The sequence below is a fragment of the Girardinichthys multiradiatus genome, chromosome 3 (assembly GCF_021462225.1).
Source record: "Girardinichthys multiradiatus isolate DD_20200921_A chromosome 3, DD_fGirMul_XY1, whole genome shotgun sequence".
Classification (NCBI taxonomy): domain Eukaryota; kingdom Metazoa; phylum Chordata; class Actinopteri; order Cyprinodontiformes; family Goodeidae; genus Girardinichthys; species Girardinichthys multiradiatus.
Genome location: NC_061796.1, coordinates 41,258,663 through 41,330,751, shown reverse-complemented (window position 1 = coordinate 41,330,751; position 72,089 = coordinate 41,258,663). Strand labels below are relative to the sequence as shown.

General features: G+C 39.5%; 2 protein-coding genes and 1 long non-coding RNA gene across 3 annotated transcripts; 1 reads left to right on the top strand and 2 right to left on the bottom strand.

Annotated features, from left to right (window-relative positions):
• Positions 1 to 22,018: 22,018 nt before the first annotated feature.
• On the bottom strand, positions 22,019 to 23,917 carry LOC124865476. The gene is made up of 2 exons (XR_007037608.1): positions 23,791 to 23,917; positions 22,019 to 22,082 (listed from the first exon to the last, which is right to left on the bottom strand). It is a non-coding gene; the product is annotated as an uncharacterized LOC124865476 (long non-coding RNA).
• A 3,008-nt stretch (positions 23,918 to 26,925) lies between these two features.
• Positions 26,926 to 61,738, top strand: dpy19l1l (dpy-19-like 1, like (H. sapiens)). The gene is made up of 22 exons (XM_047360589.1): positions 26,926 to 27,328; positions 27,751 to 27,775; positions 27,866 to 27,953; positions 31,020 to 31,157; positions 33,963 to 34,083; positions 36,213 to 36,306; positions 36,474 to 36,531; positions 36,881 to 36,972; positions 38,737 to 38,836; positions 41,479 to 41,556; positions 44,347 to 44,433; positions 44,558 to 44,617; positions 47,832 to 47,912; positions 48,279 to 48,380; positions 53,053 to 53,124; positions 54,993 to 55,060; positions 55,209 to 55,233; positions 58,717 to 58,836; positions 59,912 to 60,086; positions 60,287 to 60,386; positions 60,539 to 60,664; positions 60,754 to 61,738. The coding sequence occupies exons 1-22, from the start codon at positions 27,106 to 27,108 to the stop codon at positions 60,914 to 60,916; spliced, it is 2,196 nt and encodes a 731-aa protein (XP_047216545.1). The 5' UTR covers positions 26,926 to 27,105; the 3' UTR covers positions 60,917 to 61,738.
• Positions 61,739 to 62,860: 1,122 nt separating this feature from the next.
• Positions 62,861 to 71,804, bottom strand: LOC124865475 (fucolectin-5-like). The gene is made up of 6 exons (XM_047360590.1): positions 71,466 to 71,804; positions 71,200 to 71,267; positions 68,567 to 68,861; positions 68,147 to 68,298; positions 66,638 to 66,917; positions 62,861 to 66,364 (listed from the first exon to the last, which is right to left on the bottom strand). Exons 1-6 carry the CDS (start codon positions 71,483 to 71,485, stop codon positions 66,214 to 66,216), a joined length of 966 nt encoding a protein of 321 aa, XP_047216546.1. The 5' UTR covers positions 71,486 to 71,804; the 3' UTR covers positions 62,861 to 66,213.
• Positions 71,805 to 72,089: the final 285 nt, after the last annotated feature.

Below are 72,089 nucleotides of genomic sequence, written 5' to 3'. Positions count from 1 at the left end.
ACTTCATGGGTGGTAAAATATAAAAACAAGACTCTCTTCTTTCTTGTTATTCCTCTTTCACTCATGAGCTCAGATGTCATTTTTTACTTCACTGAAGGTCAGAGTGCTTTCAATGCTCTTATCACCCCCTAGAGGGCCAGAGAAGAACAACACAGACAGAGGTGCCAAACTAAGAATGGGCAGGTCTGCAAAGTTTTATTCATTGTTTAGAGGTTAGAATGTGCGGTTTTACCTTTAGGACAGAGGAGTTGTATGTTGAACCTGTTGTTTTTAAATAAATAGTGTTAAAAAAACTAGACAAAAAAATTAAAGCAATTCCTCAGAATATATGAAGGCACATGCTTAAATTTAACAGAAAAAGGCAACAGAAGATTAGAAGAAAAGGCAAAAATTGCCTACAGTGTTGGCCATATTTGTTGCCCATTCAGTAAAATGTTTTATAAAAAGGCTTAAAGTAAATTCATCTTTTATTTCAGCAACATAATCTCACCCTGATAAATTTAGAAAAATCCTGTCTGATTTAGGTGGATTTATTTAGTGGGAAGAGGAGCCCGTATTCAGAAATAACAATTATTGCCTCCCCTAACAATTACCTTAAAACAAATGTGTCTGAAGTGTTTTTAAATTTATATTTCAGGCAACAAACACTGCAGGTCAATCAGGTGAGAAACTAAGATTCATCCATCCAACTTCTATACCCGGCTATCCTTGCAGGTTGGCGGGGGAGGCCTATCTCCAGCAGTCATTAAGCAAGAGGCAGGGTACACTCTGGACAACTCGCCAGTCCATCTCAGGGTAACACAAAGACGCACAGCACAAATGTCCATGCACACACTCAAGGAAAATTTAGAGAGACCAATTAACCTGGTAGTTTTGTTTGGACTGTAGGAGGAAGACGGAGTACCTGGAGAGAACCCATTCATCCACAGGGAGAACATGCAAACTTCATGCAGGAAGACAACAGGCCTAGATTCAAACCGAGGACCTTCTTGGTGCAAGGCAACAGTGCTACCAGCTGCGTCACTGTGCAGTCCAACAAAGATTCAATATAGGCAAAAGTATGCCATACCTGTTAAGTATGGTGGAGGATCTGTGAGGCTGTGGGACTGCTTCTCTTCCCTTCCAAAGGTTGCGGACAGTCTTCTTAGTGTTTGGCATTGTATTCTCTGATGTATAGGAGCACTATTGTTAATGAAGTGGCCTCCGCTAGAACATGTAAACTGGATCTGCATGAGTCTTTCAGCAGAAGAATGATCCAAAACAAATGGCCAAATCACCAGAAGGAGTGGTTCAGCAGACACAAAATCGATTGTCTTTCATGGCCGTCTCAGTCCGTAGGCCTAAATCCTGTAGAAACACTGTAGGATGACCCTGGAAGATCTAGAGAGACTGTGCAAAGAGGAATGGTGGAAGATTTTACCCTGTGTCTGCACCAACCTTGTGAAAAGTTATTAATAAAGACTTGGTGATATGCTTGTGTCTGTATGTGTGTGTTGCTTCATCATGTGTCTGAGGTCTCTGGATCCAGCTGTTGCAGTTTGTTTGTGTTTGGTCTGAGGCCCCGGGGCCCACAGCCAACTCAGTGACAGACATGTGCAGCTCTTTAACACTCCAACCACCCACCTATCCCTCCTTCCCACCCCATCAGCCTCTGAGAGATATATGCTCCATTGCTGTTTGGTTCTCGTGAATTCAAGTTGTGTGCTGAGCTGCCCGCCGCATCAATGCATCAACACTGGCAGCTGCCCATCTCGCATGTGGCGTCTCCTCAGAGCTCAGAGTGAGCTGGAGCTGTGTGCCTACACAGAGTCATCGGTGGACTTACTCTCATCTAACCACACTCTCCTGCCCTCTGTTCATTGTGCACATCATATATCTTCCAAGCCCAGCCTGCAAGGCAGAATTGACATGAAAACTTAACTCAGATTGCATGTTGAAACTGCAAGCACTAGTTCACCTTGCTGCTGCCATTTACTTAAAACAAGTAGGAATTTTAAGACCTTGTGACTGAAACGCAAACTCAAAACTGGAAAAATAGATGCAAAATAAAATCCTTCAGTCCTGTGATAATTTAAGAAATTTTTAGATGATTAAAACATTTCCACATTTTGATAAAAACATTTTAATTAAAATCATCAAAACCTTACAAAGTATTTGTTGGCCCTTCTTCTTCAAAACATCTGGACCAAATCCTGACTGATGGTGATCCATTCTTGTTTTCTTGTTTCATATTTGCCCATCACAGTGCTCCAGCATGCCGAAGTAGGACCTTACAGAGTTAAAAAGCTGCAAACGCTCAGATTTATAAGCACCGCAGCTGCGATGAAACCGTATCCAAGATATAAATCTGTGTTTAAATAAATGTTCAATTATTAGTTGTCCAGCTATGATATATTCATATTTGTCTGACACTGATGTTTACTGTAAAGCGGTAATTTGTTCAGCAAACAGTAGACAGTATACCCACATAATGAGACACAAATCATATGGGACGGCACAGCTCGGCATCATTTCCACAGAAAAAGACTGATTATATAAAGAAAAGGAGAATAAATGACATCAGTTAAGATCTCCTCTGATGATTCTGGTAAATATGCCCATTTTCCAGACAGCCAGTGATAAACTGATAAAGCAACACGTCATTTTTTTCACTGAGCCACAAGTCAACAAATTCTTTACCGCTGTGCTTTTGTAATCTTCAGGAGTCCTCCCCGCATCATTTGTTCTGGAGCGACTAAAAGCCAGTGATGGCACTGTTTGTTTTTTGGCCCATTCTCCTGATTAAAATCCAACCCAATGAAGGTTAGCATAGGCTTTGTTTTATTTATACAGACATATCTGTAAATATGCAATTATTTATACAAATTAAGGCCTGAGACTTTGGCCTATTGGCTGAATTTGGTTGTTATTTTTCTGAACTTATGGTTTTGTCATGTCTAACCTTTTTAGCTCTCATTTGTGTTCACAGTGTACAGCCGCAGATGTCACTAATTTTCCCAAGCTATCCTAATTTATTCATTAAACTGTCCAATTTCGCTGAAAGAGTCCAGTGACCGTAACAAATTAATTGTGAGGAGTTGGAACGAGTGTTTAATTGAAACGTAATGATGCTTCATTGTTCGTTTTTGTTTTGTTACAGTAAAGTTTTTAAGAAAGATTTCTTTTTATCCAGAGCAAAAGGATCACAGTTTTATAAAATTGAATGCAATTGCAAAGTATTTCTATATAACTTAAAATAATTACTTTTAAAATATACAATCAGATGAAACTGATACAAATAATGTTATTTAAATTAATTTATTACAAGATATGTTGAAAAAACAAGGAGATTGAATAAAAAAGATATTAATTAAACAAATTTATTTTGGACTGACCAAAGAAAAAACCCTTTCCCAAATGATTACTCATCATTTGGGCTACATTGTCAGGTGTGCGTTATGAATGAAAGCATTTTAATTTCTATTTTAATATGTTAATAGATTGTGTGCTGTGATGATTTGTCAAGTTGCTCTTTAGTTAAAACTGGGAGTCAATGAGGTTAATCGTTCCTCCAGTGGATCCATCCTTCTTCATTAGCCTGTTGATCCATCGATCAGAAGGAGAAAAAGCCTCCAAACTGAGATTTCCCGACAGTTTTTCAGCCTCTGCTTCTGCCTTCACTCAAAACAATCATCACAGAAGATAAATATGCACCACTATGAAAAAAGCTGCCACTATTCCAGGAAAGGCCACCCTGATCAGATGTGCTCCATCACTCGTCCGGTTGACAGTGGAGCATTCGACAGGGCAAACCATGTATCGCGAGCCTTGCCACACCCACCAGCTTCATGTCCTCATATCTTCCTGGACTCTCGGGGGCCGCAGCTGCTCGTCAGGCCTTCTCGTGCCTCCATTCTGTCAGTATCGGCAGCCAAAACTAAATAAAGATGTTTACTGACAGCCTAATGAACGGATGGGCCCTGGTGATTTAACCTTGATGAATGGTCCGCCCAGGTGTTTTCAATAACGACAATAAGCACTGCAAGCCGCAGGCCCACTGATACTGGTATAATGCATTATTAGGCCATTAGAGGCAGGCCAAGAGAGACCACTTATGCACTGGCCTATCAATAATGTGGTGTCCCAGTCCACATTTGGGCTGGGGGAATTAGTCATACTGATATTCTATTTAATAAAAAAATCACAAGACGACGCATAAAGAATCTCATTACATTTTAACAGGGTTACAGTAACCCAGGAGGACTGCGAGTTTAATTTTCATAAGAGCATCCATTCCTCAATTATGTCAAGCAGAGAAAATGTAAATGGAAAATGGAATGCTAACAATATCTAACCAGTGGCTTATTGGCAGGAAAGGAGACTAAGCGAGCAGCAGATCTGTCTGTGTGCTTACATAGTTTCTGATCATGCACAAAAAAGAAAAGAGAGAACCTCACAGTTCGCTGTATTAAACCAGCTGCACTATTGGAAACATATTTAGGAGTAAAGTGTGAGAACCTTGCAATAAACAGGACTTAATCTGCAGCTTGTTTTCATCAGTAAACATGAAGAAGTAACAAAGCAATTTCACAGTCTTTAGATGGAAATTAATGATATACATAACAGAAATATATAGTTACAAACATAAGGCTCAAGTGTTCTTTTTTTAACCAGAACTAGCTATCAATATCGTGTAAAATTGAAATGTTTGGATGTTCAGTTACAGAAAAAGACTTTTCAAACATACAACATAGTCATGCGTGATGAAAAATAAGAACACACTTTATTCCATTTAAAAGTGAATGTAGCAGATATGTGCTTCTAATTAGAAGAAGCTGATTAACTAATCCAACATCAGCGAGACCAGCTGCATGCAAACAGGACATCCAGCAGTTTGCTGGTCTAGAGCATTCAGGTGTGTGTTAGCACAACACCAGGATGGAAAGACATTATAAATAAGTTAAATATGTTATTCATGCTGGCCATTAATCAGGAAATGATTACAAGGCCATCTCCAAACAAGTTGAAGTTTGGTTGTGAATATATTTCACAACTGGATCAGAAAATGAGCTGCAGAAGTTTGAGCCAGAGGTCCTGGAGGAGCACACCCAGTGCTATTGGTGTTTAAACATCTGGTTGACAATGTCCAAGCTCTCGGGAGGAAGACTAAGGATAATAATGTCCATGAAGTGCCACCTCAAAACCATCAAAACTGAGAGCAGGAGACGTTGGTTGGTGTAGTAACAGATGGAAATATGAGCAACATTTCTGTTCACGAGGGGAACTTGCAAAACAAACATTCTCGACTGGACTTTAAGACAGTTGGCAATCTTCCCAGGAATGGACACCCTAGTAAATTCACCCCAAGGTCAGAGCATGAAATACTCACAGAAAGTGCAAAAAACCCAACGGCTCCATCTCAGACTCTGCGCACCTCAGTTACCTTGTTTAATGTTAAAGACACAACAGTTAGAAAAAGGCTGAACAGGTATGGTGTGTTTGGAAGACATACAGGAAAAACACTCTTCTCTCTAAAGAGAATATGGCTCTTTAACTGAAGCCAAAATTATGACTGATTTAAACAGCCCCCAAAGTTTTCTTATTGAAATGTGCTTTTCATTACAATCTTTTTAAATGTTATTTTATATTTGTTACAATTATCTTTACCATTTAGGTTGAAGTTTTTACCAGTTCTCTCCTTTTTTTTTATTTTTGCCATCAGCAGGCCTCTGTTGTCTTGTCTTCAGCTGGTTCTGAACTGCATCCAGACATCAGACACCAACCAGAAAAGACAGCATGTTAGGATCATTTTATTGGCTTTCTGCTAAGTATAGGACTGATTTGAATATGTTTGTTTTTAGATTCTTTGGATGTAATTGACGCCCAGATACATTTCTAAATGTTCTGCTCTCCAGCCTAATGCTAGAACTCGGATCATCCTATTCGATGTACTCTGTTCTGGATCCGTCAGCGGGTGAGATTGTGCTTTTGCTTTAGAAGCCCCAAAGTTGTGAAAGAGCCTCCATTGTCTGCAAGGTGATATCCTTAATTGATTTATTAAAAACCTGCTTAAATTACATAGATGTTCCTTGGCTTTAAATTATTTTTAATATTGTGGCTTTCAGTTATTTTATTATTTATATATGGGTCTGAATTGTCATGCTATTTCCCTCTGCTTTTTTGATTCTACATATTTTCTTTGCATGTTTTTGTTGTTTGGGGCAGAATGATCATCAAATAACAGAACGATAGTAAAAGTACCAACAATATCTTTCAGATATTTTTTGTCATTTTGAAGGAGACTATGTGCTTTTGTTTTTAAATTATTTTCCACAAATATCAACATAGAAAAAAATGCATCCATTCTCCTTTTGCAAAAGTTTTGCTTTCCCTTATTTTAAAAAGAATGAAAATAAAATGGTGCTTCTTTCAAAATGACAACAACTTTCCTACATTAGATATTTATCATAAATTATTAGTTGGCTTTTTTTAAAAAAAAAAAAGGTCATGTAACATTTTGTGGCTCTAAAGTTTTTCTTAGCTGAACAGAAAGTCTCTTTGGATCGTAAAGGTTGCAGACACCTAGAGGTTGTTTTACACCAATTTGTTGAACTTCCTTCTTTTAAATATGGTTTATAAATAAAGTTGATTTGATTAATGCCATGTTTGGGGAAACTAAGCAACAGGACAAAACAACCCATACCCACTGTCAAGCATGGTGTTAGAAGGGTTATGATATGGGCTCCTGCTGCAAATATTTTCCAGTTACGAATAACTTTTCTCACTGTAGAAAGAACAAATAAGTATTTGCAAATTGATGGGTAGCAACAAATGCTTTGGTGAGCTCACTGCTTATGGCTGTCCGCCTTGGTATTGTGTTAGCTTACTGTATGCTAATCACCTAACTGTCTGTTGGCCTATTTTGTCATATTTATTCCAATTAGTTAAAACTGCTTTTGGATTCAAATGATTTTTGGGATGAGATTTAAAATTTATCAGAAAAATGCATTTTTCATTGCAATTTTTGCATGATGCGGTCATCTTCATAAACTGTCAACTATTTGTTTGATATTTATGTAACTTTACACATCTGAATGTCATATTTCTATCAACATATAAATAAAAAAGGAAGGGAAAAAAAGAGCCAGGGTATTCGAGAGGAGAGTCCGGCCGATAGTCGAACCCCGGCTTCAGGAGGAGCAGTGTGGTTTTCGTCCTGGCCGTGGAACACTGGACCAGCTCTATACCCTCTACAGGGTACTCGAGGGTTCATGGGAGTTTGCCCAACCGGTCCACATGTGTTTTGTGGACCTGGAGAAAGCATTCGACTGTGTCCCTCGTGATGCCCTGTGGGGGGTGCTCCAGGAGTATGGAATCGGGGGTCCTTTACTAGGGGCCATCCGGTCTCTGTACAAGTGGAGCAGGAGTTTGGTTCGCATTGCCGGCACTAAGTCGGACCTGTTCCCGGTGCATGTAGGACTCCGGCAGGGCTGCCCTTTGTCACCGGTCCTGTTCACAACTTTTATGGACAGGATTTCTAGGCGCAGCCAAGGGCCGGAGGGGGTCTGGTTTGGGGACCAGAGGATTTCGTCTCTTCTTTTTGCAGATGATGTGGTCCTGCTGGCCCCCTCTAGCCAAGACCTACAGCATGCACTGGGGCGGTTCGCAGCCGAGTGTGAAGCGGCTGGGATGAAGATCAGCTCCTCCAAGTCCGAGGCCATGATTCTCGACCGGAAAAGGGTGGCTGGTCCTCTTCAGGTTGGAGGGGAGTTCCTGCCTCAAGTGGAGGAGTTTAAGTATCTCGGGGTCTTGTTCACGAGTGAAGGAAGAATGGAGCGGGAGATCGACAGACAGATCGGTGTGGCTGCCACAGTAATGGGGGCACTGTGCCGGTCCGTTGTGGTGAACAGAGATCTGAGCGAAAAGCGAAGCTCTTGATTTACCGGTCGGACCGAAAGAATGAGATCCCGGATACAAGCGACTGAAATGAGCTTCCTCCATAGGGTGGCCGGGCACTCCCTTAGAGATAGGGTGAGGAGCTCGGCCATCCGGGAGGGGCTCGGAGTAGAGCCGCTGCTCCTCCACATCGAGAGGAGCCAGTTGAGGTGGCTCGGGCATCTATACCGGATGCCTCCTGGAGGCCTTCCTCGGGAGGTGTTCCAGGCACGTCCCACCGGGAGGAGGCCCAGGGGACGGCCCAGGACACGCTGGAGGGACTATGTCTCTCGGCTGGCCTGGGAATGCCTTTGACTCCCCCCCGGAGGAGCTGGAGGAGGTGTCTGGGGAGAGGGACGTCTGTACGTCTCTGCTGAGTCCGCTGCCCCCGCGACCCGGTCCCGGATAAAGCGGAAGACGACGAGTACGAGTACGGGAAAAAAAGAGTCACTATTAAATATTTAATTGCAATTTGGTCCTAGGCTGTTTTATTTTACATTTCATCCACGGACACAGTATGGAAAACAAGATGTAAGCAATTTGAAGACAGGGCACCAGTATTGAAATACACAAATGCATGAAAAAACAACATATAAAAGCGTCAGTGTTTTATGTAGCTCTCAAATACAAATAGTAATTTTGGTCGTGTCCCGAATCTTGTCTAAAACTCCAAATGTTGTTGAAATGTGTCACTCTGCACTCCGGCATTCCTCCTCTATCACACTCACAAACACACACGCAACTCATACACTGTCAGTTATTGTATTGGCATGTAGCTTTCATCACCCAAAGGGTGGGTGGGTGGTTAGGGGCTGAGGGCCCCTGCAATAATAAACTGCTAATTGAAGGACTGCAGTGAGTACAGAGGTGTGAGCGGGGCTTCCAGCTGCTGAAAGATCACTGCAGCACTCCGGCCTGCAAAGGTGCTGAAAGAGCCTATTAGAGCTCACCTCTGTACCTGGATCTCATAGTAATGGGAACACACACTTACGCATGCAGGTTGGAGGAAACATAAACACCATTCACTGGACCTCACGTGCTGCATAAGAATACTGTAAACAGGCAGATGAGTGTCGCAGGAACCTGATCTTGCTGCTCTGGACTATAACTCAAGCTTCCCTTTCAATCATTTGATCAAATTCTTCTTCTATTGAAAACAAAAGCTAAAGCCAGAAGATTAATTTTCTGAATAATCTGTATAAAAGAAGCAATTTTCTGTTCACTGGTCTATCTATTTTCCGACCTCTGATTTACAGTGTTTTGCAAACGTATTCATACTTCTTGAACTGTTTTATATTTTGTCACATTACAAACACAAACGTTAAAGCATATAATCAAATGTGAGGCAAATGAATGGCAACTCCATGTGTTACATTAACGCTCAGCTTGGACTCCTGCTTTACTTGCACGATGATCACCTGCACTGTTGTACCGCTCTCGCACCCAATACTGCTTTATATTTACTCTCACTCACTTAAAACTGTGCACATATATTTATATTATATTGTAGATATGTTTCTACTGTTTAATTTGTATTGTATTGCACCGACTATGCCAACACAAATTCCTTTTATGGCCAAAAACGTACTTGGCAATAAAGCCTTTCTGATTCTGATTTTGATTCTGAAAAGATACATTTAATGACCTTAAAGCTAGAGCCAGAGGTTCAACAGAATGGTTAAGATCAAAACATATTCATGTATTAAAGCGACCCAGTAAAAGTCTACACCTAAATTATGTGGCAAAGCTTGACATTTGCTGTTAATACATTCTGTTCATCCAGCCTGACAGACATTTCAGCCTCTATGTACCAAGCTGGTAGTTGCATTCTCCAAAAGACTTCCAGCTGTAACTGCAGGGAAAAGCTTTCCTACAAAGTATTGATTTAGGGAGGCAGAATACAAATTTATGCCACACTTTTTAGATTTGTATAAAAGAAAAGCATCTATCCTTTTCCTTCCACTTCATAATCATTGTGCTCCTTTGTGTTGGTCTATCATATCCAAAAAAATACATGTTTGTGATAGCAACTGGCTTAAAATGCGGAAACATTTTAAGCCATTAAAATATATATTGTTTTTTTTTTGTTTTTTTTTTTACTTTTGATGGCACAGATGTTTCAATACTGCAAAAAGCAGAGGATCACAGAAGAAACTGTGCATTTTCAAAAGTCTTCTTTCTGCACAGAAAAGTTCAACACAACAGTGAAAATCTTAAAGGCACAAAAAACAAACACAGCAGCCCCTCCAACTTTCCTTCGTATCACAGGTAATTTCAAAAAAATACTCCTGACATCAAGATCCCCTCAACATCTGCATCCCTTCAATGTTCCTCTCTTCTCGTCAGCCTTCACTTCATCCCCTTTGAGAATTGACCAAGTTGCCACTGGTGAACCAACCTCTTATGATGTGTGCAAAAAGCCATGAAGAACACTTATAACCTTTTAATACTAGCACAAGACAGAAAAGATTAAACCGTCAAGGTGTTGACAAGTGTCAGGAGAAGCTTGGCGCGGTTGCTCAGACACAACCGTTCACACAAAGCATTGCAGGGCTTGTGCCACCATTTTTCCAAATGACCAGTGACTCTTCAACTTAATTAAAGCAATTGGATTTCCTGGCTGCTTCGATAGAACTGAACTGAACACATCTGTGGAGATAAGAGGCTTAGTCAAAAATCACTAGTAATGATAGAAAGACCACTGGAAGAACAGGAAGGAGAGAATGGGAAACCAGAGGTCATACTGGGACTGAGGTGGCCTTTGAAGAAGGTTGATTTTGTGTCTGGTGAAACATTTGGTTGAACAAAAGGTAATTTTATGATTATGTTTTCTCCTCAGAAGAACTCTCTTTATTGTTACTAAGTTTTGAAACCTGTCTTATATTGATAAATATTGTTGGAATAATTAGAAATATACACATTGGCACGTTTTAATTGGCTTTGTAGGACTCTGATACATTATCTGTTGTGTTGATTATTATAACAACAATGTAAAACTGTTAGAACTAAACCGTGAGCTTTTTGTGTTTTATCTTTGTGTCTCGTTTGACTCCAAGTCTGTCATAGTTATTTAGTCCATTATCTAGAGAGTCCCAGCTGTGTGACTGTTGATCTTAGTAAAACAGCTTGAGCGTGTGTGTGTTCCTGTCTTGGCATCACAGTGAGAACCATTTTCCCGATTTCACCATCAAATTGAGGACCGTTTGTACCAAAGTGAGGACATTTTGCTGGTCCTCACAACCTTTTTAACCTAAACGGTTAGGTTTAGGACTAAGATGTGAATTGACTTTAAGTTAAGGTTAGGGTTAGGCATGTACTGGTAATGGTTAGGTTTAGGGTTGTTGTCAGGGCTAGGGCATAGAAAGGTTATACAATGAAATGACTGAAAATCAATGGAAGTCAACACATGGTCCTCACTACATATAGCAAAACAAGTGTGTGTGTGTGTGTGTGTGTGTGTGTTTGTGTGTGTGAGAGAGAGAGAGAGACAGAGAGAGAGAAAGTGTACTAGAGTGTGTTGCAGAAGGAGAGCAGGGCCCCTGTGGTATTGTGGAGGCTCTGAATAGGAGGCCACTGATTTGGACTAATTGTATTACATAAACCCTATTCAAGACTGCTAGGGTTCACTCATATGTGTGTATGTGTGTGTGCTTATATTATGGGGGTGTGTTCTGGTATGTTTGTCCTTGTTGGTACCAGTTTCAAACCTTGAAAGTGAGAATGCATCTTTCGATTTTCTCAGCAACTTCATTTTGTGCAGAAAAACCAAAATCTGTCCTGTTGCTGGAGTAACTAAGGCTAAGAAATGAAATGCACTCACTCTTAATAACAGTAATACTAAGTCCTACTACAGTAGCCTCAGTAGTTAAACACATCACTTGTGTGTTTTCCTCATTGCAGCAGCTAATCTCCTCTGTGTTGGCCTGCCAACTTTGTCATTGCTCTGCTTCATTTGTCTGCACAGTCAGCATGGAGCAAAGCCCGTCATGTGACTGCACGCTCTGCACATCGCCTAATCATATGGAATAGAAGATCACAGGACAGGAAATCACAGAACAGCACCAAAGGAAACAATCTTTCTGCACCGGCTTAAGCCAATCATGTCCTCTCCCTCAACCCGCTGCTTGGCCTCTCTCTTGCCCTCCTTTTTTTACATTTTACTAAAAAATGGCATGCTGATAATTATTTATACCCTTCTCAATAAGTGGGTGTAAAAACTGGCAACCAAACACAAATCAAACTCTCATATTTGCTTTGCATGTTTCCACTGGTATTTTACTTGGTTTACTATAAATTTGTAATGGATAGATGGATGGATGAATGTATATGGAATGATATTAGTACTAAAGCCTAAAAATACAAATAGTTTTCAATGTTCCACTTTCTTTTCCCATACATATCCGGAGTTGGACAATTATTAAATAAAATTCCATAATAATATTGGGAAAATATTTTTAGGATAATATCATTCATGTGTGTTGCCCTGCGATGGACTGGCGACCTGTCCATGGTGTACCCCACCTCTCGCCTGTAGACTGCTGGAGATAGGCACCAGCTTCCCCGCAACCCACTATGGAAGAAGTGGTAGAAAATGACTGACTGATATTCAGACCATTTTACCACCTCCATCAGGTTGCACCCTGTTTCTATTTCAGAGTGTGCACATCTTATACAACTTTAAGTCCAAAGGTTTTCAAACGACTTAGAGGCAGTAAAGTATAAATCTTATACCAGTGAACCCAAGGATCATTCTCTCTTAGCACAAGATGCTTTCCCCTACATAGAGGACTTAATGATATAATTACCTCTATAGAAAGATTGGTTTAGAACCAGCTCTTACCAGTAAAACCCAAAGGATTATTAATGTTATCTGTATCATTGTAATGTTGGCCAGAGATTTTTAGATTTCTCAGAAGGATTCATAGATTTTAGATTTCTTAGAAGGATCATTTGATTTGTTTTTCTGTGTCTGTATCTGTGTTCATTTTCTTTGTGATTGTATTGCAATTGAATGTACAGCGCTTTGAGTGTCTCGTTACTGAAAAGCGCTATATAAATAAACTTACCTTACCTTACCTTAAAGAGCTCAGCTACATCATGCACTTTCTTCCTTAAATATGGTGTCTCCTATTTATCTTTACTCCTAAATATTACAGATTTTTTAAATGACTAAAGTTGCACGGAATCCATTCCTTAAGGCTGATGTGGAATTTCAACAACTATTAAATGTGAAAATAAGTGTGGTTTTCAGTCACAGCATGATGTAGAGTTTAAACTTGTTTTTCCTAGGCAGTGTAAGAATCTTGATCCAGCTTTAGTTTGTTCTGAACCTGTTATGGCCTGTCATAATTTAATAAAATCAATGTGCAACAGGGGGAATGTTTCTCCCCATTTTGCAGAGCAAATCTGCCACTGGTACTACAAGGCAACCAGACCCACAACCCTGTTTGCATAAGCTGCCTGGACAGGACAATGTTTAAAAAAAAGCTTTATGATATGATGCACCAGCAAACAGTGGTTAATAGCTCGTTTTTATGTTTACTGTTAAAAAAACTGTAGATGATTAATTTATGTAAAAACATGATACAATAATTTTTATCCATATTGATTCCCAGACAAATCAGGAAATTCACCCAAGATGAATAAATATCTTTCTTTCAGGTTTTAGCAGTCATTTGTTAAAGAACAGAAGAATGCATGACTGATGTTCTGCCTGATGCCTCGTGCTCGGTTTATCTCTCCATCACAGAGAGGCAGGTGAGCCTGGCTGTCAGCTTTGTCCCGGGAAGAGAGGATTTCAAACTCACCAGGTCAAGGTGCGCTGGTAATCCAGGCAGCTGTGTTACTGGGATTAAGGTCGGCCCAAAAGCATCACTGTGTCCAACTAAAGCAGTGTTTCCATGACAAAGACCAGCGGGTGAAGGAAAGGTCTTGCAGCACCTGTTGTAGCTAAAGACAAAACATTCAAACAGGAGAGAAAAGGCCACTTTAGTTATACAGAACAGATTCTAAATTTGAATTTATTAATCATTCAAAGATGTACCATCTGTTGCAGAAGAAGCTTTATTAACTATAAATTAACTATGAATATAGAAAAGATAATTTTTGGATGGTTTTTTTCTGCATATTTCTGCACCTACACATGGTCTGTGCTGCCTTCAGCTTGGTTAATGGACCTTATCATTATGACCAGCCCTTGAACAGCTGATTCTTGCTTTTAACTAATTGATTTCAATGATTTCAATGTAAATATTTAGATAAATTTATATAAAATACAGGTAAGTGATGATTTCTTTAAATAGATCAGAATGTCAATGAACCTTTAATTAATTAAGTGCTCAGTTTTCCCAAATTTGACCTAACACACAGACCCATTTCTCTTTACCACTGTTCAAAATTACAAAGACAAAAAAACATGCCTTTCATGCATGACAGATGTGTGTTAATCTTTATTAGTCAGTCAACATTTACCAAATTTTGCTCCAATCACTAAGTCTCCATAACAAACATGCCTTCTAAACATCAACTGTTTAGAAGGCATGTCAGGAAAAAATATTTTCCATCATACCATCACAAATATATATAACACCAGACGTTTGGTTGTGGGACTTTAACAGAATCCATGAGTTTTGCTCAAATTTAGGCTATGGGTATGAAGCAGGGTAAGAATATGTAGGAAAAAAATGAATGCCCATTGTTAACTAAGTAGGAGGATGTATGATGCTGTGGGTCAGTTTATTCCTATAAAATGCTACAAGAAAATATCTACTCACCAAAACTTTCTTAACTCTACAGTCAGAGCAATATTTGATAAAACAACTGGAACGGTGACAATCTCCTGCATTTTGTGGACTTTAATGCAAGTTGATGAATGAATGACAGTTTTCCAATTTAGAAAGCAAACCTCATAAAAACATATCCTCTCGAGTTTTTTATTTCTTATGTGATAAAGTTTTGAAAGAGCCTACAAGTTTTAAAGTGAACATTGTCATAGTTTTTCGCGAGGATCTTCCCCACATGCAGAATGACGCTCAAGGGAAACAGGTACCAGTTTGAAAAGTTTATTAAAGTGACTAGAATGGAACGGAGTGCAGGAACAACTGTAGGAAGGGAAATAACAGGTAAGTGACAAGGTAAACCAAGCTGGATAACTATTGTGCAATGTTTCTTACTAGGAGGGGAGTAGTTATCCGCCAGGAGGAGAGGTATTCGGACTGGAGAAACAATGTTGGGAAACGAAGATGGTAAGTCCAGAGTTCACTTAGTTACTGGGTTTTGTGCTTGGTAGGAAGGCGGTGTGTTAGCGGGACGGTGGAGGGTGGACAGGAGTGGATGAGAAAGCATGACAAGGTTCGAGGTCCAGGAGCAGCCAGCCGGAATGGATTCCAGGTTCTGTTAATACAGGTTGATTCATTGGAGATCTGTCCTTGGTGATCTTAGGAACGAAGGCAGCATAAAGGTTAAGCCACCGGGGCCAGCCTGTGTATCCTCCAGGTAGTCGCCGGTATAGTTCACCAGAAAGAGCAAAGAGTAGTTAAAACGAGGTCAAAAACAAATTATACTTAGCTTGGAACGTAGGTTGGCTGAGTAGCTACCACTGAGGCTAATACTCGATCGAGGAGATGCTGGCTGCCTCCTGCGTAAGTACTCCAGGATCAATCACTGGGGATGGGAAACACCTGTCTCACCACAGCCGAAAACACTAGCGCCTACTAGGAGTCAAACACAAACAGTGCACACACAAAAAAACTCCAGCCCCGACAAACAATTTAGCTCCTTTGGGATAAAAGATAATGTCAGATTGAGGTACAGAAATATGGTCTCGTTGTCTTTTTCTTTTTGAATGAATCACATATTTTCGTATAAATAGCTATGTAGTTTTATAAAAGAAAACCTATTTATGGGGAACAGTTGATGAGGTTCAACTCCTAACCTGATGGGTAACTCAATTGAAATGTTCTTCCTGTGTCAAAAAGTCACAAAGGTCCCTTAGTGAACTTTTGAGGAGCTGTACAATAGAACACAATTATTCTACTATAGAATAAAAAGCACAACAGGAATCTATAAATAAAGAAGAAAAATTTAAATATCTTTTACCTAATACAATGCCATTTGATGAATCAATGATTAAATGGCATCATATACTGTAAGTTTAGAAATTCACAGAAGCTATCACAAAGTTAAATATCATCATTTGAGGTTTAACTTTTTTGCTCACATTAACTCTGTTCCTGACATTATAGCAAAGGAACAAAATATCCTTTTCTCCTAGAACAGTTTTATATTCTCTCTAACCAGCACCCAGCAATCTGATGAGAAAGCCATTCAGTCCTGTGGCCTCAGTGAGGTGGAACTGAGGGCCCCGTGGCCCCTGGAGATCTCTAATTGAATTGCTTTCCAGAGAATACTGATGGGCCGTAATGTTAGGATAACTGACACTCAGACAACGAGTGAGCATTGACAACATATGTCCCTGCTTCGTAATGAACATGTCACAGCAACAGGAGTGGCCAGCTGGCATGTAAATTAATTCACACATCCTGCCTCTGCCTCAGAAACACACACATACACACATGCCATTTTTAAACCCTATTACTCAGTCAAGATTTTCACACATGGGCACATGGGCGAGAAATTAGCTTCTCAATAAACTAGGAGGTCATCTTCTGCTGAAGCACTGATTCTAGCCACAGTCTACACCTGGTGAGTTTTCTCCAAATTCTTCAATGGGCTTTGCTTCACAATCCATGAAGGCTCTTGTCATCTTTGTTGCTTTGTACAACTTTTTCTACTACACCTTTTGCTTTCACTAAACTTTCAATTTACATGCTTGCATAGAGCACTCTGTGCAATGACATTTGATGACTTACTCCCCTTTGTGAGGGTGCCAATGACTGCAAAGTCACTTTTTAATTGAATACTGAAATAAACTTATTTTTATAATGTTCTGATTTATAAAGATGCATCTGTATATGTTTATAGGCAGCTCTGGGTTGAAAACTGGATCCAAATGGATTTTAAAGTGCTGTGAAGTAGTCTTTGCCTCCTTAGATTTCTTCTATTATTTTTTTTTTTTTCACACTTCAATGTTTCCGATTATAAAACGAATTTTAATGTAACCCCTAAAAGCTGTTCTCAAAGGATAATTTAATTCCTTTAAGGAAAAAGGTTATCCAAACCAGCCTGACCCTCTGGGAAAAAGTAGTTGCCGCCTTTTAAACCATGAAATAACTATAATTAAACTGCATTTTATTGGAAAGTCCAAGCCCATTTTCACAAGCCAAACTTTTGGATGCCTGCGAACCAAGGTGAGAGCTATAATCCACAACTAGAGGAGATGCTGGTCAACCATAATTACTCCAAGAGCACACAGATGATTCAACCAGGAGGTCACAAAACAACTCAGAACAACACTTAAAGCGCTGCAGACCTCACTGCCTTGATCAATGTTCAATATTTAAAAATATGAAAGAGAGACTTGGCAAAAATGGCATCCACTAGTTCCAAGGCTAAAACCACTACTGACCATAAAGAACATAAAGGTCTATCTCGCATTTACCAAAACATATGTTCATGATCCCCAAAACATTTGGGAAAATATTCTGTGGACTGACGAGACAGAGCGTTTCAGAAACAGATCATAGTGTGAGGGTTTGGGGCTGCTTATCTTCCTCAAGACATGGACAACTTTCCATATCTGATGGAATCATGACTTTTGCTCTGCGCCAAGAAAATCCTGCAGAATCAGTACAGAACCTTAAGCCCAGTTACATGTTGGTTCTGGAGCAGGACAATGATCCACAGCACAGTAAAAAGCCTACCTCTGAATGGCTTAAAACAAAAACAAAATTGAGGTTTTGGAGTGGTCTAGCTCAAGTCTGGACTTAAATCCAATTCAGATGCTGTAGAATCCTAGGTCCTGTAGACCCTAAATACACTGTTCATACTCAAAAGCCTTCAATATGGCTGAATTAAAACATTTCTGCAAATGAGAGGGGATCAGAAATCCTGAGCGGTGATGTTAAAGACTCATTGTCAGTTATTACAAACTCCTGATGCCAGGTGCTGCTCAGAACGGCACAACCAGTTATGAGGTTTAGAGGGCAATATGCCGGGTTGGTTTGGACAACCTTTTCCCTTTAATGACTAAAATTATCATCTAAAAGCTGCTTTTTGCATTTACTCATGTTATCTATATCACCTATTAAAATGTGTTTGATGATCTGAAACATTGTGGCAAAGAAGCAAAAAAAATGTTCACAGCAGTTAGCTGTGTTGTGCAATTTGAACTGATTTTTTTAGGACCAGTTTGAGCAAAAACCTACATGTGGTGCCTAACTGGTTTTGCTAACATGAAGTGTATTTATTTAACCCAATTGGGCCCCATACATGAAGCCTATTATGAGGCCACACCCACAGTACCAAGCAAACTGTGTAAAATCTTAATGGGGCCCATTTGCACAGATTTTCTGGGGCTTCATCAACATCCCTTTTGGATACTCTTTGTGTTTTTATGCCCAACATTCTATTTGATAGTTCACTCATTCATTATCCTCAGACACACTGCACACCATGGTGACAATTGCAAAGATTTTGGCTAATTTTATGTCTTCAGGAGTTTTGCTGGTATATTTTACAACAAAATGTATTGTCTTAGGCCTTCTTTGTCAAGGAAACAAAAAAAATTATAACAAATGATGTCTCTTTGTGACAAGAAGTGCAAAAAGATACAGACATAACTCCTTTTTGCGAACTTGGTTGTTACATGCAGACACAAAACTGCTACAGTCTTTGAGTAAGGTGACTTTTATGTTTGTAAAGTCCAAAGGTCAGTGGTACTGTGGCCAGTAGAAAGCAACTCATAAAGAAAATAATAAATCCTCCCATTAAGGTCAAGGAAAAAACATTTAGAAAGTTTGCAAAGAAATTGTTTCAGACTACTTTAAAAGAATATATGGAAGTTTTGCAACAAAGCTTGCAGAAATGATGAGAAGTTGAATACTTATTCACAGAACTCTGCAAATCTGGCAGTCACACTGATGTAACATAACATTTTAGGGTAAGATAAGAGAAGTTTATTTACACAAAGAAATTATGGTGACTATTGCCATTTTTCCTCAACACAAAGAAATTGTGGAGACAACTTCCCATGTGCAGCAGCAGCAATAAAAAGAATGCAACAAAAACAAATTAACACGCTAAAAGATAATGTAGCTTGAATAGAATAAAGCAACCAGACAACACTTCTCCATTAAAAAACAAAAGTGTTACATCTATGAATGCACATGTTGAGACAGTAAGCCAAGACCCCTTGGCTTACTGTCTCAACATGTGCATTCGTAGATGTGCATTAAAAATAAATTCTGGTGTACAAACATATACAAGATGAGACAGAGTCTATGGTATTTACTCTGCAAATATCGTGGAAGTATGTAACAATGTATAATACAGCATATACATTATAGTCAAAGTAGAAAATTTGAAAATCATGTTCATATAAAATGAACAAGGTTTGCATGTCAATACCTGCATGCAGGACTTTGTAAAAAAACAGAAAAATAATCTTAAAATCAGTAAAAAATTCTTCTTTTCATGAACTGTAAAAGCTCTTATATTGTATGTTGGACAGGCCTACTAAATTATCAGTAAGTTAAAGATTAGAAAGGCATCCTGGAGTTCATGGGGGTCAAAAATAAGAACACGAAAACAACCTCCAGTTTGTTATATACACCGTCACACTGAGTCTCTCCTTCCTGTAGTTTTGTCTGTCATTAGCAGGTGGTGCAGTACACACCACCATGTCATCCAATAGCACACATTTCAACTTCGATGGACGGTGTCGTCAGACCCATTTGACACCACTAACAAAGCTGGGAACCAGTGACAGTATCCATGCTGCCATCTTGTATTTTCTGCAAAAAAAATCCCCTCAGAGTAATCACAACTTGAGTGAACAGTTTTCAATAGGTCGTCCCTCACCAGAGTCCAGTCCAGTGACACCTCCTGCTTCTGACAGCAATGGGGACCACTCAGCCACAGTGATTGTGTTTCAGTTTAAACTGGCTGTTTTGATTCTGTGGGGAGTTTGAGAAAATAATGCTGTGGAAGCGAAGAGGGGCGAGGAACCGGGCTCCTGGTGGGATGGAATAAGGGTTGGATGATGAGAGATATGGCATGCAGGGAAGGATTTTTATCCCATGCGTTGTCCACATGTGCTAGTGGTTTTGTTGGGTCGGCTTTGGACACAGGGAACGGGAAAGGCACAGCGCCTGGTGCTCCAACAACAACTGCTGAGGGTGTAACAATAAGCAAAGACTCAGATGTGTGTGGGCTGAGAAAGCGTCTGTTTGACCAAGGCAATGATACTGAAACAGTCTGAGAGACACCATATTCTCAGGAATACAGAACAATGACTCATATCAAATTAGCCAGAGAAGATGTTTTTAAGAAAAGCTAGCATTGTTTGCACGTACGTCTGCTCACTTATTATAAAAAATATTTTTTACCCTAAACGTCTGAAAATGTCTGGAGACCATAGAGGCTCTTAGAAATGAACTGCTGACGGAAACTGATGATTTTTCCCATTAACGAGCCCAGACTGATGAAATATCTGGATTTTTTTTTCTGATCAGTGAACCCACCACATAAAAGTGTTAACAGGTTGTACTAAAAACAAATCTCTTTGGGGAGGACACAGTTAGTGCGTGAAAACTCAAAGTTAGGTATTTTTTGTATCAGTGAGTGTCAGGATCTGCCATTTTGGATTTTGTGTTTGTTTACTTTTTCAGTTAGGTGTTTCTAATCCTTTGGGTTTAGTAGTTATGTTTGTTTATTCCTTCTGTCATCCTGATAGTTTTGTTCTCTCTCCTGCCCCTTAGTTTTAGTAGTTCTTTCTCCCCTCGCCTATAGTTCCTCTTGTCCCTGCTTTGTCTAGTTAGTGTTCCTTCCAGATTTAGACTTGTGTTTTATGTTAGGGTTTATATTATATAGGGTTCCTTAGGTCTGTTTTCCATTAGTTTAGCTTTTCCCCATGCCCCTGTTTAGTTCTTCCTAGAATTACTATTTATGTTATTTTATGTTTAGGTTTCTTTTCCCTAGAGTTGTCTCTAGTTTAGTTTAGTTCTCTCTTCCAGTCTCTGCATTCACTAGTTCCTGTTTCCATAGTAACATATTCCCTCAGTTCCCTGCAGCCTGGTCCACACCTGTTTCATGTTTCCTCTGATTACCTGCCTAACTGTCTCATTGGTCCATACTCCACTTCCCTCAGCTTATAAGCTCTCTAGTTTTCATTGTTCCCCGGCTGGTGCCTCATGTTAACTACCCCAGTTGTCTTCCAGAGTTTCTCCAAGTGGTTTGTTTTCTGTTTGCCTCCTGAACTTGTGCTCTTGGATTACCAGTCTGTAAGTCTACCTTCAGTTTCATTATTAAAAATAGTGATGTCAGGCTTTCTGAAGCATAGAATCATTTTGAACCATTGTGTCATAAAGTGGTTCACTACCCGAAGGTTCATTCAATTCCCTTGGGTGACATCTACTGGCAGTAGTGATTGTTGCACCAAATGAAGCCCTGCGAATGTGATGCACTTCTTGTGTAAATAATAGCACTTTTGTATGTATGTATATATGCGTGTTGTACATATGTGTTTTTAGTAACCCATTAAAGATTCTGAGTAATTAACCCTTGAAAAAAAATTTAAAAACAATGTGAACTGTAGGGGATTACAGATGAAAAATAGCCATTAGGCTAATTCTGGCTTCTTTAACTTGAATTGTCATTTGTTTTATGAAATTCCACTGTCCCATTTTTAAATAACTAAAAAAAAAAATGAAGTGAACATTTTTGATTGGTCATTCATATTTTCTGTGGGAATTTACTTGGTGTACTGAGTGTTTTTGGACATTGTGCTTGGTGTAATAAAGAGGATGCTTGTGTTACTTCAGGTGTTTTTATTCAAGAAAAGTAATTTCTGCACAGTAGAAGGGTTAAAACGGTTTCTATTTTAAGACATTTTCTCCAGCTTTGGAAACTACTCTTTCACAGGGAACAGAGGAGGCTGGTGTGACTAGGAACTGTTTGGCTGGGTGGTTTAGGTTTGGATACAGAGAGAGGCTGGGAGTCCTTATCTATGAAGTCCACAAGAGCTTCATCAAGCTCTTGCTTCCTGGATCCTAAAAAAAAATAAAGAAAATAATAAAGACAAGTAACTTCAATTTAATTAACAAATATTTAACTGTCATTCTTTCTAATTCTGCATGTACAGGTCCTTCTCAAAATATTAGCATATTGTGATAAAGTTCATTATTTTCCATAATGTAATGATGAAAATTTAACATTCATATATTTTAGATTCATTGCACACTAACTGAAATATTTCAGGTCTTTCCTTGTCTTAATACGGATGATTTTGGCATACAGCTCATGAAAACCCAAAATTCCTATCTCACAAAATTAGCATATCATTAAAAGAGTCTCTAAACGAGCTATGAACCTAATCATCTGAATCAACGAGTTAACTCTAAACACCTGCAAAAGATTCCTGAGGCCTTTAAAACTCCCAGCCTGGTTCATCACTCAAAACCCCAATCATGGGTAAAACTGCCGACCTGACTGCTGTCCAGAAGGCCACTATTGACACCCTCAAGCAAGAGGGTAAGACACAGAAAGACATTTCTGAACGAATAGGCTGTTCCCAGAGTGCTGTATCAAGGCACCTCTGTGGGAAGGAAAAAGTGTGTCAGAAAACGCTGCACAACGAGAAGAGGTGACCGGACCCTGAGGAAGATTGTGGAGAAGGGCCGATTCCAGACCTTGGGGGACCTGCGGAAGCAGTGGACTGAGTCTGGAGTAGAAACATCCAGAGCCACCGTGAACAGGTGTGTGCAGGAAATGGGCTACAGGTGCCGCATTCCCCAGGTCAAGCCACTTTTGAACCAGAAACAGCGGCAGAAGCGCCTGACCTGGGCTACAGAGAAGCAGCACTGGACTGTTGCTCAGTGGTCCAAAGTACTTTTTTCGGATGAAAGCAAATTCTGCATGTCATTCGGAAATCAAGGTGCCAGAGTCTGGAGGAAGACTGGGGAGAAGGAAATGCCAAAATGCCAGAAGTCCAGTGTCAAGTACCCACAGTCAGTGATGGTCTGGGGTGCCGTGTCAGCTGCTGGTGTTGGTCCACTGTGTTTTATCAAGGGCAGGGTCAATGCAGCTAGCTATCAGGAGATTTTGGAGCACTTCATGCTTCCATCTGCTGAAAAGCTTTATGGAGATGAAGATTTCATTTTTCAGCACGACCTGGCACCTGCTCACAGTGCCAAAACCACTGGTAAATGATTTACTGACCATGGTATCACTGTGCTCAATTGGCCTGCCAACTCTCCTGACCTGAACCCCATAGAGAATCTGTGGGATATTGTGAAGAGAACGTTGAGAGACTCAAGACCCAACACTCTGGATGAGCTAAAGGCCGCTATCGAAGCATCCTGGGCCTCCATAAGACCTTAGCAGTGCCACAGGCTGATTGCCTCCATGCCACGCCACATTGAAGCAGTCATTTCTGCAAAAGGATTCCCGACCAAGTATTGAGTGCATAACTGTACATGATTATTTGAAGGTTGACGTTTTATGTATTAAAAACACTTTTCTTTTATCGGTCGGATGAAATATGCTAATTTTGTGAGATAGGAATTTTGGGTTTTCATGAGCTGTATGCCAAAATCATCCGTATTAAGACAATAAAAGACCTGAAATATTTCAGTTAGTGTGCAATGAATCTAAAATATATGAATGTTAAATTTTCATCATTACATTATGGAAAATAATGAACTTTATCACAATATGCTAATATTTTGAGAAGGACCTGTATATCTATGTATTGCTGACCTTGACTGGTGGCATGAGGCTGAGTGTTCTCGTGTGTGGCTCTATAATGCCTCAGCATTGATGACGTATTATTATCATTATTATACGTCAGCAGCTTCGGGCAAAGCAAACACTGCATCTGTAAAACCAATATAACAACCTGTTACTGCACCTCTTGCATGATACCATGACTATAATACTACTGCATAGTATAGGCTATAGACTTTCTAATAAACACTTTGAATGCTTCCTAGATGGTTGCTCCATGACAGAATAATCCACCAAAACTCAGAATATCCAAAAACGAGAACTGTTCGTAATGTATAATACGTGTAGAACGGGGATGTGAACCGGGGCTTGAGAGCATCTTAAATACACTGAATCGCATCAGATGTCAACTCAAAGCAGTCAGCTGACTCGGTCTGAATGAAGCAGTGAAGTGGTTCACACGTCATCAGGAACATCACATGAAGCAAGCTCCGGCCCACTGCTTCACCATAACTACCCTGTCGAGTTAGAAGCGTGCTTTGAAGCCTCGTTGTTAGAGGTAACATCACTAATTAAAAACTTAATCTACTCACCATGCGGCCTCCTCGGCGTGTTCTGCATCCCCGTCCTGCCTCCAAACCCACAATCCTGACAGTGAGCTGTTTAAAAATGAATTCAGAGGAGGCACAAAATATGCAAAAAGCTAGGTAATGTGGACTGGTATATAAGGGTAGGATCTAACAAGCATTTGCTTCCCCCTACTCCTTTTTGAATAAGAAACCGAATTTATTTTACATAATCTGAATTGTAAATTTCTAGGAATATTTATATTCTGTTCTGATTTGAATGATGGGGATTATCTGACATTTTATTTCGTATCATCACATTAATGGGATTGGTTTCTTAAACGTTGTTTCTGTTTCTTGTTCTGTTTTCATGTGTTAACATGTGTTGCTTGTAAATTTGAAACAAAGATTTTATTAATACATTCATTCATTTATAAAGAAACTGTGATTTTTATGACATTTTCAGACATGCCTGTGGCTCATTCATGCTATGACAGATGGAGAGCAAGATGTTCAGCAGATAACAGGAAGGATGTAAGGAGGATCTATCATTTATCCTCTATCATTTGTTGTGCTTTGTCCTTTGCTTCCAATGCCTTCCTGTCATGGAGCATGTTAGATCTGGAGATGTTGAAAGTCTTTTGCAAATATCAGAGTTGAGGTAAGTGTCTGCATCCTAATAAAAATGATTAGCTATTCGCTAATATACAAAGCTAAAGCCTTTTTTAAGTAGTAAAACCCTGTTTTTCATTGACTACTCACTCACTGTGTGGAATGAGAGAATATCTTCCAAATAGCTGGAAGGCTAGAAAAAAATACTTTGAATGCCATCAATATAGAGAAATCATTATTGACCAAAATCAGCATCTGTGGATCAAAGCTTTATAAGAAAACAGAGATTGGAAACCAGCCAAAAAAGTCTAAACAATGCATCTCTAAAAGAAACAACGTTAGAAAACTAATAAAACTCATTGCATATACTCCATGGTTTCAACTTCTCCAGGGTCTTGATCAGCCAGTTCCACTTTTGCCTGTCATTACCTAATTTTCCTTAAAAGCCTAGTGAACGTTATTGTTTGCTACAGCATCATTTTTGTACAAACAAAATGACTTGCTGATAATATTTGTGCGCTTGATGAATGAACCTGTGATGAGTGTATGTGGCCCACAAGAAGTGGTTCAGAAGATAATTTCACTGCAGGGCAACAATACTGATTAAACTCTTAAAAGTAAATCTATTGTCTACATTAGGAAGGACATTTTGAATAAGTAAAACAAATTTCCACCTATAAGATGTCTGTGAAGGTACCCATATTTGAACCTTAATCTGAATTTACCTCTTCCTTTCTTTTTATACAGATTCAAAATCTGCATGTGCCAAACTTCCTACAAGTAAAACAATAGTGCAATTCAGCAAGCATTTTCAGGTTTAAATGCTTCTTATTTGATAAACATTAGTTGTACTGTATGTATCAATAAAAACAAGGGTAACTAAGCAAGAAAAATGTGTTGTTTAACAATAAAGGAGTTTGTTGACAGATTTTAAGTAGGCCACCAACCACAGCTCATCCCATTGAAGTTATGCCCTTTATGTGCTTCCTTTAGTTTGACGTGTTTGTTAAAAATATCTAATATAACACATTTCCCTCCGTTCTTAACAGTCCCTCTATGGCTGGTGGAGGTTTGATATCATAATGTCCCAACGTCCTGCTCCCCAAGATAAAAAAAAAAAAAGATCAGATGAACTCATATTTGCTAAAATTGAAGTCTCTTTTGCCACACTAGAAAAAAATTGTCAAGTTTCAAGTTCCTGACCAATAGCAGTGGGTGTCCGTTTTTAAAAGTTTTAGCGCTCTCAAGTACTATTTACTAAATTATGAATAAATGTATTTTGTCTTTGTAATTGTTAGGTAAAGAAATAAGAAAACATGTCAACTGACCCAGGCAACATACCATGGGAAATATTAGTAAAAGAAAAAGTACAGACTGTGGTCCTGCAGCGGCCTCTACTGGTCAGATTTGCTTCTGCGTCACGTTTTTCTTTTTCTTTTCTAACGGGATCATTTCTATCATACTTTTGCTACTTTACAGTGAATCGCATCTCGAAAATGTGGACACACTGTCCCAATAGAGAAGGTAAATAGATGTTTTCAAACTGGTGGCTGCCTCAAGATAGATATGTATTTTTGAAAGAGAGATTTACTTATAGACTTATAATGGAGCTGTGACATGTTAGAACTCAAGCATATTTAACCTGCGAAAATTAGATATTTTGTTTTTTCTTGGCCTGTTTATAGGATGTTTTTTTTTTTTTATATAAACACAATTTTTCTGGCTGCTCCTTTCGTCCGCCATTTTATTCTTTATCTTTATTTACATTACAACGCAATGTTTTTGCTTTTATTGGTTTGTACTTGTTTCAGCGTCTGAAGCCTTTCATAACCCTGTGGTCTGAAACATGTTGTACTCTAGCATCAATCTTGATTTTTCTTAGTAGTTTTCTTCGTTGTCGTGTCTTATTTTTCTTCATGTAACCTGTAGCAACATTTATCCTGGAGCCTGCGCAGTGGCGTTGCCATGGCTACACTAAAAAGCGGACTGTAGTGAGACTAAACCACCAACAGAGGACGCTGCGTTATACCACTTGAACGAGGACTCAGTCACAGCATCACTCAGGTAGTAAACCAGATTGGAGGAGCAGATAGGAGCGACCGTGGAGCTGTTGAGCTCGCACATCCCTCTGCTCTTCCAGCTCACTCCCCGAACCTCCGCTCACATAATCATGGTGGCTAAAACCAGGAAACAGACCGGGAAGAGTCCCGGTCAGACTCAGACCGAGCGCGACAGAAACCTTCATCACGTTTCACCCCACAGCAAAAGTAACATTAGGCGACCAGGCAGGGAGAGCAAGGCTTTCTCTCATCCAAACGGGCTGTCAGTAATCGGACACAAGCTCGGGCTAACTTCGTCTTCGGTCTGGAAGCTGGGTTTCACGGTCCTGCTTGGTAAGTTCGGAGCTTTAGCCTGCTAGCATGCTCATAAATCCCGAGCTAACAGGAGCTAACGCTGGTATACTGGTGTCGTTGTAGCGGGAAATCTTTCAATTATCTTTGTTAACCATCAACTGTTAGCTTACACAGACGCTAGCTCGCTGGTGGTCGTTGTCGTTAGACTCGAATAAATAACCTCTGTTCTTTGTTTGCTTACGTTATACACCAGTTAGACACGTGAACAGGTTTTCACTTTCAGTTCACTATTGGATATCCATGTAATAACCCAACAGTAAGCCCGTAAATCACATTTGAACTGTGACCTGTGTGGTTTTGGTAGTATTTATGGATTTGCTGTGTTTTTAACCTGTTTTCAATTCCAAGAAGAAGCAGTTTTACTCCGGAACCTTTAAAGTTTCCAATTTCTCTGTCCACAGCTGGGCTGACTGGATATCTGCACTGGTAAGCTGTAGCACAAACACTGCTGTGTTATGCACAAAGGTTGTGCTTAGTTGCTCCTTGTTTACACACTTCTCCTCCTACCGTGACTAGGTCTCATCTGTCTCAGCTCTTTGAGAATGACAGGCACTTTTCACATCTGTCCAACCTGGAGAAGGAAATGGCCTTCCGAACAGAAATGGTAAATGGTTGTTGTTCTCTTTCAGGAATGCTCTAACGGTATCATTTTAAAAGATGATGACTCTTTCTGCCAATGTATGGAACATATTTGATTTAATAAGAAACACTGGTAAAGTTTTCAACCAGTTTATAGTTAAAGGCCCTGATACTGGACAAAGCAAGAGTTCAATATGGTAATCTTCTTAAAAGATCTGAATATAGTGATTAGGCATAACGTTATGACCAGCATGGACCCCCTGATTGGTTTGTGGTTATTCAGACCCATACACATCAAATTGCAAGGCACTGTGAATTATCACATCTTTCTATTAGAACCAGCATTAACATCTTCAGCAATTTGAGCTATGGTAGCTAGTGTCTTGTATTGGACCAGACAGCACAAACCAGCCGTCGCTTTTCACGCGCCTCGAAAAGGGGCTGCCAGTGACCTTGTCGCCAGTTCACCACCGTTTCTTCCACCGCTGTTGGTAGATACTGATTACTGCAGACCTGGAACATTTATCTAGCCACACAATTTGGCTTTGATGACCTAAAATGGTTTTCAAATTCAGTTAAGTTTGTCATTTCATTGTATAATAAATGGCATACAGTAAAACAGTGTTTCTGTGCTACTCATAACAAGTTGCTGACAAATATATAATAGAAAGCAGTAGAAAATAGGTGAAAACACAAACAGATAAAACACAAAACAAGTGCAGTAAAACAGATCCTGGACAGAGGTTAAAATGACCTTCTCAGTTTCCCTCACTATCATCTGCAGGATCTTTTTCTATATTCTACTTGTTGTCTACTCTAAGAAAAAGATAATTCAGTCTTTGGTCATTTGACTGTAATAAAAATTTACCAGCATGAGGGTGCCTAGTTATTTTAGCTTGATCAGGGGTCATAAGCTGTCATATTCCTTCAGAATCAACTGGCCCAAACAGGCATCAGAACCACAATAAATGGAAATAGGGTCTTGAGAAAATATTGTAAAAAGTCGTTATACAAGAGATTTGATTTTTACCTAACAAACCTTTAAGACTAACCTAACTAAGATGAAAAATGAAGGAAATGGGTGTTAAAACTGGCTATGGTCAAACTGACCCAGAGAAGGTATTGTTTAAGGAAGAAACTGTTTTTTGCTACCAGTCATTAGCACTCTTACCTCACAAGCAGAAAATTCAGGGTCTGAATGCTGATGTGGGCCTTTCTGGATGACATTTTCCTGTTCTTCTCATCCATACGCATTTTTTATGGATATTGCAGCTTCTTCCCACTATGCAATAAATGCATATTAGGTTAATATGACATTGTAAATTGCTCTTGGGTTATGAGTACTTCCATGCACAATTGTTTCCCCTGTGTGCCTCTTTGTGTTGCCTTGTGATGGACTGGTGACCTGTCCAGGTTCTACTCTTTCTCTTACCCAACTCTGCAAGGATAAAGCAAATATAGAAAATAAACATAACTGTCAGGGCAGTTTACAGCCAATATTCTATGCTAATTATTTTATTTAGCCAGTAGACATTTTGTCTATCGATATTTTTTCGACTTTTGTTGGTTTTTAGGGCAGGAAACATGTGTCCATTAGTCTGGTAAAATGAGTTTGAAAGAAGTAGCAGCAGCCTTTCCCTGCTGGGACTCTATAGGTGGGCTGCACAGTGTCATATAGCTGTTAGCACTGTTGCCTTACAGCAAGAAGGTTCCTGGGGTTGAATGATGGCCAATTATTTGTCTTCTTTCTCTGACTGATATTACTTGATCAGTTATAAAAATGATTGTTTGCTTTTCTATTTATCACTTGACATTTAATCAGGAAGTTTTAAGAGATTTTTATTTGTTGTGTGTAGTCAGGTGAGAATGCCTAATCCATTTAGATTCACAGCTAATCAAATGGAAAATGAACTCTGGTGCTTGTGCCATTTGTTCTGGAAGAACAAAGTTGATATGTCCAAGTCTGCACAGAGATGTTTCCCATGTTGTGAAGCAGATTGTGGTTGCATTTTTGACTTCCTGATAGATTATTCTCTCAAAGTCTTTTGTGTCGTCATGCACGTATTCTTGAGTCATAGGATTTGTTGCAGAAATCCTTCCTGTAGTTTTGTGATTGACTTGTATATGTGAGATTGAGGTGCTTCAGGGAGAATGGGGAAAGATTGGATGATTTTTTTGTTTGATGAATAGGAATCTAAACATCCAAAGGAATAAAATCTTCTGAGAGTTCACGCCATCGTGAATCCACAGCTGATCAGGAAACACTAACAATTCTATAATATAATTTAATGTGTACTTCCATTCATCTTGACAATATAAATACAAAAGGTGCACATTTATTTTTGAAGATAATGATCATATTAACAGCATTAAACATTGTGGTCCAGGTTCAGATAGGAGCAGCCTTCTACCTGACAGAAGGATGTGGTGTTATGTTTTAAGTGTGGGGAAGAAACAAATGTTGAGCAACAAGATAACAACGGTCCAAAGCTGGTTTTAGCTTGTGAGGCAGCAGGATTTGTCATTTCCCAACACTTAGTTTTTATTTGACCACCAAACAAAATCAATCTTCTTTGAGCAAAGGTCAACCTTCACCCGTGTGTACACCAGTGAGGGCTTGTCATGACTTTGTATCTAAAGTTGTGAACGCAGCCAGAAAAAAGTATTTTTTTTTCTCACTCATAATAAAATGTGGGCTCATCACAACATTTTGGTAAATGGTTTACTTCTCATTTCTATGATGTATGTTTTTCCCTTTGGCTGTTACATGGATCCCTGCTAAATGGCAGTCAGTCAATAAGTTGCTTTTAAGGTGTTGCAGCTTTCTGAAAGCTACTCATGTTTCAGCGCTGATGTTAAAGGTGTTATCATCTAGTCTGACCTCTACTGTACCAAATGGACAGACAGTCTCTGTCATCTGCTGAGCTTGTTTGACACATCTCTTCTGGATTTTATTAAGTCTCCGTCTGATGCTTCTTTCTCAGAATATATCTGTTGTATTTTAATGTCTTTTTTGTTCCTTGGTTGTTCTTCTGTTGTTCATCCTGCTTTCCTCATCTTGGTTTTTCTTAATCTTTTATTTTGATTCCAGGGTCTGTACTATTCCTACTACAAGACCATTATTGAGGCTCCTTCGTTCCTGGATGGACTCCACAAGATCATGAACGATCGACTCACCGAGTATCCTTTGGTTATTAACACACTGAAGAGGTTCAATCTCTACCCGGAGGTAACTATTGTTTTCAGCATCTGTTACTGTCTCTGTACTACTCATTCCATTAACCAGGGGGAAAATCCCCCGAGAAGAAATAATTGGTTTTAACAAAATTACAGATGTCAAGCTTGTTAGTATTGCAGCTGATTAAACATTTCACGAGGTTGGAGCAAACAGAGGGATCTATGACCATTTACTTTTGCACAATCTTTATATATCTTCTAGAGCACTGGATCTTCTGTTTTCCTCTCCTCAGCACAACCCACTGGTTTTCTATAGGACCTACAGTGCCTTGCTAAAGTATTCGGCACCCTTGAACTTTTCAACCTCTTGCCATATTTCAGGCTTCAAACACAAAGATATAAAATTCTAATTTTTTGTGAAGAATCAACAAGTGGGACACAATCGTGAAGTGGAATGAAATTTATTGGATCTGTCAAACTTGTTTAACAAATAAAAAACTGAAAAGTGGGATGTGCAATATTATTTGGCCCCCTTGCATTAATACTTTGTAGCGCCACCCTTTGCTGCAATTACAGCTGCAAGTCTCTTGGGGTTTGTCTCTATCAGTTTTGCACATCGAGAGACTGAAATTCTTGCCCATTCTTCCTTGCAAAACAGCTCGAGCTCAGTGAGGTTGGATGGAGAGCGTTCATGAATAGCAGTCTTCAGCTCTTTCCACAGATTCTCAATTGGATTCAGGTCTGGACTTTGACTTGGCCATTCCAACACCTGGATACGTTTATTTGTGAACCATTCCATTGTAGATTTGGCTTTATATTTTGGATCATTGTCTTGTTGGAAGATAAATCTCCGTCCCAGTCTCAGGTCTCTTGCAGACTCCAACAGGTTTTCTTCCAGAATGGTCCTGTATTTGGCCCCATCCATCTTCCCATCAATTTTGAACATCTTCCCTGTCCCTCCTGACGAAAAGCAGGCCCAAACCATGATGCTGCCACCACCATGTTTGACAGTGGGGATGGTGTGTTCAGGGTGATGAGCTGTGTTGCTTTTACGCCAAACATATCGTTTTGCATTGTGGCCAAACAGTTTGATTTTGGTTTCATCTGACCAGAGCACCTTCTTCCACATGTTTGGTGTGTCTCCCAGGTGGCTTGTGGCAAACTTTAAACAAGACATTTTATGGATATCTTTGAGAACTGGCTTTCTTCTTGCCACTCTTCCATAAAGGCCAGATTTGTGCAGTGTACGACTGATTGTTGTCCTATGGACAGACTCTCCCACCTCAGCTGTAGATCTCTGCAGTTCATCCAGAGTGATCATGGGCCTCTTGGCTGCATCTCTGATCAGTCTTCTCCTTGTTCGAGATGAAAGTTTAGAGGGACGGCCGGGTCTTGGTAGATTTGTAGTGGTCTGATACTCCTTCCATTTCAATATGATTGCTTGCACAGTGCTCCTTGGGATGTTTAAAGCTTGGGAAATATTTTTGTATCCAAATCCGGATTTAAACTTCTCCACAACAGTATCTTGGACCTGCCTGGTGTGTTCCTTGGTCTTCATGATGCTCTCTGCGCTTTGAACAGAACCCTGAGACTATCACAGAGCAGGTGTTTGACACATCCAATAAAATTCATTCCACTTCACGATTGTGTCCCACTTGTTGTTGATTCTTCACAAAAAATTTGAATTTTATATCTTTATGTTTGAAGCCTGAAATGTGGCAAAAGGTTGAAAAGTTCAAGGGGCCGAATACTTTCGCAAGGCACTGTAGGTCTGGAGTCTGTAATGGCCATAGAAGGCTAGGGATGCATGATATATCGGCATTAACAACGGTGTCCGCCGATATTGGTCAATTTTTAACATATTGGAATTGGTCTGATAAATAAAACGGGGCCGATATGAATAACTCGTATTTATTTCCATCTTGTTGCCATGGTGTGTCTGTTTCGGGAGAGGAGTCTGTTGGGCCAGTGGTATTTGTTTGGTCACGTGACGGTGATTGAGCCCAGGATAGTGGAGTGTTCATCTGAAGCAGTGAAGCCACGTCAGCAGTGTGGTTGTTTTTCTCACTGTGTCAAAAGGGTAGGAAAATATACATAAAATCAGTTATCGGTCAGAACAGCAATATAAAAATCGGATATTGATATCAGCCCAGATTTTGATATTGCTTCATCCCTGTACAGGACGGTTGATTTTGGTTCTACTGAACCATTTCTGCGTTAATTTGAGCATATGTTTTGGACCATTATCCTGCTAATAGACCCATTGACTCCCATTTTCAGTTTTCTTGCTGATGCCATCAGAGTTTTAAATGGTCTGGGTAATATGATGCCACGTACTCTTAACAAGGTTCCCAAGCCCTTGGGAAGAGAAACAAGCCCACACCATCACATATCCTCCCCCTTCTTTACCAGTGGCGCTTTTCCATATCATTTTACCCACTTGTGAGTGTTTGTTGCTAAAAAACTTAATCCTAGTCTCAGATGATTAATACTTATGGTTCAGGTTAAAGTCACAGCAGCGTTATCAAACTCCACATGTGGAGTCATGCCTGCCTGACACCCAGTCGGCATGTATGGAGACCTGATAACCCCAAGGTGCCCCTCTTTGCTGCAGTTCTCTAAGAGTCGGCTGCAGAGATCCTCTTCATTGTGAAAGGAAATTGGAGGTCATTGATTAGTAATGAAAAGTTCTCAGACAGTATGCTTACCTTCATGGTTAGTATCAGAAACCCAGAACCCAGGCTGTCAGACTGAACCACATTCAGTTTCCTGTTTTGTTTATTCCTCTGAGATAAGAGAGAAAAACCTTTTCAAACATGATGTTTGAACAGGCTTTTTACTGCCCCTCTCTCCTCAGGTGGTCCTGGCCAGCTGGTACCGTATGTACACAGGTGTTATGGCCTACTTTGGGATTCCCACAAAGATGTGCTGGTCCATTAACAGAGGAGAGGGACTCACTCCTGTGGATAGCTGTGAAGGTATTTAGTTTCCTCATTCTGAACTGCAAATGCTTATCCGAGTCATTTTCTTCACTCTCAAACACACAGCAAATCTGCTGTGTTGCACTAATTAGTTTCGGTGCAAGGTTTAAAAACCTAACAATCAAAGCCTTTCTTGAAAACACAGTTTTGCAAACTTAAGAGAAATAAACAGTTTAGTGTGCCTCAGACATCAGGAATCGGCATGCCCAGGCCCTTAACTAGCACCAAGCTGTCATGAAACCTGATCTTGATGTTCCTCGCCACAGGTAGAGGGACGTCAAGCCCCATGTTGATTGGTCTGTTCCTATTATGTCGGGCTGAGCCCCAAGAACCATGGCCAACTACCAGGTGTTTACTAGTGAACCCCATCCTCGGTCTGGCTCAGCAAAGGGGCTCTGGTCTTCCTAATCTGTGCCAGATTGGCTAATTTCTGCTGTTGTTTGCCATCAAGACTGCATTAATGTTAGTATCTTGACCTCTTCCTTGAGGCCAGTTTGTAAAATTAGATCGAAACCCTAGACACCATAGCCTTCAGGACAATATTGGTGCTCAGACCCCTCCACTGGGTTGAGGTGGTGATTCTGCAAAGGGGGAACTAGGTGTGTAGCTGCTGTTCTTCTATTTCAAGTAGATTAGCATTTGCTGATGTATTTGATTAGGATGCATCCTGATGCCTCTCTTTGGATGTTTTCCAGACACATCTCACTAGAAGGAGACCTCAAGGCAGTCTCAGAATGTACTGCAGGGAAAATACATCCCTTTTGCCTAGGAACGCCTAGGGGTTCTGCAGATGAGCTGGAGAGTGTCACTGAGAAGAACGATGTCTGGGTCAATGATATTAAAATCCACCATAGTCCTAGGGAAAAAAATCTGTTCAATCGTAACATATGTGAAGCACTAAAGCTCCATTCTCCTTTTTTCATTTTTATAAACATTAAGCAAACACAAGATGAAGAAAAGCTTCAGACTTGGTTTAAATTTGTTCCTGAGCGAAAGCTGTTTCTAACCTTCCTGTGAGTAGCTGCTTTAGTCTCTGTTCTGCTTCTGTCTCTTTAGTGGAAGCAGCAGGGCCATTGTACACAGTCTGTTTTCACAGTTTTTGCACAAACCTGGTGCAACACAACCCAGTGTTTCCTGGAAATTTGTCAGCCAGCATTTTCATTTTTGTGAGATTCACAACGACTCGTGAAAGAGCAGCGAGTATTCATTCCATAAATAGACCAGCTGCTGTTCGTTCTGTGATTCACAGCCACATACTGGTGTTGAAGGATCATGTTGACACAAAAAGAACCAGTTAGTCATTACATCCTTAATGGTATGCACTGTTTTCTGGAAACATTAAGAGGAAATTATTTTTAAGGTTCCTCCTGAATGAGAGATGAATTCAAGTCTATTGTGCATAAAAAATAATTCATATTTATTTCTTGAATAGTTTTTCATTTCTTTGCAAATAAAATGTGTGGCATACATTTGTGTTCAGCCCCCATGAGTTAATATTTTGTATAAACATCTTTTGTTGCCAAGTCTCCACCAGCTTTTCAAATGAGCTCAGATTGGATCTCACAGGATCTGTAAACATTGATTTTCAAGTCCTGCCACAGGTTTTTAGTTGGATCTTGGTTGGAATTTAGTTAGGCCATTCTAACACATCAATATATTTTGGTCTAAACCAGGGGTGTGCAGGGGTCCTAAATGTTCCCCTAGATTAGCACACCTGAATAAAAGGTCTTGCTTAACATGTTGATTTTGGATTATGCAAGAAAATATTTTGTGAGTCTGTAGATCTTTCTAGAGACTACTTAGCCCAAAAGTCTTAATGCAAACCTGCTTTGTTTTCTTATTGCAATACTATACTTGAAAACTGAATGCATAATGGTGCATTTGTATGGTGATCGGATAAGACAGCTGAAAGTAAGATTTTAACCAAAGCCTCTACAGCAGTGAATATGTTGTATCCTCGTGGGAAAAACAGAGCTCTGCAGAAATGTTACCTTTTTCATGAGTTACTTGTGCATGGCTGAACGTCACCAACCTGAGGTGCTCCTGATCTTACAGAGCCTCAAAATGTGCTTTAGCTGCAAATCAACCGACTGAAAAATGTTTTATGTGTGTCTGGTGCACATCAGGTCTGGGCGATCCTGCATACTTCTACGTAGCCTGTGTTTTCCTGCTGAATGGAGCAATGATGAGCCTGTTCTTTATTTATGGTGCTTACCTCAGGTAAGTTCACTTTCACCCTGTGCTCTGCCCTAAAGCATCAGAGAAAAGACACATTTTTTTTTGTCAAATATGTCTCAAGTCATCATTTGGTTCCTGTTTTTGACTGTTTAAAACTTCAACTAGAAAACTACTTCTCCCATCTGTCTTTCTGTTCTTTTCCTTTCCAGTGGAAGCTGCCTGGGTGGGATTGTCACCACTTTGTGTTTTTTCTTTAATCACGGTGAAGTGAGTTCCTTGTCCTTACCAAACGTATCAAGAAAACTCAACACCAACCAAGATTATAAATCTTTTGAAAATTTAGGAACTCTTTTAAGTTTCAGAATGAAAAAGCTGTTAAAAAATCCAGAGATGGACTTCTGTTTAGCTGCAGTTTCCTTTTTTCTTGCGTGAACCGAGATGTTTTCTATGGTATATGCAAGATTGCTTGACTAAATTTATTTCAGAGCTGTACATTAATACTACTACCGTCTGCCAGTGTTTCATATAAGTATTAGTTGCTGATAAAATAATTACATAAACTGTATTTTACTTCTGTTTACTGATTTATTTATTTTTTCTTTATGTACAAAAACAGAGCACTCGTGTGATGTGGACTCCACCCCTGAGGGAGAGCTTTGCTTACCCCTTTTTAGTCCTGCAGATGCTGCTTCTCACCTACATCTTACGGTAAATGGCAACACTCACCTCTCAGTAGTGTTTTCACATAGGCTGCCTGCAGCCCTCAAAAAGACCCAAGTAGTCTGTTTCCATAATTTTTGTCAACTGGCCTTTTACAATGTTCATCTCTTTTTACACTCCAGACATTCTTAAATGACCATTTTAATATTTTGCAACCTGAAACTAATACAACTACTTTTGTTACTGTACCGGATCAATCTGATACATTTCAATTTTTGGTTTTCCAGGGCCACCTTTATAAAAGCAGTTGTTCTGGCAGTTTGCTGGTTTGGAGCATACAGGCGTACGTTAACATGACTCCAATGAGGAAATTCATCACCAATGACCTCAGAGAAGCAACCACTGCTGCCCATCTGTCTGAGACACCTTATAGGTTAAGTTGGGCATATTTCAGACAGCTGCTAAGCTCAGACTGTGCATTTCTCAGAGAAATTGCCAATAAACAGAAGAGCTCCATCTTAGACTCTACATACCTCAGTTAGCCATTAAAATATTAAAGTTTTTAACAGTACAAACACAAAAGAACTGAACCAGTACGATTTGTTTTAAAGGGTTCCCAACAGAAAGCCTCGTATCTCGACTAAGAATGTGGCAGCACCACTTAGCAAAGTTACAAAGGAAAACATTTGCAGAACATCACCACTGTAAAGCATGGTGGGGGAGCCGCACAACCTGAGCACTATGCAGTCATTTAGTTGACCGTTCTAACATCTGACTTCTAGAGTCATCTGTCTGAAGGCTTAAGCTCGACCCAAACTGGGTCATCAACAGAACCATCCCATCACAAACAACAGCAAATCTGCAACGGATTGGCTGAAAAACAGAAGAATCAAAGTGTTGTAATGGTCCAGCCAAAGACCTCAGCCTGTTTTCATGCAGTGGTACGGCCTTAAGACAGCTGTGCAGAAACGAATGTCTGAAAGGCTCAGTGAATGAAGCAGTGTTGTAACGAGTGGGTTAACATTGGTCCACAGCAATGTGAGAGAATGATAGTCATCCAGAAAACATCTACTGAGAGTTAATGCTGCTAACATTGGTTCTCCAAGCTGTTGGTTTCTAGGATTGAAATTTTCTCCCACTGTTTTTTTCCATTTTGGCTTAATGTTTGTTTAATATTTAATGACAGTGTGACATCTGTTGTGTGTTTTTGTAAACTTGGGGTTAGATTGAAAGAATATTACAACCTGGCAAAGACCAGATCATTATTTTACATCTGGATGCAAAAAACCCTAGAAGAGAAGGTGGATGTACTCTATTTTATGGGATAATTTCATTAATACGGAGATGTTTCTAATTAAGCCGTCAGTGTTTGCTCGATCAAACCCCTTTGTGTAATTGTTGCTGGTAGTCCATAACTATATAACTGCTTTTGTGCTTTGAAGAAACGAGACTCTGCTCTGGTTATCAGCTAAATGGCACTCTGACGGAAGCTCTTAGAGGAGCTACAGCACTTAACGCAGCAAAACATTATCCTGTCAAGTCGTATCATCTTGTGACCGTTTGTTCTGGAACAAACGGTCTCATCCAGAACACTTTGTTCTGGGTGAGACCTGTTAGACATATGGAACAGAAACCCTTTTCCCTGATGTAGAACAGCTTCCTGAGTGACATAATGCATAATGAGGTTCAGTGGGTTTTTTTTTTTATAGTGCCATTGAACGTGTCTGTTTTCTCGGGCATCTTAATACAGCTTCTTTTATCTCCTCAGCTCCAAATTCTGTTTTTACCTCCTCTGTCTCTCTTCTTCCACAGCACACGAAACCCAAGCAGGACAGCCATGGTCGCTCTGGGCATCTCCAATTTATGCTTCATGCTGCCTTGGCAGTTCGCCCAGTTCGTGCTGCTCACTCAGGTAAACGGAGAACAAGACGCACATTTAGAGAGAATGTGTGCAGGTCTGGCAGATTAGGGAGAAAATATGGGCTGGGAACAAACATCATACTCTGGCAAGGACTCTGCTGACAAATTATGTCACTGAGCTTTAAAGAAATGAAGCAATAAGACCCCAAAGGAGTAGGTAAAAGCACAGGAAACCATTTGAGTGTTACACACAAGAATACCATTGGTGCTGCACTGCCTCCTACCTCTGCTACACCTACACATCCAGTACAAGCGTGACAAAAGTTTAAAGGTAATGGAAATAGTAGGTTTGCATTAAACTCAATGATGCTTTAGAGCTGTTTTAAGATGGTTGCTGGCTGCTTTGGCCTTGATCCCTGTCAGGCAGGCCCCTAGGCTTCAGCCTTTTGGACCAACTCATCTAGATTTATACTAAATGAGAGTTATCAACTGCAGATAAGATATTAACCCTTTGAACTATTCCTTTAAGAAAATATGTTGGTAAAACCAAAATCAATGTGACTGTGAGACAAAAACATGAAAGTCATAGTGGAAAGGTTAAAATTACAACAGAAGGTAAAGTAAGGACAGTTTATGGACTTATGTTGAAGCTCCCCCATAAAGCATGACTGTTTCTTTGCTTTACTTTTGAAAGCCACTAATTAAACCAATTCGCCTCATCCACTGCATGCAAAAATCAACCCAAAGCCAAATACATCCAGTCAGTCAGATGGTTCACCAGTACAAAGGGAATACGATGCCAGTTTTTTCATGAATTTAGATTTACACAGATAGACCTGCACCAAAATGTGAAAATTAAATTTAGGTCCCTGAATAAACGGGAAGAATCAATCCTCTGAAATTCTGCCAGGTAACAAAAAGTCATCTTTCTCTGTTTGATATTGATGTTTGAAATGCTCACCTTAAGGTAAAAAATATATGATGTTCACCTAAAAACAAAGCCAATGCACTTAGTGTTTGTATACTAAATGCTGTTTAGTTGTTGAGCCATGAGCTTAACGTTTGAGCAAGCTGAATCAATCAGTTAATCAATAAATTGTTTGATAGGTACAAGAAAAGAAACCCCAGGTTTCCTGGGATCTAATTGGGAGATCCCAAGGTGTTTTCAGGCCAGAAGGGATATATCACCTGGAAGAACCTCCAAAGGGAGCCATTCCGATCAAAATGCCCAAACTCACTCCTGTTCATGTGGAGGATTATTGACTCTAATTCAAGCTCCATCTGAATGACGATCTTTCTCAAATTATCTCACTCTATCTCTAAGGTTGAGCTCACCCATGATTACATAATCAATTGTCTTTATGGGAAAGCTGCAGTAAACAAAATGTTTTCAGTCCTGATTTAAAGGAATCAATAGTTTCTGGCAATCTCAGGTCATAAGCCCTCTTCAGATGGTCAAAACAGACATGGAATGGACAATTAAATTCCCAGGAGGAGCTCAGGAAGTTCAGGAGACTAAAGATGTCATCTACTGTTCAACATGCAGGACAAAATCAACACTGCTCATCCTGCATGCAAGGATCGACAATGTATCGGTACCTCTTCTCTCTTAGTTGATACCCTGCAGATATCCAAATAAAAAATGTATACTAGTATTAGATGCACTCTTCTGTCTGCCTTTCTAATTTAGATAAAGTTTGGGTATTTTTGTAATCTTTGGGAAGCCTTGAATTAAAACCCACTGGCGAGGAAATGACAAAAAGTAAGTGAAGAAAGATGTAGCTCTGGTTCCCATTAGATCCAAAGACTTTTTCCTTGATTCTGTTCATGCAAACCTGTACTGTACATGCATCTGTTGAAAAGTACAAGGTAATGTTAGACATTAATCAGATCAATAAAACCTACCAAAATGTCAAGCTTATGGCTGTAGCTTTGTACAGATGGGCCAGTCTAACAAAAGAAATACTGAACAAAATCTGATGGAGGCCCTGGTCCAGGTTGTATAGAGTCCACTCCCCTGAGCTTTTCCTCAACTCTCACAAAAAGTATGAAATTGCAGTGTTGGTATTTGTGCTATGTTTCCACCAAGCTGTTTTCCAGTCAGAAGAAGGTACAACACTTCCTTATCTTCTACAACCTAACTGTTTCTAATTCATTGTCCAATGTGTGTAAATTCGTATGTAAAAGAAGCAAAGAAGTAACCAAACGTATTCTCTCTGCATCTTCTTTTCTCCTGACTGCCTGCAGCCAGAGCTTAAACCAATTTGCATCCTTTGCAATGTGTCCTTGGCAACACATCCTTGACAGTGTGTGTTCCAAACTCCAGGCATCTTTTAGAGCCGGGTCATGTAACTGCCCCAAATAAGGCTGTTTTTACATCCTCCTGAGAATTTCATCTCACTGGAACAATGTCAAACTCGTGTACATGTTAGAAACATGTTTAACTCTGTTATTATTCACACAACACTTTTTTGCACCCCTGGTAACATGGGAAACACCCTAAAAAGTATTTGTTTTTTAGCATCATTTCACAGTGGAAATGTTAGAAAACTTCAGCATTTAATATAAATACAATAATTCAGTTTGAGCAAAAATCTCACATGACATCTGGGTGCCAATAAATTGGAACAAATGTTTTGGTCTGACCTGCTGTGGGCTTCCCTCTCTAATGTTTCTGCCCTGTTTGGGTTCCAGGTGGCGTCTCTGTTTGCATCCTACATCCTGGGCTACCTCGTTGCTTCAAAGATGCAGTCTATTCTTGTCACCCATATGGTACAGTAGCTCTTCCTACATTAATCAGTGAATGTGTTGGATGTTTGATGCCTCCGTTATTACTTCCTCTGCACCTATACAGCCTGGATTTATCAGTATTGTAACATATGTTGCATAAAACAAGCCATTTCTCGCTGATGTCCTCTGAGGTGTGACGTGTTCTGCCTCAGTTCTTGTTATCTCACTCGGCTCTATAGCCGAGAGAATATCACATAAGACAAGAGGACAGAACCAGCAGACACAGGGATGGGTTTCTTCGACAATAACAATATTACTGCACATACACCGTTCCCTTTTACCACAATAAACTGAGACAATGTAGGAATGTAACCGTTTGTGCCTCTGGTTCACATTCCAGTTATCCTTATCCTGAGCCTGCCTGGCTCTCAGCTGCAGTCTGTGGCCGCTACAGATAAGGAGAAGCTCCTTCATGGTAAGATTGGGACAGGAAGGCATATGGCTGTGCATAATTTAGAGAGCTTGGCAATGACTTGGGTGTTGTATACTTAACTAGAAGTGACACAGTTTGACTTGTGTGTCCTCTACCACACACAATGTTGCATGTAGCAGATAATGATTAGCACTTATCCTCTCAGGTGTTTGGTTTGAATGATTAAAAAGTCCCTGAGTTGTCAGAAAAAAATACAGTTGCTGAATGTTTAAAAGCAAAATAAAAATGAATAAATTCATCTAAATCCTCAGCTTTTATGATAATAAATCAGAGAATAGCTGCAACATTGTTTACTGATGGAGGCTTTTTGAAAGTAAGTGGTAGAAGTTGTTGGTTCATATGCTTTAAAGTCTGTATGCAGTCAGTTTGGTAATTTATAAGGAAAATCTTAAAAAAAACATTTGAAACTCAAAACATTTAACCTGTGCTGATTTTATAAATATGTTTTTTTTTTTGGTTTTTTTTAAACAATATAAGTGCAGAAAAACAGAACCCCACCTAGTAGACAGATCCATACAAACACACTTTAGAAGGTACACCTTCTTAAAAGGGTCTTGGACCCACATTTGGCTGCAGGACTGCTGCAATTCTTACTGACATAATGCAACAAAGTGTGGGGAACATTTCTCAGATATTTTGGTCCATATTGACATGAAGGCGTCATGCAGTCGCTGCAGATTTGTCGGCTGCAAAACCATGACGAGAATCTCCCATTCCACCCCCTCCCAAAGGTTTTCTGTTGATTTGGGATCTGGTGATTTTTGAGACCAACAAACTCATTGCCATGGTCCAGAAACCAGTTTGACATTATTTGAGGTTTGTCACATCAAGACTCAACTTAAACCCGTAAGTCTGTTCTCATCTGACCTCTGACAACAACAGGGTATTTTTTCAACACAACATCTAAAAATTCAGTTTGTTCTCAGTTTCAGTTCCTAAGTGCTTATAATTCTCCACCTGATGAACATCCTTTCCCTTGACAACAGGGCTGTGAGGCTGGGGGCTGCTGCCTGAAGTCAACACCTGTCTCCTTTGTTTTAGAGGCCTTTAAGTTACGGGTAAAGCCCTGCCAGACCAGGGTACGAGCAGTTGGCACATATCATTTAAAATTTTTCTTTAAGCAGTTTCTAAAGAAACTGAAGAAGCCATGGCAGCCGATCTTAAGTCATTCAGAGCCGTGGCGCGATTAGGTTGTTTTTGGCCACTGGTATTATTACAGATTGCTTTCAGCGCCTTTGTTGCACATTTGAACTGATTTAGATTAGTATTGTTTTCTTCCATATAATCCGAAACAAATATTTAGCTCTTCATCTCATTCTTTGAGTGAAACTTCTCAAATTTAGATTTTTATCTTACAGTTTTGAGGACGGCTAACAACTGCGTTCTTATATTTTCAGTTGCAAAGCAGCTGCCTCAGTATGTGAACAGCTTTTCCCTTTTCGAAACCTACAGTAATCTTACACGGCTTTATCAAATACCCACTGGCAACAGCTTAAAAGCCCCTCAGTTCTCAGCAACCGCAGCTGGTAATCAGTGTCTGCATAATGGAGAGTTATTCAGTTTTCTGCACCTCACTGGGATTAAGATTTAAGACTTTGTTAAATGGGATTATTTCCTGCTCTTGGCAGTGAATTTATAGTTTAATTCATTGATCAGATGTATTATTTTCACTTAACACGGATATCCCAGACCACCCTGCTGCTGTACCCAGGAACAGATATTGTTTTGCAGCCTGCTGTTTGGATTTCTCTGGGACCACAGGAAACTGCTGAAACCAGCTGAGTATACAGTAAAGAGAAAATAATAAAAGTGGCCGACAACATTATTGGTACCAAATGATCTGATATAACAGAAACATTTTAAAAGAGAGTCGCACAAAAGAAGAGAGCCATTTTCAACTACCCAAATCACCCACTTTATTGAGATTTTCAGCTCCTACCATCTGGTTTGAGGTTCAGACGGCCTAAAGGAAGGACGAACAGATGGAGAAACTGTTATGACTCAGGCCATTATTCAGAGATTATTTTTTAATTGATGTGCTATAACTGTCATTTTGGTCTAATGTTTTATCTGATATTTGTAAGGATGTATCCCCTTGTGCTTCCTTCTCTGTTCTGACTACTGTTGTAGCGTGATTGTGTTTGTTTTCCACCTGCCTGCAAGGCAAATTTCCATACGGGGTCAGTAATAAAGCAGGACTGATGCTGTATCAGATTGCTGTCAGTGTCAGCCTCTAACTGTTTTTTGTGATTACATAGACAATTCCCAAACATGAAGCTACACATTTTACACTGAGTGAAAACTTGGGCTTTACAACACTTGCTCTGTGTTTTCCTCAGGTCACACTCGGGGTCTGCTTCATCCTGATGTTTGGGAACTCCATGCTCCTCACGTCTTTTTACGCCTCTTCGCTCATTTCCATCTGGGTGAGTTGGTTGAGTTCTTCTTTGTGCACGCATTAACCAGAGCTGTGTTTTAGTAAGAATCAATGTATTTTATACAGAAACAGATTCAAAACTGGTGTTTCTTGTTTTTCCTTTCCTGTTTTAGGTCATCATTGCTTTAAGGGACAGATTCATTCAGATGTTCAGACCCGGTATTGTCATCTGGGTGAGAAAAAATAACTTAATGCTGTTCTTTTATACATCATTACTAGAGTGTACTGTGTTGGATTATTCATGTTTCATGTGGTGATACTTTAGACATTTTGTCTTTAAAAGAAAAGAACAAATAGGAAAGCCAATGTTTTGAAAGTTTCCTTCACAAACTTTTTTCACATTATCAGGTCTTTTGTAACTTTGTTACAAAACTGACTCATGATGTTTTTACAGTGCATGGCACAATTATATCAACCTCTAATAAAGATGTCTAAAGAGCCTTAAAATAAATTAATTTATTTCAGCAGCATAATTCCTCACTAATTAAATAAAAGAATCCAGCCTTTAATATGAGTGTATTTACTCAGTGAGAAATAAATCCCATGTTAATAACCAAAATCAATGGTGCAACAACTACTGGCACCTTTGCTGTCAACACTGCATATCTGTGGCACCTTTTTCGGTGTCTTTAAAAAACAGTAAATATCATTGAAGCATTTTGTTGCCTATACTTTTTTAAGTTAACCAGTGTTTCCAGGAACTCCTAATTAGTAGTTTATGACCTTCTGTTTCCCTGGGGTTATAATTACAACTTTTAGCCACTGCCCCCCTTCTGGGCACACAGTTAGGTGGATGGTAAGAGGTAAAAACTCTCCAAAGCTCACTGCAGCAAAGATTGGCATCTTTTGACGACCAAGTCACAATAACAACTCTACATGCTAACTAGTTGTTTGGGAGAGATGTCGGTAAAATGGAAAAAGTTTTTTCCCTAACAGAAATATGTAATTTGTTGAATTCTCCTAGGACTTTAACTCTCAATGTTTGTCAAACTTGTTATAGAGGTCTAAATGCTAGAAAATAAAGGGGATTTTGTTCAACATCAAATCCCGTCACATCTTTGAAGTGTGCAAGTCTCTTTTATTGCACTTCTATTCCTATTACTGCATGTGTATTGGAATTGAAATTCTTCAGCTGTCAGAATTATTTATCAATTTTTCTGTGACATCAGGTCTTGTTTCTTGTTTTGTTTTTTAAATTTAAGGAACAACTGACAAACTAGGAATTTAATTTCTGCAAGTGTCCCCAAGTGATCAGATTGTTGTTAGCCAAACTAGCCAGAAAATAGGTTATGCCTTCAGTTTTACTTTCAGCTCTCAAGCATCCGACATTCTGAGATGAGCTAACTTTCATCATTGCAGACAGAATGTTTGCATAGTGTTGCATAAGTTAAGTAATGTTTAAAAAGAAACCTGTGGCAGCCTGGCCTGGGTGCTTATGAAGTTATGTGTGATATAGTGTTAGATGCATAGGAAGGGGATGCTTGAATGTTTTTGAGCCATCTAGGCTACTGAAATGCAAGGCAGGCTTGCAATATTGTGACGGAGATGTACAGAATGAGCTTTGGAAAAAATGACACTTCAGGCAGGTTTAGTGTGAAACAAAGAATGAAATTTTTGAAAAACAAGAAGTGTTAAGTGTGGTGAAGGATCTATAATGATGTGGGTCAGTGTTTCTTCAGTGGGCCTGGGAACCTTGTGCATGGCAATATGAATTCGGAAATTAAAAGTCTCTTAATTGTATTAAAGCAGGATAATTGTTCAAACCATGAGGCCAAATCAACACAAATACTTTGCTGAAGAGAAGAGGGCATAAGAGAGGACCCAAGATTTTGGATGATCTCTAAGGATTGTGCAAAATTGAATGGTCAAACATCCATACCTCTGTATGCTCCAACCTTCTAAAATGTTATAGGAGAAGACGGTGTGCTTACCTTTTGGCAAAATGAGGTTTGAGTCAGGCATGCTACTAATTGTGGTTGATCCTACTGAACATTTGTACTCAAAATAAAGGTTGTTAAATGTTTACTCTTTACAATATGTGTGGACAGCACAGTATATTTGCTTTCTTCTGGTTGAGGATTTGTAGTTGCTGCTAATGGGAAAGTATAGGTACACTGAATATTGTGTACCTATATTTTATGAAACCATTGTGGGCACAGCGTCCGCATTACTGCGGCAGCCGCACCAATCCGTCTGTCGATCTCCCGCTCCATTCTTCCCTCACTCGTGAACAAGACCCCGAGATACTTAAACTCCTCCACTTGAAGAAGGAACTCCCCTCCAACCTGAAGAGGACAAGCCACCCTTTTCCAGTCGAGAACCATGGCCTCGGACTTGGAGGAGCTGATTTTCATCTTTCGCTTCACACTCTGCTGTGAACCGCCCCAGCGCATGCTGTAGTTCTTGGCGAGAGGGGGCCAGCAGGACCACGTCATCTGCAAAAAGAAGAGACGAAATCCACTGGTCCCCAAACCAGACCCCCTCTGGCCCTTGGCTGTGGCTAGAAATCCTGTCCATAAAAGTTATGAACAGGTCCGGTGACAAAGGGCAGGTTGCCGGAGTCCAACATGCACCGGAAACAGGTCCGACTTAGTGCCGGCAATGTGGACCAAACTCCTGCTCTGCTTGTACAGAGACCGGATGGCCCCTAGTACAGGGCCCCAGATTCCATTCTCCTGGAACACCCCCCACAGGGCACCACGATGGACACAGACGAATGCCTTCTCCAGGTCCACAAAACACATGTGGACCAGTTGGGCAAACTCCCATGAACCCTCGAGCACCCTGTAGAGGGTATAGAGCTGGTCCAGTGTTCCACGGCCGGGACGAAAACCACACCTGAAGCCGAGGTTCAACTATGGGCCGGGCTCTCCTCTCCAATACCCTGGCGTAGGCCTTACCAGGGAGGCAGGGGAGCTGGTGCCTATTTCCAGCGGTCTACAGGCAAGAGGCAGGGTACACCCTGGGCAGGTCACCAGGACAACACAGAGACACAAGACAAACAACCATGCACACACCCATTCATACCAAAGGGCAATTTAGAGGGACCAGCTAACCTTAATTGTCATGTTTTGGACTGTGGGAGGAAACCAGAGTACCTGGAGAGAACCCACGCATGCACTAGGAGAACATGCAAACTCCATGCAGAAAGACCCCAGGCCAATAGTATCAACAGCACCACAGTGCAGCCACGTGTGTGTGTGTGTGTGTGTGTGTGTGTGTGTGTGTGTGTGTGTGTGTGTGTGTGATGAAACGCAAATTCAAACAGTGGGAGGTGACATGATGCAGATAGTATTATTTATTCGCCTTACCTGGTCTGCTCTTGTTGCTTTTTACAGAGAGCCTTCGATTACAAGCGCATGATAAATAATTTGTTGTCATCAACAGGTCATGCAGGGCCTGGCTTGGGTTGGCTCCACAGTTCTGCTCAAATTTCTGCTTTCCACTGTGTTTGGTGCCTCTGATGATGTAAGATACAGACTTTTCACGTCTGAATACTGGTACTTTTACATGTGATAGTGATTGTCTGACTCTCTATTAAAAGATTTTACTATTTTAAGGGAATGTTCTACCATTTGACATGTTTAGTACTTGGAAAAAATTAAAGTAGAAGGAAAATTTCAGTTCAAACAAGAAATGGCAACAAGTTATACTCTGTGAAACTGCAGTCATGTAAAAACTGATGTCAGAAGTGGTTAAATGTAGCCACTCAGAACATTTTGAAACCCACTGAAAATATTGAATCAGGTGATTGATCCTAATTGAGAGTAGAAAACTATTGTCCCAATTGGGGTTTATTTCTGCGTCGAACCAGATGTTGTTTTTGTTTTCCAGGCCCACATCAGTGGTCTGATCAAGTCCAAATTCACAAGTTACAAAGACTTCCACACTCTGATGTACACCTGTGCTGCTGAATTTGACTTCATGGAGTTTGAGGCAAGTCAAACCAAAATGTTTTCTTTCATCCGAAATGACTCTATTCTTATCAGGGCAACATTCAAGATTTTACAGGCAAGCCTAAAGCAGTTCAGTGTAAATGAGTAGTTTTTAAAATGTCACTGTTTTCTTTTTAGATGTCAGAAATATTAAACGCATGCTGCTTTGTGTCAGAGTTCAGACGAAACCTGATCTGTGCTCGTTGCAGAACTTGACAGCTCGTTCAGAGTTGAGCTTTGCGCTGCACACTAATCTAATTTTTTGTATAAGAACTGAAGGCAACATACAGAGACCAATTCATGCTTTTATGAAGTGTAAACTGGAACAGAATACAAATAAAACACCACAACTTCCCAAAGATGTTGTCTGTAAACCTTTGCATTCGTGTGTAATTCCGTACTTTAACATTCTTTTTGTGGTCTTCACTGTCAGGCTCTTAATTTCAGAGGCAGGAGGTCTCACTTAATCCTCTTTAGTGGAAAAAACAAATAAGTTAGAAATTAACCCTGTAAACCCTGAACCATGAAATAATTGTCAGAAAATTCACATTTTTTGAAACTGGGTTGTTTATTGAACGTTCTGACAAAATAAAATAAGAAAATATCACTTTGCATATTTGAGTTTTAATATGTATCATTTGTGATACATTAGTCATTTTGGTGCAATTTATTGCTCACAATTTGTTTTCCATAAACAAACATAAAACAAAACATTTTAACCCATTAAAGTTTTTTAACTTCACACTAAACATTTTTTCCATATTGCATAACAACATCAAACATATTATGCACCTGCTGAAGTGAAGCTATCATGTACAAATAACAAACCCACCAATGGAACCGACATGGTGGAAAAGAACCTTATGACTTATTTTGGTTCATTTTTTTGTCTCACAACTTTGTTTTCAGGGCTACCACAGTGCAAAATAGTGTCTGTCTTTGTTCAAGCAAAGATGGACCTTACATTTTTACAATAGACATGGATGAAGTGATTGCCTGTGCAGTGCTTGCATCTTTGTCTGGTTTCTCTTACCGGAAAATGGTCAATGCCATCCTTTCTCACATCAGAGGGCTCCCTAGAAGTTGGCCTCTTGCGCGGGGGAGGTGTTCCTCCTGCTTCTGGAGAAGATGGTGATCTGCCACACTTGATTTTACCCCTTCCTGCACTTGTGAGAGAAGTGCCAAGCTTGGAACCTTCACATGGGCATGGGTTTCTGCCTGGACATTAATTTCCTCTGGTCTCTTCTGTAGAGGTTCCACGCATTGATTACTGCCACTGTGCTAGTCCGCCACCAAATGTACATATACCATCTGCGTGATCTGAAGTTGAACTTGTAAAGTGCAGATAGCATGTCAAGAAGGTCAACTCCTCCCATGAACTTGTATGTTTCTACGATGGCTGGTCTGGGAACCATTATGTGGGTTTTGGTTTTTCAATCCCAGCGCTTCACATTGCTGTAGTTCAATCCCGACAAAAGAAGAAAGCAAGTTCACAGCTTTGTTGTCACACCATCTCAGAATGATGGTGTTGTCCTGATTTACTCTAAAATCCAGAATCCCTCTTTTTTTTTTTTTTTTTTCAAATCTTTCTCATCCATCATGTTGCAGTCTATTACCCTGTTCATTCGGACTGTGCCAATATAGTAGATTCCTCTTTCTTTCAAGTGCTCAGCCAATGGAACTGATGTGAAGTAGTTGTCTGCAAAAACCTTGTGGATTTTTCCTGCTGGAAGGTTTGACGTCATTTTTAGGACAACTTCTCCAGTAACACCAACATTAGATTTAACTTGGTCTGGACTTTCCCCTCTTACCCTTTGGCAAATGTCAAAGTCATAAAGAAAACCACTTTGTCCTGCACATATTGAAACCCCATTTGTGAGGTTTTGCTGGCATACAGACCCGTAGATGTGATTTTGCCTTGAAAGGCACCATGATTTCATCAACAATGTGACATTCTTCAGGAGGTATGCAAATAAATTGTTTGCGTAGTTTTTCTAACCATGGCCTGAGTTTCCAAAGTTTATCGTTTTTTGCATCATCGGACATATTGAGGTTGTCCTGAAAGTGAATAAGTGTCAGCAATTTCGAGACATCACATTACATCACAAACTGCGGAGTCCTTTGTCTCCATCTCCCAATAGGCTCTTACATTGGGCATCTGTAATAACCCCATGTGCATATACATACCCAGAATTTGCTCAATTTCTCTAGCAGTTGTGTTTACTGACTTTCCTTCTTTCTGCACACTGTACAAATTAGTTTGTTCTGCAACTTCCAGTAGTATTTCGTCGGTTACAAAATGTTTGAAAGACATGTATGGTTTCGAGTCAAGCCTGTATTCTGAGTCTTCTTCAACACGTTCATGAAATTCAACATCTGGAGGTTCAAACATTTTCTTCTTCCACTGATACTCTTTTCTTTTCACTTTGCCTCTTGCTGACTGGTTTGTTGTTGTGTTCTGTGTTGGATCCTTAATTTCTGCACTTGTCTGGTCCAGGTTTTCATCTTACACGTCCTCATAATCACTACTGTCTGTGTTTTCCTCTGTACGCACTGCAGTTGGAGTCCATTCCTCATCCTCCTCCTCATCATCGTCTTCCTCTAACAGCTCCATGTCACTTGAATTCCCATCCATAATCATCTTCAACACAATTTTGTTCCCATCTAAAATTCACAAAAAGCAATGTCTTGTGTATTTCTTCTCTGCATTGTACAGTTTTAGTAGAAGTGAACATATTTATTATTTTATTCTCTTTTTGCTTTAAATATACCTAACTGAAAAGAATATATGTTGATTTATTGAATGAATAATGCATGAAATGCAATGAAATTTAAAGGTTTTTCTCATCTTAACCCTTTAAAAATCCACAAAAATATCCTTGAAAAAACTGGTGTGGGCCACTGATTGATGGCAGGCATTTTGGATGTCTCAAATGAAAGCCATCTGGTGCATTGGTTACTGACCCCTGGTGGATAATCCAAGCACTACATCTGTCTGATTGTATACAACAGGTTTTTCAAGAAAAAAATATCACTGATGAGGTAGAGGTCTCAAAAACTGATGTATGAAATATGATACACTTGGTGTATGGGGTAAATGTCTATTTTTGTGGGGGTCTTACAGGTAAATTGTTAAAAAAAAATGTATGCTTGATGTCCTTAATCTGTAGAGGTTAACATTTTTCTTTTTCTGTTTGTTTTCTCATTTTAGCAGTTATTTATCGGGCAGTTTGAATTCCAATCAGAGGTTTACACAGACCCATCGTCAGCATGAAGGCCATATTTATTTCAGCCTTTTTATTAGTTAACCTCTGCTTTTTTGGGGGCTGCAATGATTTCACAACAACCAACCACGTTGATTTATAAAAAAAAAAAACAATTAGCTGCACAAGTTTGAAGTTATTTTTCTCAAATTCACACAGGATCCAAATTATACATGAAGTCTGAAATATACATATGCAACCCCAGTGAGATTTGATTAAATGTTGCCTACTAGGTTGCACCTTGATCAGACACTTTTTGTAGCCATCTTCAAGCTTCTGACATAATTCTGGCTGGGTGTTTCCACCCTCCTGGGGATAATTGGTTGAGTTCATTTAAACTGGTTGCTTTTCTGGCCTTTCCAGCCTTCTTTATCCATCTTAAAACCAGTTCTGTTGTACTTTATTATACCATGCACTTCATACAGTGCACCAGTGCCACTGGCAGTGAAACAGACCATCATCATGATGCTCCCACCACCATGCTTGGGTTTAAAAGACTAAGACATTAGACATTCCTCTTCTTGTCGCTGTGGCCAAACATCTCGATCTTTGTCTTACTAAACCCTCAAACTTTTATTCAGAAAATATCTGACTTGCCCATATGACCAGCCGCACATTTCAGTCAATCCTAATTGTGTTGGTTCTGGTGCAAGTCCACACTGATGTAAACCTGACGTCTTTGTGGACAGCAATATGGGTGTTTCAGCAGTTTCCAGTTCATTGTGGGCTTCAGCCGCGGTGGTTCCTGAAGTTTCTAACGAACTTCATTTTCTCTAACAGGGACAGTTTAGTCAAATGCTTGAAATTTGGACACAACTGGATTTTCCAACAGGACAATGATCCCTCATCATAATTGGTTTTGGAATAGATAAAGCATCTAACATAAGTCTTCCGGAATGGGCAGCCTATTAAACATTTAAGGACTAAACTGAAAGGCTAAGTTTATGCCAGGAAATCAACCAGTCTAAATGAACGCTGTCAATTCTGCCTAGACGAGTGACCAAATATTATCCAAGAATTATGCAAGAAGCTTTTTGATTGCTAAACAAAAACTGTTTATGGTGCAAATGCCAAATATCAGTAGAGATGTATGTATTTAATAGAGCTTTTGTGACCCTGTGAGACCAGTGAAAATTCAACATAAATTTAAATTTGTGGACCTAGCTCTTGTTTTTAAATATTACTGAAGTTTTGTTGCTTAGTCATTCCATGCTGGAAGAAGAAGGGTGCAAACAAATCATTAAAAGCTCAAATTAATCAACAAACATGAAAACTTTACCATTCCTTTCAGCTTGTAAAGGATGTTGGATTAACGATAAGTGTTTGTTTATTTGTTTGTTTCATTTAATAAAAAGATATAATATTTCTTTTCTCGCTCTCTCTTCCTTATTTAATGTCTCTCTCCCTCAGACGCCAGTACGTTACCTCAAAACATTGCTGCTGCCCATCAACTTGCTGGTGATTGCGCTCATTGCAGGCAGGGTGAGTTCTGCATCTGAACAAAGTCTTTATATAAAATAATTAAACCTTAATATATAATCCTCTTAGGAAAAACTTTTAATTTTAATTATTTATGTCACTCCAAGTCAGGCTCTTTTTTCCCACTAAATAATCACATCTATTAAAGCTCACAGTGATGAGCTAAAGCTTTCAGTTTTTTCACAGCAGGTTCTTAGAAATTACTAAAACAAGTGTCTGGTAGCAGCATATTACTGCCGAAATGTTGCAAACATGTTGGTTTATCCACTCAACTGTGTGTTATATTAAAGATACAGATAATCATCAATGTTTAATCAGATATTATACTACACCATTTATATCAGGCATCATTACTGTCGTCGTCTTTGGTAAATGGCACAAAACACAGTGGACCTACGCCAGCAGATCAAATGGTTCCCCAAATAATCATTGACTGTGGACACTTCGCATTGGACCTCAAGTAACTTGGGACTCTGTCCCTGCCCATTCTTCTTTGAGAATCTGGGACCTTGATTACCAAAATTATATTCAAAATGTACTTTTACCTATAAAACCGACTTTGGGCCTCTCAGCAACAGTTCAGTCCTTTTGCTCCTTGGCCCAGAGAAGATGTTTCGGACGTTAATTCTGGTTCAGGAGTGTCTTTGAGTCACAGCTGAATACATCTCTTGAAGCTCTGGCTCCAGAGGTTGTCCACAACTTGTGAATCTCTCTCAAACTGCAACAATTAGGCTTTGCTTCACAATCATACTTTTTCCTTCCACTCAACCTTCCATTTATATGCTGGGATCTGCCACTCTCAGCATAATTGTGCAGTGACATTTTCTGTGGATCTGTGTTTTATTGATTCTCTGAGAAACAGAATTTGGGTTTTCTTTGGCTGGCAGTCATAATTAACACAAATAATATTTTAAAACATGTCATTCTGTGTAATGAATATAAATATTGGATAAGCATATTTTTTGGAATTCAATCACCTAAATGAATAAAACCAACCAGATTTTCAGCTCCAATCTGATCACTTACCGTTTAGTCCATCCCATTCAGTTAATTCGGGTCCAGTCCAAACAGAACACTAGAATATCTGAGGCTGTGAACAGATTGCACTGAATTTTTCACTATCCTGGGCATGCTTGCTGCAGCAGCCAACTAGTCTGCTATATGTTTGCCAGATTATGTATGTAATATCCGCTGTATGAGCAAACTAATAAACAAACTCTCTCCAAAGGAAGCCAAAGCTAAACTCTTCTGAAAAATCTCTGAGATTAAGGTATTAAAATACTTCAATTCAGGCTTATTAAATCTTTTCTGAATTTCCTTGTGTGCGGCGTCATGAATTAAAGAAGGACAGAAGGTCTCACTATAAACCCTGTTCTGTTCTGTACAACGCCGCCTGCTGTCAGGCATGAAGATGAAATCAGCTTTTAAGCCCTGAAGCTCTTTCTATGCAGAAAACACAAAAAGCTGTTTGAACAGAACCAAACCGAACGGCTGGAATAAAGGAAGCAGGTTGCATTGCTTCAGTTTGAGAAATCTACATGAATATGTTTGCCCTGCTGAAGCTTTTACACATTTATTTCTCTAAACTGTGACAAGAAAAAAACTTATTCTAGATGTTTGTTTTTCTTGCTGAAAATACGAGACAGAAAAAACTTTGTGACTGGTTTCCTGTAGTTCAGTCTCATTGTGCCCTACCCAAGCTAAGCTAAGAATACATGAATCATTTTGGCAGAGCACAGTAAGCTAGGCCGTACATGAGAAAGCTGTTAAAGGACAATTATTACAAACCAAATATCAGATAAATTGCTGCAACCATGACTTTAAAGATCCAACATTCTGTACTTTTAATCCTAACCGTTTGTCCTCTTCAGACTGTGCAGGATTTGTTTCGGACTCTGACACAAGAAACAAGAACGGATGATGTTGATCAAGCTGCGGGGTGATTGCTTTTGTTTTTGTTTGTACTTTTATCAGGTTCTAAATATTCTAACTAGTACCATTATGAGTTTTTTCTTTGTGTTTCTAATAGATGATTTAGTCTCATGCAGGAGAAAAAAGTTCATGTTTTCATGTGTTTTGTGTTGCAGGTCTGATGTTGCAGCAAAAGGAGAGGTGAGAATGAAGATTCACATCTTTTATGTTTTTTAATTGTGTAAAGATTGAGTCGTTTCTTGGATCCCATTTATCCCATTGTTCCATTTCTGCCTGTCTGGTTCAGTAGATTTCTCCTCTGCTTTGAAGTCTGCTCAGTTTTATCTCCCTTAGTGATTTTCATCCCTCTTGGCTCAACCCAAAAATAAAAAGCAGTTTGTCCTTTGCTGTGAAATCCTAGTTTAAATCATTTTTTCATCACCCTCGCAGCTGGCTTGTGTAATTGTCTGTTAATTTTGTGCCCAGGGAACAATATTAGGTATTCAGAAGTTCATCCACCAGCAGCAGATACTTCACATAATGGCTTTATTGTTTGTGCAGAACTAACAAGGACACATAACTTGGGTTAACAATGCTAAATGTATGATCCAGCCTCTACAGTGGTGGGAAAAAGTCTTTGTCCCCTTTGTGATTGCTTTTTTTTTTGTCACACTTAAAGGTTTCAGATCATCAGACAGATTAAATGTTCAACAGAGATAAAACAAATACAAAATGCAGTGTTTAAATGAAGCTGCAATAATGTTCTGATGCTGCGTCTCCTGAAACATCCAGAGCTTCATCATTTGGTTCTAAAGATATATTTGAATTGACAGACAGCTGACCTCAATAAACTCTTAGTCCTGCTGTTTTTCTTCTCTGAATTTTAAAGCATACATGTGCATATCGGCATATTAGAATATAATCAAAAACTTAATTGGAGTTATTCAATCCAAAATGCAGTGTTTAGATGAAGGTGTTTTATTTAGAAAGGGAATGAAAATCCATCTGTGTCTGAAAAAGTGATTGTCCCCTAAACCTAATAACTATTTGGGCCACCCTTAGCAGCAAGAACTGCAATGAAGCGTTTGTGATAACTGGCGGTGAGTGTTTCATGGTGCTGTGAAGGAATGTTGGCCCATTCATCTTTGTAGAATAGTTGTAATTCAGTACTTTGACCTGGCCTCTCAAAAGTAGCCCAGACCATCACACCACCACCACTTTATTTTAAAGGTGGTGATAATGTTCTTCTTCTGAATTACTGTTACTTCTGATTTAATGGGGGACACACCTTTAAAAAAAAAGTGATTTGTTTTAATAGTAGATAGAATAGAATCTAAACAATATCCAACCTGAATTTAGATGAATTGAAAAAGTCTATGTAGCCTTTATGTTATTGTAAGATACTCTGGGTAAAATGATAACTACAGTGCCTTGCTAAAGTACTCGGCCCCCTTGAACAGTTCAAGGGGGCCATATTTCAGGCTTCAAACATAAAGATATAAAATTCAAATTTTTTGTGAAGAATCAACAAGTGGGACCCAATCGTGAAGTGGAATGAAATTTATTGGATGTGTCAAACTTTTTTAACAAATAAAAAACTGAAAAGTGGGACATACAATATTATTCGGCCCCCTCGCGTTAATACTTTGTAGCGCCACCCTTTGTTGCAATTACAGCTGCAAGTCTCTTGGGGTTTGTCTCTATCAGTTTTCACATCGAGAGACTGAAATTCTTGCCCATTCTTCCTTGCAAAACAGCTCGAGCTCAGTGAGGTTGGATGGAGAGCGTTCATGAACAGCAGTCTTCAGCTCTTTCCACAGATTCTCGATTGGATTCAGCTCTGGACTTTGACTTGGCCATTCCAACACCTGGATACCTTTTATTTGTGAACCATTCTATTGTAGATTTGGCTTTATGTTTTGGATCATTGTCTTGTTGGAAGATAAATCTCCGTCCCAGTCTCAGGTCTCTTGCAGACTCCAACAGGTTTTCTTCCAGAATGGTTCTGTATTTGGCCCCATCCATCTTCCCATCAATTTTGACCATCTTCCCTGTCCCTGCTGACGAAAAGCAGGCCCAAACCATGATTCTGCCACCACCATGTTTGACAGTGGGGATGGTGTGTTCAGGGTGATGAGCTGTGTTGCTTTTACGCCAAACATATAGTTTTGCATTGTGGCCAAACAGTTTGATTTTGGTTTCATCTGACCAGAGCACCTTCTTCCACCTGTTTGATGTGTCTCCCAGGTGGCTTGTGGCAAACTTTAAATGAGACTTTTTATGGATATCTTTGAGAAATGGCTTTCTTCTTGCCACTCTTCCATAAAGGCCAGATTTGTGCAGTGTACGACTGATTGTTGTCCTATGGACAGACTCTCCCACCTCATCTGTAGATCTCTGCTGTTCATCCAGAGTGATCATGGGCCTCTTGGCTGCATCTCTGATCAGTCTTCTCCTTGTTCGAGATGAAAGTTTAGAGGGACGGCCGGGTCTTGCTAGATTTGCAGTGGTCTGATACTCCTTCCATTTCAATATGATTGCTTGCACAGTGCTCCTTGGGATGTTTAAAGCTTGGAAAATCTTTTTGTATCCAAATCCGGCTTTAAACTTCTCCACAACAGTATCTCGGACCTGCCTGGTGTGTTCCTTGGTCTTCATGATGCTCTCTGTGCTTTGAACAGAACCCTGAGACTATCACAGAGCAGGTGCATTTATACGGAGACTTGATGACACACAGGTGGATTCTATTTATCATCATCAGTCATTTGAGACAACATTGGATCATTCAGAGATCCTCAATGAACTTCTGGAGTGAATTTGCTGCACTGAAAGTAAAGGGGCTGAATAATATTGCACGCCCCACTTTTCAGTTTTTTATTTGTTAAAAAAGTTTGACACATCCAATAAATTTCATTCCACTTCATGATTGTGTCCCACTTGTTGTTGATTCTTCACAAAAAATTTGAATTTCATATCTTTATGTTTGAAGCCTGAAATGTGGCAAGAGGTTGAAAAGTTCAAGGGGGCCGAATACTTTCGCAAGGCTCTGTATATGTAGCTGATAGTTATCATCATGCTAGCATGGCTGCCTACTTGCCCTTTTATGGTTAATAAACATGAAGCAGGAAGTGAGGTTGTGCAGATTTACACTTGAAAGGAGGTAGCTCAGTGCTCTATTCACACAGGTTAAAACTTATTTGGCATTTTGTTAATTTATCATTTTTATTTTGGGATGTCTTTAATGCTTTACTTTAATAAAATGTGGATTTTCTTTGGAGTTTAACACCTGCTGACAAAACCTCCCACTGTGCTGACATTTCAACAATGTTTTCTTGTAAAGTCACAGTGTCATGAAATTGTTACTTGTTTCTCCTGATTATCTGTAGTGAGCTGCACAGAACCTCGGGTAGAAACATGCACTGCATACAGAACCGGGCCTGCAGGCACATTTCTGCATATGTTTTTTGTTATAATGGCTAAAGAAATAACTTAAATAGCTTTTATTTGAGTTTTAAGTGTTCGGTTTGTATCTGTCCGCTGGATATGTGTTGTTCCCAAAACAAAATAATTAGCTTTTTTCTATATAAACGTATCTGTTTTTGTCCTAAAAATTATAATTTACGTCAGATTGTAAATGTCAGTGTAAACTGAGCCATTTCTCTGTGTGAATTTGTTATTCTGCAGATGGTGTACCACAGCTTACAGCTGATAGCCTTTACCGTCCTCGCCATCCTCATCATGCGCCTGAAGCTCTTCCTGACCCCGCACATGTGCATCATGGCGTCACTGGTCTGCTCCCGACAGGTGTGCGTCAACTACCTGAAACACCAGAAACTGGGTCCTGAACAAGATTTTATGTCCCCGAAACTGTTCAGAAGCATTTAAGATTAGTCATTAGGCTGCACTTAACTGACTCAGTGATGACACTCTGGGTGCTGGAGTCTCTGTTGCTTGATGTTTTTGTCCCAACCAGAGTTTCTGCAGGACAGCTTCCTTTCCTGCTCCACCGCACGTTTAACTGTTAGGAAAGCTGCAATAATGTTCTGATGCTGCGTCTCCTGAAACATCCAGAGCTTCATCATTTGGTTCTAAAGATATATTTGAATTGACAGACAGCTGACCTCAATAAACTCTTAGTCCTGCTGTTTTTCTTCTCTGAAATTGAAAGAATACATGTGCATATCGGCATATTAGAATATAATCAAAAACTTAATTGGAGTTATTCAATCCAAAAAGTTTTTATTTATACATTGTGATATATTTTAAGTCTTTATTTCTGATGATTATGGTTTACAGCTTTTGAGAGTCTAAAATACAATTTCTTGGAAGTGGGGTATGATATAAGACCTACACGATCACCCAAAGAACTGCTGACTCGACTGTTGGACACAAGAGACTCATGGACACACTCTGTTGATAGGGCAAGCCACAATGGTTCGAGTTGGCTTTTCAATGAGTGCCATATCCAAGCGTTTTAATGGAAAGTCGAGTGGAAGGAAACGGTTTAAATGGAAAAGGTGCACAAGCAAAACCGATAACCACAAACTCGGGAGGACTGTGAAGCAAAGCCCTGAGCAAGTTTTGGATGCATATACTGTATAGTACATGGCCAAGCTTCTTAGTAGACTGACATTCTGCATTAGAAATCCTTTTATATTGGTCTTTTGTAGCATTATAATCTTACAAGAAAGTAGAATTTAGGTTTTCATAAGCTGTAAGCCGTGATAATCAAAATGAAATCTTCCTGTTTAATGTGATCTGTATAATTTACAAATTTCACCTTTGTATTTTAATTACTGAGAGAAGTTAATTTTTAAAGATTTTCTAAAATACTGAGATCCCACATGTACGTTGTGTATCAAATATACCCTCTCTCCAGTTGTTTGGTTGGATTGGTGAGAAGTTCAGGCACCAGGCTGTAGTTTTTGGAGTCATGGCCATGATGGCCATACAGGGAGTGGCCAACCTGCAGGCCCAGTGGGCGATTATTGGAGAGTTCAGCAACCTGCCGCAGGAAGAGCTTCTGGACTGGATCCAGGAAAACACTCGTCCCGGTGAGTGACGTTAACAATTTTCATGACAAAACTCTGGCTTTGGTAAGTTGTTTCAAGCAGGAAATTAATTTAGTAAGGATGATTAAATGAACTCTGAAAATGTTGTTTTGAAACATGTTTACAGGAACTCTGTTACTGACTAGTTTTACTGCATGGTTTCGCTATTTGTTTTGTCATGGTTCTCTGTGTGGTCGGTGTAGACGCTGTGTTTGCCGGAGCCATGCCCACCATGGCCAGCGTGAAGCTTTCCACTGGACGGCCTATCGTCAACCACCCCCACTACGAAGATGCTGGTCTCAGGTCAGTTTAGCCGTTTATGATCACAAAGAACATCTTCACACCTAAGCTGTTTATCTGGATCTGTAGGCCGTTATCTCAATCCAGAAGTTGTATATCCTGTCGGCATTTAATGTTCCAATAAAGGTAATATTCAAATCAATCGTTCCTCACAGGGAGAGAACCAAGCTGGTTTATTCCATGTACAGTCGCATGTCTGGAGAAACCGTTAAGCGAAACCTGATGAAGCTGGGGGTGGACTTCTTCATCCTGGAGGATTCCTGGTGCACCAGGCGAACCAGGTAAGCTCAGGATCACCAGCACAGTCTCCTCCTCTCTGGTTATCTTTGGGGGCAGGGAGTTTATCCTCTTCCCTGTCTCTGTTCTTTAGGCCCGGGTGTAGCATGCCAGAGATCTGGGACATAGAGAACCCTGACAACGTTGGTAAAATTCCCTTCTGCACCCACATGTCCAGGAACTCACGGCCCTACTTCAGCACCATCTTTTCCAATGATATCTACAAAGTTCTCAAGGTTCCTAAAGATCTGAGATAACAATGTTGGACAGACAGGACCAAACCAAATCAATTTTAAACCAACTGTTTTCTGTTTCTTATTTTTCTTCACAACTCAAACAGCTGTGGTCTCTCTTTGCTCGTATTCCTACCACGGACACAAAATGCCATAACTCCGTCCTCTGTTGCTGCGGTATTTGTGACTCACTGATGGTATTTGTTTTCTGCATCTTTCTGATCTGGAATCATCACTGTGTTCATGTCAGGATCCACGTGAAAGCCAAAAGGTGTCACTGTTTCTCATTTAGCATGTTGCGTTGGCTCCTGTATGATTATTCCTTGTTTTAAAGGATGCATCCATATTTTTCTTCCTGCATTTTTAAATTTCAGTGTCGCTTCAGCCGTAAACGATCTGTCAGTGATGTCCACATACTGTGAAGCAATACCCTTTGCAAATTTGACAAAGAAGCTGATTTCCTCTATCATGTACAGTGAAAAGGTTTTTCTGTAGTACAGTATTTTTATAATTTATTTGTGTGAACAGTTTTATGCAATTTTAGGACGTCTGTGTTCGGAGGCTTTTTAAATCTAATACATATCATACAGTGTTACTGAAAGATTTGGACAACTTCACATGAGAAAGAAGCCCTTGTTAATTTTGTTGTAATCGGGAAGCTTTTTTCTGGGATGAATATAGTTAGGAAATGTATATATTTCTTCAAACAGCCGTGGTACAACTTTTTATATACTTGTTTTGTAAAATACTGATGTTAGGCCTTAAAATGGTTCCGGTTGTGTTTCTTGAATTATTGTTTGTTGCCAAAGGAAGTCTTGTTATTAAAAAGCTGCATATTCAGGGTCACCTCATAACTGATGTGTGTTTTTACTAACTAAAGTAGGGATGCACAATATATCTGCATTAACATCGGTATCGGCCGATCTTAGTTATTTTTTAACGTATCGGTCCAATAAGTAAACCTGGGTCAATATTAACAGCCAACATTTATTTACATCTTTTTGCCGGTTGTGTGTTTCTGGAGGGGGTTGGTCATGTGGTATTTGTTTGGTTGCGTGACAGCAAAATTCAGCTATATCAGCAACATTTATAGCTGATACTGGCCCAAATGATTGGTTCCACTTTTTGGCTACACTGATTTTTTATTTTTTTCCACATGTACTAGATGTTTACAAGTTAACACTTAAGGTGTTAAACTTTCTGTTTATTTTACTTTACCCAAAAAAATTATTTAAGGCAAGTAAAAAACATGAGCTTTGTCTTTGGAGAACTTTTCTAGGCAGAGCAGGCAAATATTGTCAAGATGCAGTATGATTATTTACCAATAAGACTGAATGCTAACATTGGGTCGAGAGATGTCAAAGTATTAGTGCAACTATAGATATTTTACTATCTAAATATGACGGTTTAGACATGGCCGTGTATTTGAAAACGTTGACAAATGTAGCCAAGAGTTGAAGAGGTGATGTTCCACATGGATCAGGATTGTTTCCTATCAAAATGGACGATGGCCCAAACTGCTACAATGCCTCCCAGCATGCATTGCTGCTCTGACGTCACCGCCAGAATACCAGCTGAAGCTAACGCTAAGCTGCCATTTCCAGCCGTAATAAACCGATACTACGCCAGTAGGCAATCTCTGGAGAAATAGAAGCTCGCAGGTGGGTTTACTTTTGCTCTCCCCACTGGCCATTCCCGGAAGAGCTTGACAAAGCTGGAAATCTTGCTGATATCAGAAGATTTATATCCCAATCGAAGACTGCGCCGCAACCTAAGGCGAAGTTAAAAGAAAACCAGAGGTTTCTTTTCCAAGGAGACGAGTTTTTCTTGTTTGTTCCAGTCGACTGCAACAGTTCATCATATTTTTCCCATTTGGACCACGGAGGAGAAGTCGACCGTGTTGAGTTGTTCACGGACGCATGACTACTCCCACTATCTAGTCAGGAGTTTTAAAGTTGGACTATTGAAGATTCCCTTGTTTCTACTGACGGCTGAAGCAATGGCTGGGGCTTCAGCCATCCAGTGAAAAACTAGAAGGGTTTGCAGTTGATACCTAGGATTATTGTTGCTATCGTTTTCAAGAGAATCTCCGATGCAGATTTCTGCACCGTTGTCGTTGAAGAATGTCTCAGTTGACAATTTCGATGGAAAACATTACTTGTGGGTAGTGTGCAGATCAAGTCACCATCAGGGGTTGTAGTCTTTTGTATGCGAGCAAAATGCCTGGTCCCAGATGTTTCTATGATTACAATCAATGGCTTTAAAGGCCAAGCTAAACCCAAGCAGGGATGACTGGGCTGCTTGGCCATCATGTGCAAGGTTCTCACCTGCAAAGGATTAGTGCAAAACGTTTTAATGCCAGTAGATGCTGAAGATGTAAAACAGTTAAAGCGTTTGTGCCCCATTTTCACATGTTTAAGGTTAAATCCGTGGCCAGGGGGTAGCTGGAAATTTAAATAAGTGATCTTAGCAACTCAGATATATTTTACACAAAACTGATCAAGACTGTAAATTTAAGAGAAAACAGGTATCTATTCCACAACACCACCTACACTATTAGCAGGCAAAAGGAGAATAAAGATAGATTTCCTTACCTTTTGTTTTGGGTCGACCCTGTGGTGTAGAACGATGTCTGCCTCGTAGTCAATTAATTATCCTTTAGTTAGTGCCAAATCCGGGTTACGGCACCAACTGTCTGCAGGGCGTCTCCCCTTACACACTCTCACCCAAGAAGATATGCAAAAAGAGGCTCCTAAAAAGACAAGACACAGAGCTGAAGCAGGGCAGATATGGGAGGGGTGCGGGAGACAGAGAAAAAGCGTCCACCTCCACCAAGAGGAGGAAAACAAAGAAAGGATTGTTTATTTCATAGTGTTTTGCTTTGTTTTGATGCTTAAACTGTGTTGGTCCGGAGTAGGCCTAGAGCGAGCCGCCCTGATTCCAACTTTATCTCAATGAGTGGTTTGAGCACTATTAGTCTGGTAACATGAGCTTGTTCTGAGTTATTGATGTTTTCCTTTCCTCTTGTCTCACTAACCTGCATAAAATATGTTAGCCCAGTCCTTATACACCTGCTAAAATTAATCTCCAGTATTCCAGCTGCTTATGCTAAAACTCTGCTAATGCTAAGGCAGTAGTCACTACTGTAGTAATTCAAACAAAGCTCGCTCTCGTTCCACTGCGATCGTCCATAGCACGCCACCAGCACTTATACACACATTAATTTGTATTAGTGGTACACAAATGTTGGGCCATCGTCCATTTTGTGAAGTAAATTAACTGTCACTACACCTCCCAGCATGCACTGCAGCTCTGATGTCACCAGCTAGCTCAAGCTTGTTTTTGATAGCGTTCTTACCCCATAAATGTGGACCACCACCGGTCACAACGTAAAGGAAGCACTCTTGGAGAAGTAGAAGCTCGCAGTCGGGTTTATTTCCCTTCTCTACGCTGGCCAATTTCATGAAGAGCTTGACAGAGATGTTAGCCTAATAATCACAACCCCAGAATGTATCTCTGATATCTATTTGTAAGAAATAATTTTTGGTTAGAACTTACCGCTTCTAAATTATGCTTTTTTTATTATAATTTTGATAAATATTTATAAGCAATAATCATAAATCCTTACATAGAGATACATGTGGAACTTGTGCCTCTTTACCAGTGACATTTCAGGCTCTACTCCGCACGGAAACTGTAGCGTTTCCATTGAAATTTCCATTTTTTTTTTTCAAGTGTAAAATGGGTCGCTCTGATAATTTTCTGGAACACAACCCAGCCAGAACTTATAAAATAAGGCACAAGGTTTTTCACGTGAGGAGGGTACGGCAGGAGAAGTGGAGAGGAGTGATACTGCTATCTGGACCTCTGAAGCTCCAAAATTTGCATGAAGTTGTTCACATTTTGGGCTTTATGAGGAAGTAGTTTGTCTCAGACATGGCAAGAATGAGTACAAGAACTTCGCCACACGGAGCAACGAGCAGACTCGTTAACAGGAGCATCTTCAGTGGAGTATGCACCAGGCCTGGAGAATGAAACCACCAGCAAACCAAAACGCCACCCCAACAAGACGTTTCTTCACTTCCTTTTCTCTTTTTTTGGTATATACCAAGACTGATTTTGGGCTCAACGTTATTTTTCATGCATAAGGAAGATTTATGTCAGAGTCGATTTCTTTTTTCTATATAGACTATTACATGAGCTGTTTTATGGAATGTGTGTTTTTGGGGAAATGTGTTTGAACGGGTGATTATGTGTGGGATCAGCTGATCAGCCATCTTCGTAGTCCATCACTCCATTTAATCAGTCACTGTGATGTGTAATTAACACAACATTAAGAGTCAGTTGTCCCAAAGGTTATTGATTTCCAATTCAGCAAATCAATTTTGAAACATTATTTCATTAAAATAGTGTTTTATGTTACCTCCTGCTTTGCATTGTGATCTGGTTGTTTGAACACCAAGCAAATCTTGTTCTTTTAGCTTTTAAAGCTAAATTAGCCTCATTCTAAATTCCTCAGAACAAACCTTGGTTCTTAAATGTACATCTTTACACTGATCTGTTATATCACTGCATTGTTTTTATTGGTTATTGGTGTCAGTTTTATTCTTATTTGTTCCTTTTTACAGTTTTTACCATTGTTTATTTGTTTTTGCTAATTAAAATTTTTACCTAGTTGTTTAGTAGAATGTTAATAGCCTAGTTAAAGAATTTCTTGACTGAACTATTTTAACCAAAACCTTTTGTTTTTTTGTTAATTCTTGTATTGTGGAGGGAAATTTTTTGTGTTTATTCAATACACGTATGCAGGGCTTGCTGCTCGAGAACCCCAGTGCTTGAATTCACTCCTTCGTCTATTGTTCTATAATGCCACACCTCACCAGGCAGGTATTCTTAAAAAGATACCTGACAGAGACTAAGAGCTGTTTAGCTATTATTTCCTGATGATCAGGTGGTGCCCTCACTTCTTGATTTTGATAATTGTCATTGGCACTTAGACATCTGCTGGTATTAATTGTATTAATAGCCAAACCAACTGTGGTGCAAAAATCATCCATGCCATTAGTGCAGGGTTGCATATGAAAAAATAACCAAGTTTGCTTTTCTGTTTCACTTACTGCCACTTACTTAATGTTTCACTTACTGACATTACCATTATGATTGCAGGTGTCAATCCTACCTATTTTAGAAACTGAACACATAAGAAATGAAATTATCTGAAAAACACACACTTTTAAGTAAAACTTAAAGCCTTTTTATTAAACAGAGGGATACAATTTTTGTGAGTAACACAAAACAACAATTTGTTGCCAATATCAACTTTATTCAAGTGTGGAGCCGTAAACCTCAACCTCACAAAGAGTGAGGTACTCGATACGGTTGGGGATGACTATGCTGACGTAGCGCCCTTCAATCCCGTAACACTGAAACTCATAAAGACTCTGTTTCGAAGAAGCTATGATCTCAGCACATCTGTCAAAAGAAACAGAACATAACCAATATTTACTATATTCTGTAGGCTGTTACTACATTCAATAAAAACCAGCAACCAAATTGAATGACGAGTTGCTTATTTTAAATCATGTTGTCTACTTATGCATATCATATGTCCCTCTAAGAGTGACTGGTCCCTTAAGATTCCTGTGCACAAGCTACATAGTTCTCATGCAAAGATCTGTCAGAACCAACATTTTGGACTGCCTTTATTTTTACAAAATAAGGAAAGTAAATTTATTTACAAAGTACCTGGTATTATGGTTGCAATTGTTGTCAAGAGAATCTCCAATCCAGATCTCGGCTCCGTTGAGTCGTTCTTCAAACAAATTCCGGTTGACGACTTTAATGGAAAACACTTTGCGCGTTTTACCCATATCCAGTCGCCACCAGGGATTCATTTCGTTTTTTGTTTGTGAGCAAGAGGCCTGATCCCAGTCGTTGTTGCGATTCCCATCAATGGCGTTATATGCAAGACCAAATTCAAACAGCGATGACTGTGTGGCTTTGCCTTGAAGGGCAAGGTTCTCACCTGTTAACAGAATTGCTAATCATGAAAAAATCTGCAAAAATGTAAAGAAAAATCTAACGTTTTTTCCAGTTTGTTGCCATTTTCTGAAAGTAGATGATTTATCATGATATGGAATCAATTTGACCTATCTTTCATTGTGCCATATCATATGTGTCTTTGCATGTATGTGGGAAATGTAACTGAGCCACTAATTTTGGGGAAAATTTCATTTTTTTGTACCAGCTGAGGGCTGTTGAAGGTTGCTGGTGGTTTGGGGGAATAGTATTTAAATTTAGTCACATATAAATTCAGCCTCTTTTTGGAATCATACTCAAAATAATTCCTGCATTTACCTGAAATCGCACCAAATTTGCCAATCACACGGTAGCAACTGAATGGATTTAAGAATCCCAACGTGATGAAGGTGGCATTCTGATGTTTAAACTGATGTTCAAATCAAAATGGTGAAGAAAGGAGATTTAAGTTATTTAAAAATGCCATGGTTAGTGGTGCCAAACAGGGTGATGAGTGTTTTAGAAATCTATCAGGATTTTCACTCATGACCATCTCTACAGTTTACCTGATATGGTTGTAAGGAAATAGTAGTTTAATCACTTTTAAGATATACAGAACACCATCTCTGACTGTACAATATTTCAAACCTCAAGACCTATGGTCTACAGCAGCAGAAGACCACACTTGGTGGAACAATCAGCCTTGATTTCAGCTGCAATCTGCCCAAGTCAGAATTTGGTGTAAACAACATGAAAGCATGGATCTATCCTTTGAATCAACAGTTCAGGCTAGAGGTGATGGTATAATGATGTAGGTGGTATTTTATTGGCAAATGTTGGGCCCCCAAGCACCAAATCCAAATGAGCGCCTGATCTCAATCCAACAGAGCGCGTCTTTGGGATGTCGTGGAGTGGGAGATTAAGATGAGGGATAAGTAGCTGACAAATCTGCTGCAACTGTGTGATGTTATTTCAATATGGACCAAAAGCTCTGAGGATTTTTCTGTTGTTTCTGAATCTATTGTTTTGTGTTTATGGATAAGTGTTTAAAATAAATGCCATTTCTATCTCAGTCCATTTCAATTTGATTTTTAAAAACACAAGTAGCATCTTCATGTTTAAAATATATACTAGAATCTCTCAAACATTTTGCTGCACCCGATCATAAAGAAACTCATAAATATGACATTCAAAAATGACCACCCCATCATCAATACATTTAAAAAAGTCTCTCACCGGTTGGAGCGCGGTACCCATAGACCTCCACTTCGCAGAGTGTTAGAATCTTCTCTGAGCCTGGTAGTAAAACAGTGACATAACGTCCTTCCATGCGATCAGGAATATTTATTTCAGAGATCTCATTCGGAAATGCAGAGACTGTAGCAGCTCTGAAAGAGAAGACTTTTGTCAGTAATATTCAGAATTTACTCTGAGTACTTAAACTAAGCACTTAATTTAAAAAAGGAGTGGTCCTACAAGACTTGGTGTGAAATAGGTACATGTAAAAAAGAAATAGCAATATCCAACAGGCCCTTATTCCATACTGTAAAACGTGTAAAGTGTATTTTCTGTTGCTGCACTTTACGTTATGGAACCCTTTAACACGTTTTTTCTCAAACTGAGCTGAAACTGAATTGTGTTATAATGATCACTCACAGTGGGTTTTCAGCACCGTTGCTTTGTAAAGAGTTTCCGATGCGAATCTCTGCCCCGATGATGCGTTCTGAACAACAGTCTCCTCTATTGGTGATAATAATCTGGGTGACTATATACGAATCCAGCAGGTCCACTCTCCACCAGGGGTTGGTTTGGATTGCAGTGTGGCTGCAAGATCCACTATTAAAGGCGGAATCTCTGTTCCCATCAATGGCATTGGAGGCAGCTCCAAAAACATCCCAACTTCCCTCGTAGCGCTGAGACTGAGTTGCTTTGCCACGCAAAGCCACATTTTCTGAAAAAAAAATTAAGAAGCATGGTTTTATCCCAGTCATATATCACTGCAGATTATCCTGTTAAATTCTGGTAGAATTTATATAGTAATTCAAAACCTAAATATTTGTCAAATGACTATAGATGCTGATTAGTTATTGATAATTGCATAATTGATTATGTTTTATCTTGTCTAAACTACCATAGCTAATCATCTCTATGTTCTTGTAGAAAGTGTTTCAAAATGTCAGAGACTTTTTTTTGGGTCCGATGTACAATTGGTGCAAAATGAGGTTTCTTTAAATATTCTTGAAAGCAAAATCTTATTGATTTCTCCAGGATAATGAAGCAAGCCACAAAGTTTCAATCATATGTAACTTTTTAATTGAACATGATAATGAGTTTGTTGTACTACAGCGGCCTCCACAGTCACCAAATCCCAATCTAATAGGGCACAATTGGGGTGGAGCAGAAGATTTGCATCATGGATATGAAGCAGACAAATCTGGGGCAACTGTGTGATGCCATTATGTTAATGAGAACCAAAACCTCTGAAGAAATTTTCTGACACCATCTGCCTACAAAACACCCAAGAGGTGACAACTATACATATGAGTCTGTGACAGACTTCTAAATATACAACCTGTTACAGGATACAGTTTCACATCTACATTTTAGGAAATTAAGAGATTTCTTCCAACTGGCGCCAGCCACTGCCAATCTGGATGTGTCTTGAAGATTCAGTGATGGAGGAAAGCAGACAACATACATATGAAACACATCCGAACATATTGCTTCTATGTTAGAAAACCTTACCAACTGGCATAACAAACCGAACTTGACTACATTGCATTATAAATAGAATCGGATTAAAGTTTATGCTTTGAGAGAAAATTAAACATTTATCTTGTTGGAATGGTACAGCATAAAAGTATTTACAACCTGAGGGCAGCTGTACACTTTGTCTGTAAGATTTGTAGCAGCTGCCCCCAACAAGAGGACAGAAAGCTGTTAATCCCCACGTTATGTTTACTAAGGATCTGCTTGATATGTACGTTTCCAAGGTAACAGCTTGGATATCATGTGGGGGTGTGGTATAGCCACAGGCTGCAGAGCAGCTCTGTGCATTGATGTACTGTTCTCGTCTTGCATTGGATCCGTTTGTCTTGTAAATTGCCTTCAAATAACTTGTGTTGTATGCAAATAAACATGATTGAATGGATTTGCAGCAGAGAAATCCCTGAGTTGAAGATTTGAATAATGTGTCACCAGAAGTTATCAAATTGTTGTCCTGATTTTGAATAGAACAGTGAATCTTTTCTAGACTGTGATGTGAAGTCTGAAAGCCATTGAACCCATGCCAGTAACATGGCACACCTTGCCAGAACAGTACCAAAAGACTGCATCTGACCTTCACGCAAATAAGACGTTTTACTTGCTCATCCACTTTATCAAAGACAGCAACCGGGGGGGTATATGTCATTAACAGGTCAGTGACATTAGGGTGTAAAAAAATATTCGGCCACAAATGTGCAAACGCACTGCAAAAACGTTAGGTGTCATGCCTACAGCAAGGATCCAAAAACAAACAGAATATGCATGAGATTTTAACGAATCGGCTATGTGTACTACACTGAATTGTGATAGTGAAGGTGACAAAAGTAACATTGAATGGTGTTGAAAGTTAAGGTTAAAGTCCAAACATCATCTAATGTAGAAAGGTTGAAGTCTTTCTCCCAAGCAGATGTAATTGGCTTTGCAAGTGCTGGACTTCTTCCACAAAACTGATCATAAGCTAAGAAACTCATCAAATTGGTTGATGGTGGGGGAATCCTTAAATGTAAAGGGATAGGTAGGAAATCTAAACTGCATGGTCTAACAAAATGTTACTGTAAATGTTTAATCTAATCTGTGGCTAAAAAGTGCCTCTTTAAAGATCGATTGTCCTATTTAAGCAATATTTACACTCTAACCGATCCGCAAATACACTGTAATACCAAAAGTATTTGTCTGTCTACTTTTACATGTACATGAACTTGGAAGACATCCTATTCTTAATCTATGAGGTCCAATTTGTTGATGGTCCCACCATTGCCAACATTTACACATGTAACTATTCTGTAAACATCTTCCACAAGTTTTAGGAATGTATTCGTAGTTAGATGAGAAAACCAGAACTGCAGCCTCCTCTTTAATTAATCCCAAAGGTGTTCAAGAAGGTTGAGCTCAGTCAAGTTTCCCCACACCAAACTTTAGACACATGCAACCATTTAAGTGATTGAAACGCAGGAATGATTTATTGATTGGGTGGTGTGACCCACTACTTTTGGCAATATAGTGCATGTTTAAATCACACTTACGGTAATTTTGGCCTGAATGCATCGGAAAGAAGAGCAGCAAATGAAATAGGATAACTTGTCTCATGATTCTGCAAAAAACAGACATGATAGAAAATCATTACCCAACTAAAAGTTTCTAAATTTCATGATAGACATTAGGCTTTACTTTTAGAAAAATGTTGGTTATTTTTAATCTAAACATACTTTGAATATTCTACATTTTAACTGTAAATTTTATTTGAAATATGACATAGAAATTGTAATGGAATAAGTAATTGAGAGCTTACCCTGGTTTCTTAGAAGACATGTTTCATCACTGGAACTCAAGTACTTCATGTGTTGACTCAGTCACTAAACTTCCTTCCTCATATAAATACCTTATTCATTGTCCAATCACGTCTCAAACTTTGGTTTACTCCTTATCTATTCCTGTAAGTTCAAGGGTTTTGTTTTTTTATGTTGAACAAACTCTCAGTTCAAACAATCCCATTTTGGACTGATGTGAGATTTTTTTGCCTTTACCATCCTTTCAGGAAATTTGTCCTTGCCTTTACCCATTAGCAGTTAATACATATTTTGAAATGTAACTTTTTATCCGGGCTGCACGGTGGTGCACTCTTGCCTTGCAGCAAGAAAGTCCTGGGTTTGACTCCCGGCTGGGGGTCTCACCGGGTACATGCTTGGTTGTTTGTGTATTTCCCTGCGATGGCAACCTGGCCAGGGTGTACCCTGCCTCCCACCCATAGACTGCTGGAGATAGGCACCAGCTTCCCTGCGACCCACTATGGAAGAAGCGGTGGAAAATGATTGACTGACTAACTTTTAATCCTTAAATTTGGAAATTACCCTTTTAAAAATCAAATTCAACCTATTGTATCACAAAACAAACTTAACTTCAACCTACTTAAACA

What these genes read in the sequence shown, in the direction of transcription:
- LOC124865475 (XM_047360590.1), bottom strand. Translation starts at nt 71,485, where the DNA reads ATGTCTTCTAAGAAACCAGG. An exon ending in GCATTCAGGCCAAAATTACC is followed by an intron (nt 68,862 to 71,199) that starts GTAAGTGTGATT and finishes TTTTTTTTTCAG; the next exon opens with AAAATGTGGCTTTGCGTGGC. An exon ending in AATTGCAACCATAATACCAG is followed by an intron (nt 66,365 to 66,637) that starts GTACTTTGTAAA and finishes TTCTTTTGACAG; the next exon opens with ATGTGCTGAGATCATAGCTT.
- dpy19l1l (XM_047360589.1), top strand. Translation starts at nt 27,106, where the DNA reads ATGGTGGCTAAAACCAGGAAACAGACCGGGAAGAGTCCCGGTCAGACT. An exon ending in ATTTATGGTGCTTACCTCAG is followed by an intron (nt 36,307 to 36,473) that starts GTAAGTTCACTT and finishes TTTCCTTTCCAG; the next exon opens with TGGAAGCTGCCTGGGTGGGA. An exon ending in TTGACTTCATGGAGTTTGAG is followed by an intron (nt 48,381 to 53,052) that starts GCAAGTCAAACC and finishes TCTCTCCCTCAG; the next exon opens with ACGCCAGTACGTTACCTCAA.